Consider the following 72,089-nt stretch of genomic DNA (forward strand, 5'->3'; position numbering starts at 1 on the left):
CCTCCCAGCTGATGACGTCCTCTGGTCCAACACTGTCAGCCCAGAGCCAACCCCAGATCGCCAACCCTGTGCAGGCAAACCACATCCAGTCTCTACTGGACTCAGACATGGCCCAGACAGCCACACCCATGCAGACCAACCTACAGACCCCAATGCAGACAAACACACATACTGCAATGCAGACCAATATACAGACTGCCATAGAAACGAGCCTGCCAACCCTTATGCAGACCAGCTTACAGAACGCCATACAGACCAACATGCAGACGTCCATGAGCACCTCCCAGAATATGGAGAAGATGGAGGACCTGCTGGAGAGTCTACAGAAGCAGTGATCACTACTGGGACCACAGACACATTGCTGGGGGTTCTAGTGACGTCTACCCACTCTTAGACTGGGACAGGTTGTGTCTTCTGTTTACAGTACAACCCCCCACAGATGCAGAGAATGGGATAGAGGTGTCTGACTATGCTATGAGCCCCCTAGGCTAAGGACATGTCATGATGTTTTTAAAGATTTTTATCAAATGTACTCTTGTGCCCTTGGCTCATATTTTGATGTGATTGCACATGCATTCATACAGACGGACAGGCGCTGTGATGAGTTGGTTGAGTGACTGCGCCTTTTGCTCAATCAGAGGAAAGTAACTCCTGTATCCATCAGTCTAATTTATACAGTGCTTCTTCTTTTTCATGCTGTACTGTGTTATTGATGGCCTAAGAGTGGAGGGAGGGAGAAGGAGAGAGGGATACAGAAAGTTGGACCTAGAGAGAAAGACAGAAGAGATTTTAATGAGGGAAAGGGGCGAAAGAAGGGCGGCCAGAGAAAGGTGTCTCACCCTGTTCTTGTTTGTGATGGCAAGGCTTTAGTCCGGTCATACAGCAGTCAGTGTGTATCTGGTCATACAGCAGTCAGTGTGTATCTGGTCATACAGCAGTCAGTGTGTATCTGGTCATACAGCAGTCAGTGTGTATCTGGTCATACAGCAGTCAGTGTGTATCTGGTCATACAGCAGTCAGTCTCCGTGTGGTCTCTTATTGTTACAAGTGGTTACAGAGGCTTTCCGTGTTTTTGAAGCATTTGCATATGTCGTGCGACTTGCGTTTGGGGAGATTTTAGAATTGGACTTGGAAGTCTTTCCAGTTCATTGTGAATAGAATGGTGGTTTTAAACATTAAGCACTTTATAAACTGTTTTGTGTGACCAGCAAATCCTTATATCCATCCATCTATGGTTAGTCACATTGTACTTGTTGATGTCCATTTAAAAATAATACTTTTTTAAGTTGTCAAGGTATACATTTAAACACATTGACCATGCATTCATACATTTTTTATTCACAATATTTTTGGAGTTATATATGAGATTGTTTGTGTTAAGTGTTCATCTGAAGCCTATTTATACTGAGTGGTCAATTCAGTGTCTCTGTCAATACTGTCATTCCCATAGCGAGTACACATTGTTTGTTTTGGTGTGTCTCTGATTGTAACGAGCTACTATTCATAGGCTTTCATATCTCTGCCTACACCCCCACACACAATTTTCTTTTGGTCTGATACATTTATGCGTGTTATTTTTATGAAGAATGTACAGCACATTGCTACCTGTAGCCTACTATTTACCTTGTATTTTACAATCTGTGTAAGTTAACAGATGGTGTTTTACCTTGTCTTGTGGTTGTAGTTTTTGGTTGGTTTCTGGTTCATGTACTGACAGATGTTGAACCACTACTGTCAGCGTTCAGGGCAGATCTTTGTGAAATAGACACAGTACCTGTCCCGTGCATTGTCACCAGGGACTCACCGCTATACAAAAACTCTGCTACAATAGCCACACGACCATACCACTTACTATAAAGCAATGTTTTGGGCATGTACTCTGTGATATGGTAGTATGGACATTGGAATGTGGTCTAAAATCTGTTACTTAGGCTGCGTTTACACAGGCAGCCCAATTCTGATCTATTTTTTCAGTAATTGGTCTTTTGAACAATCAGATCAGCTCTGAAAAAGATCTGATGTGAGTGGAAAAATTTCAGAATTGGATGCCTTGTGTAAACATGAGAATAGCCATCTCTATGGCAAGTTATCTATGGTGCTATGTGCAGCAGTGATGGACACTTCTAATGTGATGTTTATACTTACATTTATACTCATGTCACATCAACAGTACTGATATTAATATTGTGGTAAAGTCTGAGTTGTGTTTCTGGAGTAATTGCTGTGAGCAGGCAGTGTGAGGGGAGTGTGTCCTGTTTTCAAACTTGTCATTTGTTACATTTTTTAAAATATCCTGATGTTTGTTTACTCATTTGTAATTGGTTTACTCATTTTAAATCATGCAGCTTTCATGGATAATATTAACATTGTTTTTGTACAAATTACAAACTTTAAATAATACAAATATTGGAAAGCACTGTACATGTTGTGTAAGGTACTCTCCTCCCAACAGTTTTGCATCTGTCATATCCATCCAAATGAATATGCATTTTAAACCATGTTGCTCTACTTTGCTTTAGATGCAAGCAGCCCAATTCCCCCCCCCCACACACACACACACAAATTTGTCTTTTGACCAATCATTCCAGATCTTTTCCAGAGCTAATCTGATTGGTCAAAAGACCAATTAGTGGGGGAAAAACCATCAAATGGGATGCCTGTCTAAATGCAGCCATTGACACGAACGGATGGGTGTTGCTCAGATTCCTATATGCTCATGTTTACATTCTGGCTTGAAAAAGTAGGATTACTCCATTTAAAAGTGTAATTTAGAAAGTTCCTTACCCATGAGTCAGATTATAGTATTTTTATAACAGATGTTCAGTTTTATATACATGCAGTATATAATTTTTCAAGCGTTGGACTGAAATCCAGTGTACAGTTTTGGGGGGTGTATACTACCAGATGTCTTCATGTAGAACGCGGGCCAATAGTCAAGTTTATACTCTCATTCTGTGCAAACCATATAAATGGAATGTATGCAAGGGATACCGTTCCAAGCATAGACTTAGAATGAGTTGTAATTGTATAATTCCATATGAGATACAGCCTGTCAAAGATGGTGGCACATACTTTTGGAGACCACCCACAGAAAACGTCGACTATTTTGAACCTCCCATTTGGTTTCACGCATTCAAAATATCAATTAGGCCTAAACCCAATAGATGATCACCTCCGTTACTGATGTCCAATCGTTCCATTCCATTTTTATTGGGGATTTAAGAGCACATGATGCCTCACTAAGCCATACAAACAGAAAAGGCCAACTTCTGAGTATCTCCTCTGTGTGATGAATGTAACTTTATACTATATATACTGTTTTTAGAGGAAATATTTGAGGTAGCCTAATCTTGAACGTTCAGTGCATTGTACATGTGTGGAAATACATTGTTTTTATTGTGGTTCTGTCTGGTTTCATGTTCCAAGGTCAAGCGCTCTTATTTGACTTGATCTATTGCTTAGTTTAACCGTTTGAATGACTGCATATTCATTTGAAAATACTAGTTGAAAATGTTAACTTTAAGGTGGCAAAATATGACACACATGCTCTCCACATTACATGATTTGTCATTAACCCATTAATATCCATGTTGAAATATGAGATGGGGGTTATCAGTTATTGTGAATTTCTCAAGTGTGCCTTGACAAACCATCAGTGTAGTACGTTTACCAGATCCCCTTTGTCATGACTGTTCATGTCCCTTGTCTAGTATTCCTCTACCCTAGATGATCTGACTTCTCATACTTCAGTCTAGCCAGTGTCCGTGTTCTGCTTTTAATTACATGACCACCTAACACGTTTTAATTTCATCCATCCCTGGTTGCAAGTCTAAAGTGTGATCACTTTCACTCTAGAGTCTAGTGGTTTCCAACTCCAGTCCTCCAGTACCCCCAACAGTACACATTTTTATTGTAGCCCCGGACAAGCACACCTGAATCAACTTGTCAGCTAATCATCAGGCCCTCATTGAGTTGAGTCCGGTGGTGGTGGTTTTTGTCCGGGGTGACACCAAAAATGTGTGCTGTTGGGTACTCAATGACTGGAGTTGGGAACCACTGCTCAAGAACTTTGTGCAGCTTAACCCGTTGACTGTATACCTGTTTGTATCCCGACTTCATGCCTGTTGAGATTCATAATTGTGAGGTAAAAGGGAAAAGAGGTGGAGATTGTTCTGATCAGTTGTTGTGGAATTCTCTCGTAACTGTGTGTTTGTCAGCATAACTGTTGTTGCTGTGAAGAGCTTGACATGAGATGAAAAGGTGGTAATAATAAAGACTCCTATTGGAACAGTGTGAGTTGTGTAATCAGTCAGTTTGCTTACTCACACATTTCACCCTGTGTCTCACGTTTCCTCTGTTCAGCTGTTCTTTGTAGAGCTTTAGGGCTAGATTCATCGAGATCAAGCATTAATCGGGGATAGCTGATTTCAGGGCGGGACTATGGCATTAGGTGCCCCTGGGGGGGGGGGGGGGTGTTTTGATCTGAGACGAGGCTGAGTTCAGGGCCAGCACCGTCATGACCTCTTGGTCGGTGACTGGTGATCACCTGTATGTCCTAACACTACCCCCCCCCCATAACATAACCTACAAAGAATAAAATCAAAAAGAAATTCATTATATTCCAGGGGCCAAATTCTTATTTAGTATGCCTAAACGGTTTTACCAAAGGAACAGAAATGTGACGTGCTGGGTGAACGACCATGTTAGGTTTCCTATAAATCATTGATAATTCAGTGCCAGAGTCTCTTTAGCTGCGTTCACATTGGCAGTTTGAAGTGCCTCAAATCCTATTTATTTGCACATCCGATTAGAATGGTTTCATTTTCCTGCAGTCTGAACAGCTGAAAAGCACATGGAATAGGATATTTCAAGCCACATTTCAAACCACCTTCATAGGTGGTTTGAACCGGTCTAATCTGATTTATTTGCCCTCAAGTGGTTTTTAGCCTGTTATTTGGCATATCTTGTTGCTTGCTAGCTACCCTGTTGACAGTTTGACAAGAACATATGGTAGAAAACTAGCTTGTTGTTTACAAATTAGTGAATGTGCCATAAAGCTAAACAGCTAGCTACCTAGAGAGCTAGTTACATTTACGTAATTTAGCAGACGCTCTTATACCGAGCAACTTACAAATTGGTGCATTCACCTTATGATATCCAGTGGAACAACCACTTTACAATAGTACATCTATATCTTTTTTTTGGGGGGGGGGGTTAGAAGGATTACTATATCCTATCCCAGGTATTCCTTAAAGAGGTGGGGTTTCAGGTGTCTACGGAAGGTGGTGATTGACTCCGCTGTCCTGGCGTCGTGAGGGAGCTTGTTCCACCATTGGGGTGCCAGAGCAGCGAACAGTTTTGACTGAGCTGAGCGGGAACTGTGCTTCCGCAGAGGTAGGGGGGCCAGTAGGGGGGCCAGCAGGCCAGAGGTGGATGAACGCAGTGCCCTTGTTTGGGTGTAGGGCCTGATCAGAGCCTGAAGGTAGTTGACTGCTGTAGCTAGCCAAAAAGGACTTGTTTTGAAAGTTGGATCATCTTATCCTTTGAGAATTTTAAAGTGTTCTTATACTATGATTTTGAACATTCAAAGCAACTGGGAAACATCCATGGCAAGTATTGTCACCTTAGCTTGCTACATAAGCACAAGCACCAATCAGCCTACACCACTGCACACACACACACACGCATGTCGTTACTATGACAACTAGTGTAGTCTTGTCAGAAAATGCTGCTGTCTGAAAACACACACATCCAAATTAGTCACTTGCTGTTTGGACAGTCAGTAGTCGAAAATGGATTTCAAAAACATTGCAGGCCTTAATGCTAAATGTAGTGTGAACAAGGGTTTTCACTCATCAAGGGTTGATAGTATATCAGTCTATCATTACAGAATTTCAACTGAACTACAAATGTATCAGGATGCATGGGAAGGATTGTGTGTATAATGTGTAGGCCTAATGTTCCACCTGTAGCCTACCTTTAGATCTAACCAGGGTACATTTGTATAACATTTCCATAGACAATAATAGAATACCACTGTAGTACTTTCATAGCTGATATAGCAGCTGAATTCAACTATTCACATGACAAAAAAAGTCTATAAAGCACTAAGCAGCTCAATATCTCCATCGTCCACAGCGCTCCCCAGCCTGTTGTCCAGAATGAAGGACAGCAGGTGGTGGAATTGTCACCCAGTACCGCATCCAGCTCAGAATAAAATGGGCATTGGGTTTCCAGTTCCCACGCCTGCTATTACAGTCCTTGGCCTTTCTGTACAATGTTTTCAAATATTTTATTTTGCGCTGGCATTGGACATGAAATCAGGAGAACCATTTCTCTCATTTGGGACGACATCTCTCATAAATAGCCTATCAAATTTCGATTGGACTATGGCATCTGACCGCAGTGCCAGTAGTAGGTGCTTGGTTTTTAATGTCGACCATGATCTTAATTCTGGAGGAATTGTAGAGGTATAGTTGTCCATAGCCTAATTACTACCATCCCTGTATGATTTATTTTTATTTTTAGAGGGCGGGACAACCGTAACCTTGGCCAAATTTAGATGCTTGTGTTGTCAGGATTTGTTGATAGGCTACTTCAACTCCATCAACATGCGTCTTTGACAAGGGAAAAGTATAAATGTGATCCTTGGGACAGCCCAACTCTGACGTCACCCCATAAACATTTACATTTAAAAAGGGTTAAGGTAAGGTTTAGGGTAGGGCCGGCCCAAGGGTTGCACTAACCCACGTGTCAATCTCATTCAACTGAGGTCCAAGTGTCTGCGGGTTTTCACTCCTCGCTTGTACTTGATTGATGAATTAAGGTCACTAATTAGTAAGGAACTCCCCTCCCCTGGTTGTCTAAGTCTTAATTGAAAGGAGAAATAAAAAACAGAAGACTACTAGGCCTCCATGGAATGAGTTTGACATCCCTGCATTACCGGAGGTGGTCAGGAAGATCAAGTCACAGTTGGTTCACAATGCGTCTTTTAATTGTCTACACCTGTCGACAAATGTGGGCACAATCAAAATGTGGACAAGATCAGGGCTGCATTCAGTACGTTTTTACATCCTGGAACGTTCTAAACGGCGTTGTACTGAAAGACCAGTTGAAAAACGGGGAGGGGTTGGGTTGTGGGTTTGGGAACCGCTGTCTTCTTCGATGAGATTTAATGTCTGTTGGCATCCAATAAATGTTGCATTACCGCCATCTACTAGACTGGAGTATACATCCCTTATACTTTGCTTGAAAAAGATTCTCTGGTCTGATGAAACCAAGATTGAACTCTTTAGCATGAATGCCAAGCGTCACGTCTGGAGGAAACCTGGCACCATCCCTACGGTGAAGCATGGTGATGGCAGCATCATGCTGTGGGGATGTTTTTCAGCGGCAGGGTCTGGGAGACTAGTCAGGATCGAGGGAAAGATGAACAGAGCAAAAGAAAATGTATTATCAGTAACTAGCCTAACAAAAAGCATGTCAAACAACAGTTCTTTCTCTCTCTGCAGAGTGACTGGTTTGGCTTAAACCCTTCTCTAGAATTCTGCTACATTGACCCAGGAGCCTCGGCTGTGATCAACCTGAAATTAACCTGTTGAAGTCAATGAAAATTACATGAAAGAGACTGAAATTCCCCTCAAAAGTTCAAATATACAGTATATTTCTGATGCATCTACTTTTTAACACAATTTGTGTCAAACGTTTTATATACCTGTGCAGATAGTTGATTCAAATGTATAACTATTGGGCCTACTTATGTCCCTACATCTTGTATTTTATATTAAAAAAAAGAAATATCCTCAAGTTCAACTATGAAGTTTTGTAAACATTGATTAAAAAAGTGAATACATTTTTGTTATCAATGTTTTAGGTCGTTTATTGTAAAAGAGAATGCGTTCTCAATGACTTACCTGGTTAAATAAAGGATAAGTACATGAAAAATAGTGGGGTAAGTTGAGCCACTCTTGTTTGTAGGAAAACATACACAAAATGTATCCTTTGACCAAATGGTCCCGTGTGGCTCAGTTGGTAGAGCATGGTGCATGCAACGTAAGGGTTGTGGTTTTGATTCCCATGGGGGACCAGCACAAAAATCTATGCACTCACTTTAAGTCGCTCTGGTTAAGAGCGTCTGCTGAACGGTAATTGTAAAAAAATAAGTCTGAAGAAAGACACCACATGGAAAAAGTGGTAAGCAAGTTAGGTCCAGGCCAAATAATTGTATCGTGTTGGAGGTTTCATGATGCTTTAAACCAAACCAAAGTAGCATGAAAGTACATTCTTGTAGCTGTGTGGGCTAATATAGTCAAAATGTTTGCCTTGGTGTAAGTTGAGCCAACAACCATGTTAAACACTATTATTGCACCAAGAGTGAGTCCATTCAAACTTATGTGACTTGCTAAGGTTTTTTACTCCTGAAGTTATTTAGGACTGCCATAACAAAAGGGTTGAATATTTATTGACTCAAGACATTTCAGCATTTCATTTTTAATGAATTTGTAAAAATGATGAAAAACATAATTCCAATTTGACATTATGGGGTATTATACAACAGGTGGGTCTAATCCTGAATGCCGATTGGTTAAAACCGCATTCCAGACGGTATCTACTCCACAAGTGATCACTAGCTAAATCTATGCTGCTAAAGTGCCTATTTACTCTGTTCCATCTGACAATCCACCGTCTCATCAGCCCAGCCAGGCACTTTATAAACTTGATCTCCACTATAAAAAGCATCTAGATATTCTAGACATTATCTCACATTTCTTTTTAGACTAACATTTTGTTTTCAACAGCGGAGATTTGTATAAACCTTGCCGCCTGTCATTTGCAACATTGCTTCAATATTCAAATTCGATCTCCAGCTGTCCCATAGTAATGAATGTGTAGGGGTCGAGAGTCGGGACAAGACAGACAGGCAGGCAGTGTTTCTCAGCCAGTCTAAATCATGAATCAGCTGGCATCATTTTTGTGGATATATATAAAGAAATGTCAATTGACATTTAAAACGAAACAAAGAGCAACTAGTTTGCAGTCTTTCCATCTTCAGTTTGAAGTTATTGTAGCTGTGCTGTTGGCTAGCTCCTCTGAACAACAGTGTCCTAACGAGTGAGCACATTTTCTATGCCAGGCGAAATCACACCTCATTAGCTCATTGTTATGGATGTATCCAAATAAATGTCACTAGAAAACAGCTTAAACAAATGCAAATGCAGCTACTTTGATGTTATTCTGACTGTAAGTTAGCCGTGGTTGGCTAACTAGCAAGCAAGGGATAAGAACGTTTCCAGCCAGTATGGCAATGGAATATTTAGAACGAACGACTGGGTCGCGTCCATAGATACAGAACAAAATGACTGAACGACTGGGTCGCGTCTCTGGCAACCGAACCAATAGAACGAACGACCAGCCGGCTTGGATAGCAACCGTAGATTTGTGTCGGGACAATATCTTGTGGAAGGATGAAATAGTATGAATAAATTAATCAAAATAACATTTTTTATGAAAATATGTCCATCATTATTTGAATATGTTGGTAATCCGTTGTATAAAAGTGATAATGCCCGAGAAGCCAGTGTTTGGAGGATATATTGACACGGTTTGTCTCGTACCTAACTACCCCCATGCCAATTTTTCCTCCAAACACCAGCTTCTCAGGCATTATTACTTACATAGAATGCACTTCAGAATGTGACCTACCGCTTGCATATCAATATCAGCCTTGGATGAATTTACGTTTGCGATCTCCCGCTATCTGCAAGCGTAGCCAATGAAATGACACCTTATTGGCATCTGACTTGAACCAACCAATTAAAATGCCTAAACAAAATGCCTACACATTTCTGCAGTGGCAAGTGGAAACATAACTAACCTTGTTACACATCTCATAAATGTTTCCCAAAATCATTGTTAATGTTGCACTTGAAAATGCTCGTAATCTAACGCCTCAGACCACGTAGAACGTAGATCGTTAGATGCTTTTTTGCCCTCCCGCATCACTTTGTACACAGAAGATCTCCACCAAACATAGAATCACATGGTTTATCCATCTCTCTGTGACCACTTCAGAATAATGTTGCCTACGAATACAAAGTTGCCAATGTCTTTGCAACTGATACAAACAAGTGATGTATAAAAAGATGTGTCAAATGAGAACCAAGATGACTGCATTCAAATATAAACAGTAGGCTATAGGCCCATTTCAATCATATTGAATTTCATGTTCAATCAATTGAGTTGTATTTTGCTACTTGTTGGCTACTGCCTATACTGCGTCTCAATATACAGTGCATTCGGAAAAGTATTCAGACTCCTTCCCTTTTACCCCATTTTGTTACTTTAAAGCTTTACTCTAAAATGGATTAAATTAAAACAGAAATAACTTATTTGCAAAAATATTTAGACCCTTTGCTATGAGACTTGAAATTGAGCTCAGGTGCATCCTGTTTCCATTGATCATCCTTGAGATGTTTCTACAACTTGATTGGAAGTCCACCTGTGATAAATTCAATTGATTGGACATGATTTGGAAAGGCACACACCTGTTTATATAAGGTCCCACAGTTGACAGTGCATGTCAGAGCAAAAACCAAGCCATGAGGTCGAAGGAATTGTCAGTAGAGCTCCGAGACAGGACTGTGTCGAGGCATAGATCTGGGGAAGGGTATCAAAAAAATTCTGGAGCATTGAAGGTCCCCAAGTACACAGTGGCCTCCATCATTCTTAAATGGAAGAAGTTTGGAACCACCAAGACTTTTCCTTGAGCTGGCCACCCAGACTCTTGATTACTCACCAGTCTAAAGCAGCCCCAATTAGTCCTGGCCATGGGACCTGTCGAGACCTGGCACATCCAGCAGAGGGAGCCACTGCCACGTGATGTAGAATCTGTCACCACGCCTCGACGAGTCTCCCCCTGGTGGCTTGTCTGCGGTATGCCACACCTAATACATGTAATGTTCAAACAACTTTTAATAAAAACACACCGCTCCATAATACTGAGGACAACGTCCCGGACAGAGGGTCCCCAATTGAGGACAGTGTGGCAGTCTTAAAAGAAAGTTAAATGCAAAAATGTAAGTATGCGTAAATAGGCAATAAAGCAGTGAAGTCGAAGATTTCATAGTTCCCAGTTGTTTTGAACACGGCATTAGTGTCAGCAGAAGGAGGGAGAGAAGAACAGAGGGTACGTTGCTCATGGTTCCTGCTCTCTCCTTCCTTTCCTCCAGTGAGACTGACCAGAGTTTTCTACCCGATTAGGAAACTCTAGTCACACCGCATCTGCCTCATGCACAAATTCATGTTGTTCCAACGTCCAGAGAAAGTGACAAGCTGCTAATAATAATAAAAATGCAGGGCCATTGATACTTGGCTACTCTTTCATTGCAGCAGCAGCGCGGGATAAGTCTGCAGGGCTTCTGAATCAAGTTAACCTACAGCCATCAGTGCAACACAAAAAAAGAAAGCCTTTATCACAGCATTCATCGTTGGGTTTTCTACACAAATGTTTGGTGATTGACTAGGAATGCCTTGAAGGTCGACCAGTCGATTGCCCAGTTGGTGACCACTGCAATAAAGAGACAAAATATTATATTGTTCAAAAGTGGTGTCTGTCATATCATTCCTACAACAAACAGTGTTAAAAATGGGTGTAATCTGCGAATCTCTTCCTCTTCTCTGCAACTGCACTTAGTGCGAGTTTGAGTGAGCGACAGAGAGAATGAGCATGAGAGACATGGGAGGCACATAACTCACCAAGAGAGGAGTCTGTTGAATCAGGACAATGGTTTTGCACCTGAAAAAAAAAGGGGGAAGTTAAAATAGGATTTCAATTTGCTTTACTTACACCAATATACTTACTTACACCACTCTTAGAAAAAAGGGTTCCAAAAGGGATTGTCGACTTGTCCCCAAAGGAGGACCCTTTCTTGTTCCTATCAAAACCATTTTGGGTTCAAGGTAGAACAATTTTGGGTTCCATGTAGAACCCTCTGTGGAAAGGGTTCTACATGGAACCAAAGGGTTCTACATGGAACCAAAGGGTTCTACCCGGAACCAAATAGGGTTCTTCTAAAGTTTTTCTTATTGGGGCAGCCGATTAACCCTTTTAGGTTCCACCTTTTTTTCCTAATAGTGTAAGATCAGACAATCATGGGCAGCTGAATAGCATGTCTCTTGGAGAATCCAGTCTCAGTGAGACCTGATGCAGAGACAATGTTTTTATGATCATCAGCATAGCTAGTGCAAACCTAGCTCTTACCAAGCTGGTTAGTAGGAATCAATACACATTAAAAGATCAGAGTATCAAACAACATTTTGCACACAACTTACTGTCAATATGGATTTAAGGAGTGGTGGTTCTGGACTCTCCTTTCACTGGGATGTGGCAGAATAGGTCACTTGGTAGCTGAGTGGGTGGGCAAGCACTGCTGTAAAGGCCATGCAGAAGGTCATTGACATTTTTCAGGAACTGTAAAGACAGACGAATCATGATTAACCATTACCTAAGGTCTTCACTAAGTTAAACTTAGCCTGGCAAGTACAGTGCATTCGGAAAGTATTCAGACCCCTTGACCTTTCCCACATTTTGTTCCGTTACAGTTTTATTCTAAAATGGATTAAATATTTTTTTTTCCCCTCACCAATCTACAAAAAATACCCAATAATCCAAAACAAAAACGGGTTTTAAGAAATATCACAAGTATTCAGACCCTTTACTCAGTACTTTGTTGAAGCAACTTTGGCAGTGATTACAGCCTCGAGTCTTCTTGGGTACGACGCTACAAGCTTGGCACACCTGTATTTGGGGAGTTTCTCCAATTCTTCTCTGCAGATCCTCTCAAGCTCTGTCAGGTTGGATAGGGAGCGTCGCTGCACAGCTATTTTCAGGTCTCTCCAGAGATGTTCGATCGGGTTAAAGTCCAGGCTCTGGCTGGGCCACTCAAGGACATTCAGAGACTTGTCCCAAAGCCACTCCTGCGTTGTCTTGGCTGTGTGCTATGGGAAGTTGTCCTGTTGGAAGGTGAACCTTCGCCCCAGTCTGAGGTCCTGAGTCCTCTGGAGCAGGTTTTCATCAAGGATCTCTTTGTACTTTGCTCTGTTCATCTTTACCTTGATCCTGACTAGTCTCCCAGTCCCTGCCGCTGAAAAATATCCCCATAGCATGATGCTGCCACCACGTCTCACTGTAGGGATGGTGCCAGGTTTCCTCCAGATGTGACGCTTGGCATTCAGGCCAAAGAGTTCAATCTTGGTTTCATCAGACCAGAGAATTTTGTTTCTCATGGTCTGAGAGTCTTTAGGTGCCTTTTGGCAAACTCCAAGCGGGCTGTCATGTGCCTTTTACTGAGAAGTGGCTTTCGTCTGGCCACTCTACCATAAAGGCCTGATTGGTGGAGTGCTGCAGAGATGTTTGTCCTTCTGGGAGGCTTTCCCATCTACACAGAGGAACTCTAGAGCTCTGTCAGAGTGATCATCGGGTTCTTGGTCACCTCCCTGACCAAGGCCCTTCTCCCCCGATTGCTCAGCTTGGCCGGGTGGCCAGCTCAGTTTGACTATGTTGCCCCTCATCAATCTGGCAGCCAGGCAGATAGAGAAAGCTAGACAGCAAAACATAGGCTATTTAGTCAGCAGGCTGAATAACTTCTGTACTCCTTTTCTTTGTTCCCTTCTTCATCCAAGCGACTAGATTCCTGCAAAACAAGATCCTCAAGAATTTAAAATGGCAGTTGAGAGGTGTAACGTTAGAATGAGTGTTGAGCGGGAGCAGGTTAAGCAAAATGTATAGTATTGTTATATACAAAATACAACGACCTCTGATGAATCAAGAAAATCTTCACATCCATATTGGGGGTACACGTGTAAAGAATGAGGCTAGCTTACTGTGTTTTGTGTATTCATGCATCATCTCTCTCTCACACACACAGATACATAGCTAGATTGCATGACAATGCTGACATGACAATGCTTTCTGAAGTTATTGTGATAATCTCTCTCGCACAATCATTAACTGAACAGAAATAAAAATGTTAGCTAGTTACAACCAACGCTTACAATAGGTAAACATTTAAATGTACCATGGTATGTCCATGGAGGATTAGCCAGAGAGCTGTTTGCTTGCTAGCTAGCTAAATTAGCTAGCTAGCAAATCTCTCCTTGACCAGTCTTCTCCCTAACAAACTGCTGGTTTACACGACAGTGTACATTTTGAGAAACTGTTGTTTTCCAGCTGTGCTGTTGTGTAGCTTACTGGAAGCCATGTCCCAACTGCCATGTAAAATGTTGGCGGATGCTCTCGATCTATTGCTGCTCCTGAAACACAGACTCCACCTATTGATGTACTGCCTCCACCTACTGTGCGGGCTAGTGAAACAAAAAATATTTATTTGCTTTAGCTGGAACTAATATGCCTACCTCCTACTTCCTTATTTATCTACTGAAATTAAAATACAATTACTGCACGCGTTATGTTAATTGCTTAACATTTTTAAGGAAAAATACAAGTCATTTATCCTGGGCCAAATTCAGGTGCAATAATTTGGGACTAATTATTGATGGAAATAAATGCGATAAAAATAGGGTTTTGTAAATCCTGGTGGATTGTAGTAGGATATTGAAATAAAAGACATAGGCTTGTTATTTGTTGAATTCTGAAAACAAATGTAGTTAGTCATAATATAACATCAAAACAGCATTCAGTGGAACAGAAGAAAATGTGCAGCACAATAAACTGTACAATTACAGTAGCTAACAGAAAATAATATGATTAGAAGCCAGGATATCATTAATTAAACAACCATTATCTCATTGTACAGCAGTTTTACTGCATTTTAACGGCAGTGACATTTTGTAAGGGAATCCTGTATTATTGTGCATATTTATCTTACGTGCTGGTAGCCTAGAACAAATGTTATGGAAGTGAATGTGCACTTTTCAGTTGGGTGGATGGCAAACTACAGAAAACACTGGCATAGCCTGTAGTAAAAGTAAAAGCATTTATAGCATCAGAGATTCTCTAAATTAGGGACCATATCTGATACCTACAGGACCGCAGAGATGTCACAAATTTGTGCTTTAAATGACCTTGTAAAATTGATGACTTGAGAGTTGAAATATCAAATTTCTTAGATTTTTGGCATTGGTATTTCATCACCTGCCAAATAAACACCTCAAATGGCCCTACTCCTGAAAATGTTTAATCTGGCTGGATAAGCTGATGTGTACTCGACCCGAGTACCATTAGCCGGAGCTCAGAGGAATATGATTCTGCTGGATTTGGGAATAGCTCGCATGAAGCCACCCGCCCCCGGGTCTCAAACAGAATAGGCTCGAGCCCAGTGTGTTGACTGGGTACAGTATGCCACGAGACCTTAACTTGCTTTGATACACTCTACCAGCTGTTTTTTGCCAAGTGTGCTGAGCTCATGCATACCCTGCTGAAAACTAACACGTATGTTTATAATTGTAATGGATCTAGTGTCTTATGTGCAATGGGTGCATGGCCCACAAACACTATGCACGTTTATATAAATTGGTTTCTATTACTGGAGTAGCATTTAGATAACTGGGCTGGAGTTATCAGATTTCAACCAAAAACAAGATCTCAACCAAAATAAGATGTCTTCTTCATGACGTCAAAAAGACGAGATTTTAATGGTGTAAGCTGACAAAAGAGCAACGCTTCCTTTATTTTGATCCTGTCAGTATCGACACGTTCCAACTACACACCTTGCGACCGCTCTCTCTGCGTTGTAGTTTGGGAAGCGCACATTACATATTAGGCAGTTGGAGGAAAGATGCATCATTAAAAAAAACTTGGTAAGCCTAAATTCCATCTCTAAAGGGAAGCCAGGCCCTGACATAACCCTGTAGGCCAGGTGTGTCAAACTCATTCCATGAAGGGCTTAGTGTCTGCTGGTTTTTGGTTTCTCCTTTCAATTAAGACCTAGACAACCAGGTAGGGGAGTTTCTTACTAATTAGTGACCTTAAGTCCTCAATCAAGTACAACGGAGGAGCGGATAGCAAAAGCTCAGGTTGCCCAGGCCGGCGGAGATACAATCTTCGGCAAAATCATTCGCAAGGAGATTCCTGCAAAAATATTATTTGAAGATGATCATTTCATTTCATATTTTTAAATGTAAGGATGTCTAACTATACAAATACTTTTTGAGATCAACTGACACTAACCAAAGAGTTTATCAAATTGAACAACTCCTGTTTAATTTACGTTTTACCGCCGTGGAATGAGTTTGTAGACAATCAATGAAGTCAGCTTTGACAAACACACACACCCCCCAGCACAAGGTTTCAAGATGAATAATATTGCTGTCAATGAGTGGTGAAAGAAAACAGGCATCACATTTCCATTATATATTAAACAAAATTATGTTACAGTACATTCCAGCATTATTGGTTTGTAGTTTGTTCAATGCAGTAAAAGTGTTTGATACATGACTTTAGACTCAGAGTTCACTGTGGAGACACTGTGGATTGTAAATCAATATTCACTGTCAGTGGAGATTTTATCATGTAAATCTTGGTAGGGCAAACACATTTTTTGGTGGGGGGATGCATGCCAGCAAAGTCCCTACACAACACAACACTAAACAATACATTCATTGCACGATAACGGTGACAAACGGTACCAACAAACTGTTAGCAACTACATAAAGCTGTCCCAATACCTTACCACTGCTACAACTTGCTATCAGCGGAGCCTTGTCTGGCAGTGAAACAGTTCATTGAGCCTCATTTACTGCCTTTTAAAAAACATAACTAATATGTCTGAATTGCTTAAACAGATGTGGTATCTACTGACAATTGAGATGTACAAACTATGGCATAAGGGGACAATAAGCGGATAAGAAGCAATCCGTCATTTTGATTAAGACGTTAATGACTTGCCTAGTTAAATAAAAGGTTAAATTACAACAACAAAAAAGTTGCGAGCTAGGACGTAGTCAATATAACTGTAACGTGGGTCGTATAAAGGGGACCAAGGAGCGGCGTGTAGAGTGCTCATACTTTACTTTTAATGATAACACTTAAACAAAACAACAAAACGACAGCCAACAGTTCCGTCAGGTGATACTCACAAAACGGAAAACAACTACCCACACCAACACAGGAAAAACAGGCTGCATACGTATGGCTTCCAATCAGAGACAACGATAGACAGCTGCCTCTGATTGGAAACCATACCTGGCCAAAACATAGAAAACAAAAACATAGAATGCCCACCCATCTATCACACCCTGACCTAACTAAACAGAAAAACACAGCTCTCCTAGGTCAGAGCGTGACAATAACTATTTGTTTAGCACTTTTGAAATGTACAGCGACAGAATTCTGAACATGAGCCGTTCTTACAGTGTTCTCCCTGTACACCAAATCAGAACCATAGGATAAAAAAATCTGGGCATATAAGCAGACAATGAAAGTTCTTACAATATTCAATGATTACATTTCTCTAAAACAGGTTATAGGGTATATGTGCACCACCAAGTCAAAACAGGAGGCGAATTTAAGAGGGGAAATTGACCAAATGATTAGGGTGAGGCACCCGGGCTACTAATGGCTTACTACACATACACTTAGTATTACTTTCTTAGCTACAGTATACGTATCTCCCTGGCATATTACATCATTTATGCAGCTGCATACAATACATTTTTGGACTCACCTTGTTGTGCTGTGCTCACTTGAACATGGTAGTGCGGCCGTCCTTCGTGGGCAACTTTTGTCATCAAAGTCTGACTTTCTCTGGATTTATGGTGCTTTCAAGACAACTGGGAACTCGGGAAAAAACAAGGTCGAATTATGATGAAGTCAGTGATCTTCAGGTCATAGCTCTAGAAAGAGGTCCGAGTTCCCGACCTACAATTCCGAGTTCGATGACCTTTTAAAATGTATTTTCCCAGTCTTGAACTCACTGAAGTCAGATTTCCCAGTTCCGAGTTAACAGTTGTTTTGAGCTCGGCAGAAGTCATGCTGGATTGACAGCATGTCCAATGTTGAATGTTTATCCTTTTAAGCTTGGAAAAGAGACAATTAAATCCAGACTTGGGACCACACAGCCTCTCCACTGAATAGCAGGCTAGTGATTGCTTTGCACTGCTTGCAGTTAGCCACTGATAAATTCTAAACCACTAATTGTTGAATTTGCGATTTCCAACTTGTGTAATGTTTAGGTCCAATGAGCACCGATACAATTTATCTATAATTTCTCTTGATATGATAAGGATTAAAAATGATTTGCCAGTAGATTGCCAACTTGATTCATGATGACTGCTATCTAAGATTTTGAAAGTATGATGTTGACCTGTCCAATTAAAGCTACTGTAGATATAACGTGATTTGACACCATTTTGTCTGTGGCCAATGATCTTGAGCCTTCTTGGATGGGCACTTCAATGTAACTATGGCAGCACCCAAGGGGCTTAAATTTTCGAGCTCTCCTTGTAGATTTTGCGGTGACGTAGGGTCCCCATGAGTGACAGAACACTGAGCCAATCACAGCGCAACTAGAGAACATTACCAACCCCTACGCTCTGTATTTTCCGCTGGCTGCCCCACCACCACAGAAAGCACTGAGCTAGACTGAAACACCTGCATTTTGGAGCTGCCTTACTCAAGAAAGCAAAAGAGAGACCATGTTTGTATCCGGTTTTATTAACTCAATGATTATTCAAAAAAACTTTTTTTTTTACATTGTTTGCAAACTGATGTGACACGTATCAATGACAAAATAACATGCAAAACAGGCAATCCCCCCTAAAAATGTGGGGCTCAAAACAGGTGGGGCTCTGCCACACCTGCCCTGAATGACAGGTCACCACTGTTCACTATTACTAACGTAATCAGACTAAGAGGCATTCAAGGCCCCAAGATAATATATAAAATAAATAGAAATTATAATGGTGTAATATCTCCCATAACCATCTTTACACGAGTCCTCCTCTACTTTAAACACATTACTCATCCCACTCCTTCCAGGGAAACAATCATTTTAAATATAAGAATGTTTTCTCAAAGAGCATCTTGCAAAGTGAATTCACAATCCATGTGTTCACATAGAGTACCAATGTATGAGTCATAATACCCATAAAATCTAGCAGTCAAACAAAAAAATGGTTCCAATCGTTTTTCCAACATTCATATTTCCCATATGGGATTTTAGACACAATTAAAATAAGGGCTGTGTTTCGTGTAGGCTTACCCTGTCCTGACTTTTTGATAACCATGTAAATCTCTCTAGTACAAAGTGACATCAAAATATTTGCAGTATTTAACCCCCCCCCCCAAAGAAAAATGAAATGATAATTAGATGTTAATGTGGCTACCATAAAGAACTACAAATGCCATGAAGATCTGGACGAGACTGCCCAATTGAGGCAAAGGTAAGTATCTCTGAATTCATTTATCTAATGTTAGCTAAATTTAGTAATTAATAAATTGACTACTTTTCTTTAAATGGACAATTCTGTGAACTGTCATGTGCAAGTTTTAAATTGACACAATAGCTGTTAGCAAAGGTGTCAGCTAGAGACGACTTGCACGAACTTGCAGGGATCTGTAATCTTGCATGTCTACTTTGATGCTAATTAGCATTTCTCTGAGAGTAAATGGAGACAAATATATTTATAAAAGTCACCTTGTCTGAGAGGGAGTTACATGGTTATCAAAACATCACGCCAGGGTAAGCCTACACGAAACACAGCCCTTATTTTAATTGTTTCTAAAATTCCCTATGGGAAAAATGAATGTTGGAAAAACGATTGGAACCATTTCTCTGATTGACCTCCAGGTTATATAGGTATTATGACACCACCACTGTGGGGCTCTATTAAATATGTAAGTAGGATCCATGAGTAAAAAAAAACATTTGGTTCAGAACCCCAAAAATCTCAAAATCAAAGTTTTCCTAGTGGTTCCTCCAAAGTGGTTCATCCATCTGTCCATTGCCTCTTCAGCTCACAATTTGTACTTCACCTTTGCTTTCTCGTTCAGTATACAGATGTGCTGCACAGAGCAAAAACACATGGTAACAAGTGTGTGTGAAAGAATACACCAATGACAGACTTGATTTAACAGATCTTATATTTAGGTCCTTGTCTAAGACTCAACAAGCTGAATCTTGGGTAGAGAATATGACCAAATATCAGGATCATGTCTAACCCAGACAACTTACACTGAGGTCTCTGAAGTACTCGTTGTAGTCCAGGGCATATCCCACCAGAAACCAATCAGGCACCTCAAACCCCATGTCTGGGAAATACAGAGAGACGGAAACACAAAACAGACAGAAATCACTCTACAAATACATGCAAAAAAGCTATGTGCAACACGTATTAACATATTGATACGAGTCTCTAGTTCCTGGCATGCTGAACATCAAGAAATCCGTGTCATGACTTTATGGGATGTGTTTTAGTGTATATTTCTCCTTTACAGCTATATGCATTAGTATTACATAACAACATACAGTGAGGGAAAAAAGTATTTGATCCCCTGCTGATTTTGTACGTTTGCCCACTGACAAAGAAATGATCAGTCTATAATTTTAATGGTAGGTTTATTTGAACAGTGAGAGACAGAATAACAACAAAAAAATCCAGAAAAACACATCAAAAATTGTATAAATTGATTTGCATTTTAATAAGGGAAATAAGTATTTGACCCCCTCTCAATCAGAAAGATTTCTGCCTCCCATGTGTCTTTTATACAGGTAACGAGCTGAGATTAGGAGCACACTCTTAAAGGGAGTGCTCCTAATCTCAGCTTGTTACCTGTATAAAAGACAGCTGTCCACAGAAGCAATCAATCAATTAGATTCCAAACTCTCCACCATGGACAAGACCAAAGAGCCCTCCAAGGATGTCAGGGACAGGATTGTAGACCTACACAAGGCTGGAATGGGCTACAAGACCATCGCCAAGCAGCTTGGTGAGAAGGTGACAACAGTTGGTGCGATTATTCGCAAATGGAAGAAACACAAAAGAACTGTCAATATCCCTCGGCCTGGGGCTCCATGCAAAGTTTCACCTCGTGGAGTTGCAATGATCATGAGAACGGTGAGGAATCAGCCCAGAACTACACGGGAGGATCTTGTCAATGATCTCAAGGCAGCTAGGACCATAGTCACCAAGAAAACAATTGGTAACACACTATGCCGTGAAGGACTGAAATCCTGCAGCGCCCGCAAGGTCCCCCTGCTCAAGAAAGCACATATACATGCCCGTCTGAAGTTTGCCAATGAACATCTGAATGACTCAGAGGACAACTGGGTGAAAGTGTTGTGGTCAGATGAGCCCAAAATGGAGCTCTTTGGCATCAACTCAACTCGCCCTGTTTGGAGAAGGAGGAATGCTGCCTATGACCCCAAGAACACCATCCCCACCGTCAAACAAGGAGGTGGAAACATTATGCTTTGGGGGTGTTTTTCTGCTAAGGGGACAGGACAACTTCACCGCATCAAAGGGACGATGGACGGGGCCATGTACCGTCAAATCCTCCTTTCCTCAGCCAGGGTATTGAAAATGGGTCGTGTAAGGGTATTCCAGCATGACAATGACCCAAAACACATGGCCAAGGAAACAAAGGAGTGGCTCAAGAAGAAGCACATTAAGGTCCTGGAGTGGCCTAGCCAGTCTCCAGACCTTAATCCCATAGAAAATCTGTGGAGGGAGCTGAAGGTTTGAGTTGCCAAACGTCAGCCTCGAAACCTTAATGACTTGGAGAAGATCTGCAAAGAGGAGTGGGACAAAATCCCTCCTGAGATGTGTGCAAACCTGGTGGCCAACGACAAGAAACGTCTGACCTCTGTGATTGCCAACAAGGGTTTTGCCACCAAGTACTAGTTTTGCAGAGGGGTCAAATACTTATTTCCCTCATTAAAATGCAAATCATTTTATAATATTTTTGACATGCGTTTTTTCTGGATTTTTTTGTTGTTATTCTGTCTCTCACTGTTCAAATAAACCTACCATTAAAATTATAGACTGATCATTTCTTTGTCAGTGGGCAAACATACAAAATCAGCAGGGGATCAAATACTTTTTTCCCCTCACTGTACATATATAAAGTATGTTGCTCTTTTCTCTCTCTGGAGGCTAGATGGTTGACTCCTGTTGTCTGTGACTGGGGTTGACCCTTTAGCTGCCAGGGACATAGAGCAAGTCTAAGGCAAACAGCTTTCCCTGCAGCACCATCTTTAAAAGCTTAGCTAAGTCCGACTTAAAAGCATTGCATAATCACTAACCGTGTGTGTAGCATCCTAGTACTAGAGTACCATGTTCAATTACATTTAAAGTAGATTTTCAGATAAGCATATTAATCTCATGTGGAAAATATAACTACATTATATATGGTCATCCTGCCTAAGGCTGAGGCTCTTTCTAGTACATCAGTGGGCGTGCACACACACACACACACACACACACACACACACACACACACACACACACACACACACAACCGCACCGTGGACATCGATTAAGGCAGCCCCCTGCATCTCTCTGATTCAGAGGGGTTGGGTTAAATGTGGACGACACATTTTGGTTGAATGCATTCACTTGTACAACTGACTAGGTATCCCCTTTCCCCAACACACACACAGCAAAACTCACAGTCTGGTCTGTATCCTGAGCTCCTTGGTGTTCTCTTGACTAGAAGGCTGAAATGAAAAAGCATACAACCAGAGAAATGAATAGGATCTCTAGGCAAACCATGCTCTTAATGGCATGGAATGTTCTCAATGACATGGTCTGCACAGCAAAAAATACAATCCACTCAATGGCCTCTCAATAATATAGTGTACTACAATGCATTCAAGAACATTGCCATCTACAACCTAAACTAGAGAGTCAAATAGTCCCTTTGATAGCAGAGGGTTATCCCGTCCTGCCACAGATCAGTTAACAGTACATAGATGAACTCTTAAGCTGTTCCAGTCACATAACATCTCTAAATCAGCGCTTAAGGGGAAGAGAGAGCATTAGGGTAGACAGAGAGTGCTGTCATTCACAATGCTGTCTGGATTGGCAAAGTGACTGACATTCTGAGCTGCAACACTTCTGTCTAAATCAGGGAAACACAGTAGTTGTAGAGAATGTTCAGTAGGCATGATATTGGAGGAAAGAGAGTACTGTGTGCTGTATACAATGGTTCTCACCTGACCACTTTGACCATCTTTGGATTGCATTCACTCAGCAGTGATAGCAGTGTCTCCATAGTCCTCCCAGTCTCCACAATGTCCTAAACAAATCAGCAGGACAGATACCGTTGGATAAGGGGTTTCAATTCAAGGCGTGCAAAGCAGTCTTACAACAATTCAAGGCAAGCAATAAAATATTTATGTGGACAGCCATAGCGATGGTACACCCAAGAGTGAATGTGATTTGTGCCCTGGTCATATTGCTATGGTTGATGTGAGAGCTAGCATGCTCCACATTTATTTACAGCAGTTTTAACATTTTGTGAGATTTAATATTTCAGATGAAGTGCTAGAAAGACAGAGGGAAATTGTCTTACCTCAACTATCAAAACATTCTGCAAAGGAAATGAGGAAACAATTGAATACACAAATATACTGTTGACGAATATGTACATAATCAGAACATTTGAATAATTTATTTTTAAAAATACGGAGCCTGTAAAAGGGTTACAATTTCACTCCTAAGATGTAGAATATTTGATCAGTGGTTAGGGCAAGCAATCAAATCTCACCTTCCCCGTTAGAGTAGAGAGCTCATCCCCTCCAATAACTTTGACACGGTTTGTAGACTGGTCATTCTGGGGACAATACACACCAGTAAAACTACACCTCACCCAGGATGAGGGTGATGGTCTAAATCTATCATAAGGTGATCTAGTGGTGATCTAAATATACCTCATAACAGTGTTGGCAAATGGCAGTTTTATCTGCTCATGCATCAGTAGCAGATCCGAGTCTAGTGGTAGATCCGATTGTGCTTTAGCCAACCCGTGTCGTGTTTGTTGGCATGAGAACAGCTAACAAAGGAGTTGGCTAAACGCACAAACTGATCTAAGACCAGCCTAGACAACACAATTCTCCAGCAACAATACCCAGAATAAGCATGTAACCCAGCATTTACTGTACATAAAGATTGCCATCTACTGTATCTAACTGATTTGGAAGCTATTGAAGGAGGAAGATGAATGTGGAATGGTTCACTCACACAATAGCTCTTTAGTCTAATGAAATCCACAGTCAACGGGACAGACTTATCGCAGTTCTGATTTAGGGCCTTGATGTAGTCCAGCAGGTCGGCAAAGAATTTATAACCTCCTTTGAGAACACACAGTGCTACTATATGGTGTCCCCCCATGTCCCGGACTATATCACGAGCCAGGCGCTCAGTCCTAGAGAGAGACAGAAGGGACAGAGAGAAAAGGCATGGAGAGAGAGAAGATACAATGGCACGTGACCTGTAATTTCTGTGCAGGCTCATCAATCTTCAGTTGGTTTGTGATCTAGTCAGTGAAAACAATAATGGTTTGTGGTTAGTCTGACCAGGTGGACACCTGATGAAAAGTTGCTGCCTGGGTCAAACCAAATGTTCTGTTTGGAGTCCTACTACAGTATTCAGAACACAGTTTAACATGGCATTCTACAACCAGGTAGTCCGATTGCCCAGGTCTCATTCATAATGTCTGCAATGCAAATTGATGGTGGCTGTTACATCACTGCTGGTCTGAATGCCTTACAGTGATTTGTCTAACAAATATGTTGGTGAGCTGTTTCACACAATATGCCTTTGCAACCATGGGTCAATTTAAAAAACAATGGAGGCACAGAGTGGTGAGAATGTTGAGTCCTGATTTACTCCACAAGGGAATAGGAAAGTGTGTGTCAGAGAGAGAGAGAGAGAGAGAGAGAGACACTATTTCTGGTAACAACTCACTGTAACCTTGATAAGACGAGTTAAACCCCTAATTTTCTGCTCTCCATTTATTGTATGAGGCACAAGGTTTTTAGCTATATATTAGTTTTTATTTTTATTATTCTTTTTTTCTTTGAAATTCAGTTTGTTAGTTTCCCAACTTGAGTTACTCGGTTTTTTTATTCAGTTTTAGATAAAAACATTTATTTCGTTTTTATATGATTTAGTTTAAGTTTTAGTGTTAGTGTTGGGGACAGAAAGCAGCCTCCTATGTGTGGGAGGCTAGGAGCCATTTATGTGTTGTAGGTGGTAATTCTGTTAGCTAGTGATAACAGAGAGGAAAAAGGCGAAGCGAGAGGGTCGACGCCAACCCTAAATCTGTCTGCGTGAAAATCAGCATTAACTAGTGGAAGTGAGGAATTAATGTATGGAGGTCAATGAGAGTGTCGAGTTTGGTCAACAAAAAATTGTATTAGTAATTTGCTACGCTAGGCTTATTTGATCGAATAGAAGTTTCTTAATGGTTAGGTTTTTACGAATGCACTGATAAGAGGACACGTGGCATTTCCACAACTTTGAAAATTAGACTATCTGAGTTGTGCCTGTTGTTCACACGAGTATCTGCCCTCTCATTGGCTAGAATGATCCCACCTGATCTTTCCACCTCCCGCCTGCATTCCATCTTTGTGGACCTGTTTTTCCATTGTTAGAGCAGTCACTCGACTAGCTTGTCAATATAATAGCTCATCATTGGTGATAGCTAGTAGTCTCGAAAATCCCAGACCTAGAGAAACAGCACTTGGTCTAGGGAAGATGTCGGATTCTCTTGGACATTTCGGGAAAAAAATGTTCCCAGGGAGGGGCCTCAGACAAATCTCTCAACAAATATGAGTTTCCATAGCCTGTAGCCAGACATAACCTGGCTTGGAGGTAGATGATGCAAAATGCACTCATTAAAATAACCTCCGCATTCTCCATCTCGCTAGCTAGTTACTACTTTGTGTCCGGTGGGGTTGTTTATGCAACAAGCGGATAAGGTGGTGATGTGACGGGCTTCCCTGTTCCTACTCCTCCGCTCTATCCCAACTGACGCAGGTACTTGTACAGACTTGTTTGATGGAACATTGTGGAAGGCAACCCGTCTGTCTAGCGAGACCAGATGGCTAGCGATGCACAAGCTAGGCCTATTTGAAACATCGCCATCTCCTGGCAGCATTTACCTGCCAGATTCAGAAGCTTGAATACCCTATTAGAGGAAAAAATTCTTGAAATCCCCATTTGGTTTTTGCCCAAAGACTAGAAGAGAAAAAACTAAAACTGAACACAATTTATGATGGTTTTTATTTTAGCTCATTTTGGAGTCAAAGTTTTAGTATAGTTTTAGTTTATCAAACAGATTGCTTAATCATTGTATTTCATTTTACTAAATAGTTTTTTTATGATTAGCTTTTGTTTCATTTTTTGTTTACTATAATAACCTTGACGCAGCATTGTGCCCTGGGGTTTGATGATGACGCTACAGTACAGTAGTCTACCCAGGTTCCAAGAGTGCCAGTCCAGTGGTGATGGTTTGCCTTACCTGTCCATGATCAGTCCATGAGGGATGATGACCCGGTCTAAATCCTCCTCATAGTGTTTGGGGACACAGAAGAGGTCCAACTCATACCCCTTCTCATCATCTGGTATCTGAAGGAGCAAAGCGCTAAAACATTTAGTAAATCGTGACCTTGGGTTCTATAAGGTTCTATCTGTGCAAATCATAGTTCTGAGATATTGAGCATCAAAGTTCTCACATCCCAGATGTCAGAACTGTTTTGTAGTGAATTCTTCTTTCATAAGGGCCTCGCCTTAAAGGTACCTAAATTGCAGAGTATCAAAATCCTGAGACATTTGTAAATCTGTTTTTTTTAGGGGGGTGCAATCACAGATAGAACCTTATAGTTCTGAAATGCAATCAGGGTTTAGTAATAAGGTTCTGACACTTCTGGATTAGACATTCAGTAAAGAAAACTGTAGCTTTTTGAATAGATAAATGACATAACTATTTGACCAAGATAGTCAGAACACATCAAATACATTAAGAAATATATTATGATCATCAGACGAATTACTATCAACACTGAACGATGTGACAACATATACTTTAAGATTTCTGACATTGTTGTGGTTTGTTTGGGTGCCATTATTGCTGGCTAGACAAGTCTACAACACAGGTCAAATTCATGTTGCATGGCCCAGTCATTTTAAACCTTTCCATCCGTCCTAAAGAGAAGTCTCCACCCACCTGAGGCACCCGGCCAAGAAAAACAAACTCCGCCATTCCTAGAGAGACATGGCAAAGACATTTTCTGATTGGTCCGTCTGTATTTGTTCAGACTTGTAATTGGATTGCAGATATAACTTTATACAGCCAATTTGAAATGAATTTATGCAGAATTTACTCGTTTTCCATTTTTGTTTCACTTAAAATAAAATATATATTTTTTAAATCACATCAAATACATACGAAGAACCATTTAAAGATAAATTATGTGACGAACACATTTTTTAAATTTTTTACAAAAACGTTAAAAATATCGTTATAGTTCCAAGGTCTTGAAATGTTAGCACAGAATGGCACAAGTCTTCATTGAGTTGACCATGTCTTCGCAAACTGAAGCACATACGCACACACACGTCATCCTTGCAACATTTAAGCTTGCTTTCAACCACCTGTTTCTGGGTGAGCGAGATAGAGGGTGCGATCCGCTTTCAGGACTTCATACTAGGCCTGACAGGATCACTAGCGGTTCTGGGGGGGGGGGGGGGGGGGGGAGTGCCCGTGTAAACAATTTTGGACCCCCTTGTGGCCCCCCTAAATGTGGAGTATGAAATCATTTTTACATAACTATTTTTTGCTATCATTATTTTTTTACATCCGTTATTTGACAGTGGCAACGATGATTATGAACATGGTATTTTGCCTGCTAATGCCTGCAATGCAGTGAAGAAAACGATATGACAACAATAACGTGTAATGTAACTGGTCCCTCTAACAGTACAACTGGCCCCAGCTTGCCCCCCCCCGTTGAAATGATCTAGAACCGCCACTGGACAGGCTGCGTGAATTGTGAAATTATGTCAATTGACAAGGTAGCTAACAAATGCCAGATATGTATTCACACCGGTCCTGTCCCGTGATCCTGATGTTATTATGAAACCACACTGACACATAAATCAGAAACGTCCATTCTGCAGAATATCATTCTGTCCAGACAAGACGAGGAATCTGTCTGACTGACATTGCAAATAGAACATAGGGTACACTTTACCTGGTGATAGGTGGCCATGTTACCGCTCGTGCTGGTTCACGCCTCACTAGGGTGATATTTGAGGAGCCATGCCTGGATACATAGTGAAGAAAGAATGTTATTTAGTGTAATGGGTGGTGCGTCTGTCGTATGTGCCCTGTCAGCCGACTACCTACTTTACCGTGGGCGAGGACATGCGATGCTCTCCCTCCCCCGGGATTTTAAACCATCACGTCACAATCCATTTTACCATAGCCAGCCTTTTACCGTCCAATAATCTGATTTACCGGACGCAACCTGCGTTTAATGCACTGGCTGCTGCACATTGTAGAATACCGCCGTATTCATTGCTGGTACAATAGTCGAATTAGCTGAAATCTGAAAATAATTGTAGCCTAGCGAATTTTTGTCATAAACCACCGTCCGCTATATCGTATGTTATAATATAAATTCACACATCCAAATCTATGCCTATAGCTGCACCATGAAGGATTATCATACATTTGGGAGGCTTGCTGTCAGTGACATGCTTCGCAATGATGATCTGTATAAAGCGCCTTCCATTACTATTTAGTTCATTGTCTGAAAGCTTGTCCTCAATTAACCCAGTATAGATTCTATCAATAGTTCATCTACAATTAATCCAAATGGGAAAATAAACTTCAAAACACTCTTTTCACTTGGTCTATAGCCTGTGTTTTGTTAGATACGGATTCATAATAGGTAGTACATCACCAGCCTTGAATGTGTCTGTGTTAGGATCAAAACCATAATGTATATTGGTAAACTTTGACAAATAATAATTTGTTATTTATGATGCAAGGTTCTTTGCTGCAATGTAAAACATGCCCTATGTCTTCCACACAAATGCCTGGCATGACTGCAGAGGAGGCAGCTTAACATCACAATTCTCCTCCCTGTGTTTCTATGACATTACATATTATACAGTACAAAACACATCCAAGGAACAAAAAAAATACATTTGCCAATTGGAAACATAAAATTATTTAATAGGACCCCACTTTAATGAGTGATACAGAAATGTAATGTTCCTTTTCACCATACGAAAGATAAGAGCTCCCAGGCAATTGTGTGTCTCTGTACGTACGTACATACATACATACATACATACATACATACATGCATACGAGACACACACACACGAGACACACACCACCAGGGTCACATTCAGGAGGGGGGAATTTACTGAACGTTACTGATAGAAGTAACAGAATAGAGCTGATGTGATTGCTCACATCAGAGGCATGTCGGTTCTACAATATGCATTTCTATCTGAGCGTTCCTTAACGTTGTGCCCTACTGAACGCAGCCCGGACAGTGCAGAACAAACATTCTCATTGTAGAGAACATCCAATACACATAACCATCCTCTCACCCTCAGCACTACAGTTATTATGCCAGTTATGACAAAGTCTCAAATGACACCATATAGAGCACTACTTTTAGCTAGACCATATACACAGACATGTAACTCAGGCCAAAAGTAGTGCACTATCCAGGGGAATAGGGTGGTTTATAAGACACACACCAAAATAGTGTGCACTTATTTTTTCTTCTTCTCATCTTTCTTGGATGAGGAGTCGCCCTTCTCCTTCTCGTCCTTCTTCTCCTTGTCCTCTTTCTTCTCCTTCTTGCCCTCTTCTTTCTCCTGTCCCTCCTTCCGCTCTGCGTCACGGTTGGAGATCTTGTTGTTGATTAGGTTGTGAAGAGCCACCACTGAGCGGATAAGGGAAGCCAGGTAAACCACCAGCATCTGGTCATTGGTCTTTAGGTAGAAGGCCTTAGTGAACTCCTGCATGGAGAAGTGGCAGGATCAGGGCATTGTGAATTATGATTAACTAAACAGGGGATTTGATCAGCACAACAAGGAATCTGTATACAGCACAACAAGGAATCACACCCCATCATACCAGTAGGTTGACGTCGGGAAGCAGGTTGAAGACGTCCTGTAAATGGTAAACGATTTGATGGTTGATGGGAAGCTTGCCTGCAGCCACTCTCTCCAGGTAAGACCTGATGTCCAGCAGCTTGGAGTTGAGTCCCTTCAGGCCATGTACCTGGTTGGTGATCCGCTGAGACAGAGTACCCACTGTTGTGTCCTTGATGTCTCTGTGGACACGAGAACATATCAAAGGAGAATAGAAAAGGATGTAGAATTCAGTGTGGCGTTAAACTGGAAGTCAGACGACTCCCTGAAATGCTTTATTGTACGTGTGAGTAAAAGAGAAAGAAAGATGGGTATGTGGAACGTGTGTGTGTGTGGTCCAGTTAAAAGATCATGCCTACCTGAGCAAGTGCTCCACGCCCACCTCCTCTGCTTCCTCTGCTCCGATCTCACTGGTCACATGTTCAAACGTCTTGGAGGTCGGAGTGCCGTCCTGGAGAAGTAAAGTAACAAGAACTTGTGTGATCACTTGTATGCCTAGTCCAAAATCAGCCCAGAGACCTCGGGGTTGGCTGGTCCAGGGTTAGACTGATTTTGTCAGTTAGGCTCATACAAGTCTATGCTCCACTTACATCATGTATTTCCTCCACAGAAAAGTAGGCTTCTGTTGGCAGGCCCAGGTCCTTAGGCTTCACATCAATTATCACTAATACCTGAGAGGGAGAAAGTCCCATACAAAACACAGTCATTGTTAAATTCTCTGCTGCATTATCAATACAATTTCATAATTTCAACAGGAGATGGAACATATGTCTTACTGGTATTTATTAATGTGGAATATTGACAGGGTTGAAAGCACTTACTGAATTGGTGCAGTATTGCTTGATGAGTTCATTGATGGCAATGTCATTCTTATGTAGTTTAGGACCTGTGTGATACCAGCCCACTATCCTCTCTCTGGCTGGATAGAAGAGAAGGGAAAGGTTTGAGAATCTTATAGGATGACTGTAGAAGTCAATGAGACTGAATTTCTATAGTTAAAATGTACCAATGTATAGTGAGTTCTCACCATTGACTTTCTTGAACATGCTGTACATATTCTCCAAGTAGTCATGATCCAGGAACCACACTGAATCATCCTTGTCATCCTCATCAAATGGCACTGGAGAAAATCCAATCAATATTGGCTCCAACTACAGGCTTATGTAGCTAAACATGTTGTCATCATAATTACACTGCCGTCACAAATGTTATAAACTAGCCACATGACATAACAGGTTATTTTAGTAACGTTACAAGATTAAAGGAGAAGAACTCACCTGCAAAGCTGTTGGACACATCAAGGACTTTCTTATGCCAAGAGCCGAGGAGAACACCCACTACTCGCTTCTGGTTGCCTACTTTCCCTATTCTGTAAAAACAACATAACATTTACACAATCAATACCATAGGATGTCTTGGAGGAAATCAAACATTTCCTCTAAGACTAAAGTCAAAATAACTATTTTTACCCCGACACTAGATAAGTTAGCTACCCTGATACATAATGACGTTGTGCTCTACGAAACTGACTGATTGTTTTTCAATTGTTCCATTATTTAGAAATCAGTTGTTACTTGCTAATACTAATAGGTAGTGAGTGGCCTGTACATACAATTTACTAGCCAAAATGAACTAGTTAGCTATGCTACTGTCATGGCTAACAAATACACAGCTTCATATGAGTTTCTGACTCAGCAGGGTTAGCTGGCCAGCTAACCTAGCTAGGCCTGGCTGCAACATCATCTAGTACAAAAAGTAGCAAGTTAGTAAAGATGTAACGAATTGCTAGGATTTGGAAACAGTTTTATATTATTAATGACATACCTATTAAAATGATCCACCACGCTGAGCAACACCAGTGGATGGACAACCACATTTTCTACCGCTAACTCCGGCATTTTTATGTGAAGTGTTTGAGGATGCAACCAAATTCTGTGATGCTAGCTGTCTAGCTAGGTAGCTACTTCCTGTCGAATCGTAGCTACTTCCGTTTCTACGTAGCAACATAACAACTGAATAAAACGCGACGGTAGTGTAGAAGGAATAACTTTGGAAGCTGTTTGCTAGACTACAACAACATTGATTTGACAGCTAAAGTTAGTCAGCACCTCCAAATATGGTAAAAATAATTATTTCATTAACATGAAATGTTTTGTCTCATGTAGTTAGCTAGTTCAATAATAGTTATGTAAAGGGAGTGTTACGTGCAGGCAGGCCGAACACCAAATAGTGATGACTGATGTCATTACCAATCCATTCATAGCCGCAGGAAGATGTTTTGAGTAGGGTGCCGAGGAAGTAAATACAATCATAGAAAGTATGTCACCAGAGAGTGTGACTTAGCCACAGAGGATCATTAGCTTATTTTAAAGCTGTGGCTTGTTTTAAATCACAAGCATGTAGGTCTATATGCCTAGTTGTGAAGACCTCAATTTGGGCAGAGGGCATGTCAATAGGCCAAACTGATTATTGAGATGTGGCTGTCAGTGAAAATGCCTCTTGGGCTCCCGAGTGGCGCAGCGGTCTAAGGCACTGCATCTCAGTGCCAGAGGCGTCACTACAGTCCCGGGTTCGAATCCAGGCTGTATCTGGCTGTGATTGCAAGTTCCATCGGGAGGTGCACAATTGGCCCAGCGTTGTCTGGGTTTGGCCGGGGTAGGCTGACATTGTAAATAAGAATTTGTTCTTAAATTTAACCTTTATTTAACTAGGCAAGTCAGTTTAATAAGAACACTTTTTTTGTTGTTGAAATGTTGAGACAAGAAGGGGAGGGGTGTGTGGCGAATATATTGGCATATCTCTCTCCAGAATGCTCTCAGCTCTCCAGAATGTACGGCGTTCACCCATAAAATGATTGAAGGTTTATACAAATGGTTTATCCATCCAATAGAGAATTCCATCAGAAAAACAATAGTCCAAACCCCATGCCTCTACCATATATGGTTAAAATGTTAGACGATTTACTCTGAGAATTTAGCATGTCAGGTTCGTGAGTAAAAACATGGGCTTTTTCTAAATGAAATCCGTTGAATACAAAACTAAATGGGGACTAAATATATTTCTTTACAAAGCTAAGAGACTGAATTTCAGTATCCATCCTCCCCGAAGACAATCTGTTCCTGTTTTCTTTGTGTATTTTGAGTCTTTCCCTTTATAATCGTCATAGAAATGTCTATCCATGTAGATTGATGACCAATATAGGCAATGAAAGCCAAGATCTGGAGGTGGAAATTAAAAAGGTATCAAGTTGATTTTGTTTGGTCCACTGAGCGGAAACACCTCCTAAACGGTACCACCTCACAATGCCAAATATAGAAGAGATACAACCAAGAGCAGTGCAGTCTAAACTAGCAAATTAACGTTCTTATTTCATCAACACTGTCAAGTACATTAAGGCTATAATATTGTAGAGAACTATTATGTAATTTATAATGACATGGGGCAAAGAAAACTAAGTTGACATTAATTTTGTAGCACCCTCTTGAATTTGCCCTGTTTTTCTCTACACTGTTTTTCTCTACATTGTACAGCAGTGAGTGAACGCCCCACAGAATGCGCTGAGCTGTCTCCCACCAATTCTCGCAAATTCATTGTTTTGTCTTGTTTGCCCTTTATTTTTGTCAATTCCCCGTTACATATGTCACCAATAGTACATTTACCGTTAATCCCCATTTGGTTACATACATTTGTTAATGCATGGATTAATTAGGCCTATAGTCATTTACCATTCTCAGAGTGGAAACAGTGTTCGCAGAGTACACAACCTGTTACACTTGTGAGAAACTTGTTTTGGTTTATTTCATACCATCAATTTTTTTCATTGTATTTTCTTTTGAGCGCTCCAAATGAGCATGTGTGGTTTCTCTGTCCTACTTCTACACCTGAGCATGCGTAGAAGGCTAACTGGCCTGCTGCACACAACTGTAGGAAAGTGCCCATTTGGGGATTTCTGGTTGTCTTATCACCAGTAATAAGGTGAACTTCAGTCATTTTTTCCTCTACCTTTTTTAATCCATTGTGAATGATAATAGATTTTTCAAATACTGGGAGGAACTTTCATACAGTCGTGGCCAAAAGTTTTGAGAATGACACAAATATTAATTTTCACAAAGTCCGCTGCCTCAGTTTGTATGATGGCAATTTGCATATACTCCAGAATGTTATGAAGAGTGATCAGATGAATTGCAATTAATTACAAAGTCCATCTTTGCCACCCAAATGACCTGAATCCCCCAAAAACATTTCCACTGCATTTCAGCCCTGCCACAAAAGGACCAGCTGACATGTCAGTGATTCTCTCGTTAACACAGGTGTGAGTGTTGACGAGGACAAGGCTGGAGATCACTCTGTCATGCTGATTGAGTTCGAATAACAGACTGGAAGCTTCAAAAGGAGGGTGGTGCTTGGAATCATTGTTCTTCCTCTGTCAAACATGGTCACCTGCAAGGAAAAACGTGCCGTCATCATTGCTTTGCACAAAAAGGGCTTCACAGGCAAGGATATTGCTGCCAGTAAGATTGCACCTAAAGCAACCATTTATCGGATCATCAAGAACTTCAAGGAGAGCGGTTCAATTGTTGTGAAGAAGGCTTCAGGGCGCCCAAGAAAGTCCAGCATGCGCCAGGACCGTCTCCTAAAGTTGATTCAGCTGTGGGATCGGGGCACCACCAGTACAGAGCTTGCTCAGAAATGGCAGCAGGCAGGTGTGAGTGCATCTGCACGCACAGTGAGGTGAAGACTTTGAGGATGGCCTGGTGTCAAGAAGGTCAACAAAGAAGCCACTTCTCTCCAGGAAAAACATCAGTGGCAGACTGATATTCTGCAAAAGGTACAGGGATTGGACTGCTGAGGACTGGGATAAAGTCATTTTCTCTGATGAATCCCTTGTCTGATTGTTTGGGGAATCCAGAAAAAAGCGAGAGCTACCATCAGTCCTGTGTCATGCCAACAGTAAAGCATCCTGAGACCATTCATGTGTGGGGTTGCTTCTCAGCCAAGGGAGTGGGCTCACTCACAAATGTGCCTAAGAACACAGCTATGAATAAAGAATGGTACCACCACGTCTGGGCACCGCCATGGATCGCGTGCTGCAGACGATGGCTAGATGGGAGAGAGAAGGAGGTCTTCCAACGCCTCCACCAGCCCCATTACAGCAGGCCCCACTGTCCACCCCACCTTCACCCGGTCCCAGCGGGATTTGGCTCGCGCTCCCGAGGGAGTATGATGGGACGGCTGCCGGATGCCAGGGGTTCCTACTCCAGCTGGAACTCTACCTGGCGACAGTCCACCCGGCTCCTTCGGGACGTGAGAGCGTGTCCGCCCTCGTCTCCTGCCTCTCAGGCAAAGCCATGGAGGGGGCCAACGCCGTATGGAGGGAGGGAAACGCAGCTTTGGACCATTACGCAGAGTTCACCCGCCGCTTTCGGGCAGTTTTCGACCACCCGCCTGAGGGTCGAGCAGTGGGTGAACGTCTGTTCCACCTGAGGCAGGGGACGAGGAGCGCGCAGGATTTCACTTTGGACTTCCGGATCCTGGCCGCCAGCGCGGGATGGAACGACAGGGCCCTGATCGATCACTACCGGTGCAGTCTGTGCGAGGACATCCGTTGCGAGTTGGCCTGCCGAGACATCACCCTCACGTTGGACCAGCTGGTGGACCTGTCCATCCGGCTGGACAACCTGCTGGCTACCCGCGGACGTCCGGATCGGGGCCTGTCAGTTCCATCCCCCAGCAACTCCGCTCCGACGCCCATGGAGCTGGGAGGTGGTGTGATTAGGGCGACCGGAGGAGGGATCATTCCCTGCACCATCTGTGGCCGCAGAGGGCACACTGCTGGTCGGTGCTGGGGGGGTTCCTCAGGGAGTCAAGGCAGCAGGCAGGGCACTATCGTGTCACCCCAGGTGAGTCGGCACCAGGCTCACCCAGAGCCCCTTGTTGCTCACATGTATATGTTTATTACATTTCCTGAGTTTTCCCCGCATTCCCAGGATAAGGCGCTCGTAGATTCAGGCGCAGCTGGGAATTTTATTGACCATTCATTTGCCCATAGTTTAGGGATACCCCTTGTTCCTGTGGATATGCCCTTCCCTGTGCACGCCCTAGATAGTCGACCATTAGGGTCAGGGCTGATTAGGGAGGCCACCACTCCACTAGACATGGTTACGCAGGAGGATCACAAGGAGAGAATCAGTCTCTTCAAGATTGATTCTCCTGCGTTTCCCGTGGCGCTGGGCCTACCCTGGTTGGCCTATCATGATCCCACTATTTCGTGGCAACAGAGGGCTCTCAAGGGGTGGTCACGAAAGTGCTCAGGGAGGTGTGTAAGGGTTTCCATCGGTGCGACTACGGTGGAAAGTCCAGACCAGGTCTCCACCGTGCGCATCTCCTCAGAATATGCCGATTTGGCTCTCGCTCTTCTGTAAGAAGAGGGCGACTCAATTACCACCCCATCGACGGGGGGATTGTGCGATAAATCTCCTGGTAGACGCAGCACTTCCCAGGAGTCACGTGTATCCTCTGTCACAGGAGGAGACGGCAGCTATGGAAACATATGTCTCCGAATCCCTGGGGCAGGGATACATTCGGCCCTCCACTTCACCTGCTTCCGAGTTTCTTTTTTGTGAAGAAGAAGGATGGAGGTCTGCGCCCGTGTATTGACTATCGGGGTATCAATCAGATCACTGTGAGGTACAGCTACCCGCTGCCTCTCATCGCCAGTGCGATTGAGTCAATGCACGGGGCGCGCTTCTTCACAAAATTGGATCTCAGGCGCGCTTACAACCTGGTGCGTATCCGGGAGGGGGTATTCCATAGTAACATCTGACAAAAATATCTAAAGACACTGAAGCAGCAAACTTTGTGGAAATTAATATTTGTGTCATTCTCAAAACTTTTGGCCACGACTGTACACTATCCCCCTTCATAATCACCAGGCATTGGTGTGAAAGAGCAAAATGTCATGTTCTGAGGATCCCATAGGCCTATATCGAATGGAGATGTCTTAAAATACATCAAGACATTTCCCTTTGTGCAAAAACAGCTATGTCTGTCGCGTGCTCACTGGTGCTGGAAACAGAGCTTGGAACAGGCTTGTTGATACAATGTTGCAAGTTCTCTAGCGACAGCGTCGGGCCGGACCTTCATATATACAGTCATTGGACTGGACCCAGATTTGATAGGCTACAATGGTCGACTTCACTAGGGATAGCTCAAGACCGATAAAAAAGGCAGACAGGCCTAGGGAGATGAATAGTAGAGATGAATGCTATTTGAAAGAACCTGCATTTTATTTGTCACGTTACAGTGAAATGTCACTGTAACAGTGAAATGTCACCTTACAGTGAAATGCTTACAAGCCCTTAACCAACAATGCAGTTAAGAAAAAAAGGGTTAAAGTATTTACTAAAATAAACTTCATTTTTAATTTTTTTTAAGAATAACATAATTAAACAATAAAATTACAGTAGCGAGGCTATATACAGGGGGTACCGGTACAGAGTCAATGTGCGGGGGTACAGGTTAGTCGAGGTAATATGTACAGTTCCAGTCAAAAGGTTGGACACACCTACTCATTCAAGGATTTTTCTTTATTTTTAATATTTTCTACATTTGTAGAATAATAGTGAAGACAAACTATGAAATAACACATGGAATCATGGAGTAACCAAAAAAGTGTTAAATCAAAATATATTTTGAGATTCTTCAAAATAGCCACCCTTTGCCTTGATGACCGCTATGCACACTTGGCATTCTCTCAACCAGCTTCACCTGGAATGCTTTTCCAACCGTCTTGAAGGAGTTACCACATATGCTGAGCACTTGTTGGCTGCTTTTCCTTCAGTCTGCGGTCCAACTCATTCCAAACTATCTCAATTGGGTTGAGGCCAGGTCATCTGATGCAGCACTCCATCACTCTCCTTCTTGGTCAAATAGCCCTTACACAGCTTGGAGGTGTGTTGGGTCATATTCTCCAAACAATCCTGCGGAATTGAGTCTACCCCTGTCCAGCGCCTCACTATTCTCTGTGTTGGTGGCTCTCTCTCTCTCTCTCTCTCTCTCGTTGCTGCTTGTAGGCGGGGAGTAGGAAGAGAGAGACGTGATCTGATTTGCCGAAGTCGGGGATGGCTTTGTACGCGTCACAGATGTTTGTGTATACATGGTCAAGCACAGCGGATCCTCTTGTAGGGAAGGATACATGTTGGTGATAGGAAGATAACGGGCTTGGTTAAAGTCACCCACGACAAGATGCAGGGTTTTATTTTAGTCAGTTAAGAACAAATTGTTATTTTACAAAATGACGGCCTACCCCGGCCAAACCCGCCCCTAACACGGACGACACTGGGCCAATTGTGCACCGCCCTATGGGACTCCCGATCATGGCCGTTTGTGATACAGCCCAGGATCGAACCAGGGTCTGTAGTGACACCTCTAGCACTGAGATGCAGTGCCTTAGGCCACTTGGGAACCCGGGGGAGAGGATTCTGCTGGCTGATGATTTTGTACAGTTCGATGAGTGCCGCCTTGGTGTGTGATTGTGGCGTTATGCAAACAACTGTGATAATAACATATGAATTCCCTCGGCATATAGTGGGGTATTTCAGCATCAGAAACTTCAGGTCTGGTGAACAGGAGCTTGAGAGGTTTTCAACTTCGGTATACCAGGAATTGTTTGAGGAAACATATCCCCCCTCCCCCGACTCTTACCAGAAGCCGAAGATCGATCCATTTGGAATATGGAGAAGCCGTCTAGTTGAATATCAGAGTTGATTGTATTGTCTGTAAGCCAAGTCTCAGTAAAAACAAAGACACAGCATTCCCTGATGTCCCTCTGCAATTGAAGCCTTGCTCGGAGTTCAAAGTTTATTTTCCAGCGATTGGACATTAGCCGTCAGGATACTAGGAAGAGGAACATGATAAAAAATATAAAAATTATATCATGGATGGTCAATCTTTGCATCCATAGCTCTGTCTTTAAATTTGGTTACATTTCTACAGCCCCATCCCCCCGCTTTTTTACCGAAACAGTGGTTGGGATTCGCTTTGTTATCGTTTCAACTGCTGATTGCCGCTTTAACGATAGCTTGATAGATAAATGTTAGTAACTACACTACATGACCAAAAGTGTGGACACCTGCTCGTCGAACATCTCATTCCAAAATCATGGGCATCAATATGGAGTTGGTCCCCCCTTTGCTGCTATAACAGTCTCCACTCTTCTGGGAAGGCTTTCCACTAGATGTTGGAACATTGCTGCGTTCCTTGCTTCCATTCAGCCACAAGAGCATTAGTGAGGTTGGGCGATTAGGCCTGGCTCGCAGTCTGCGTTCCAATTCATCCCAAAGGTGTTCGATGGGGTTGAGGTCAGGGCTCTGTACAGGCCACTCAAGTTCTTCCACACTGATCTCAACAAACCATTTCTGTATGGACCTCGCTTTGTGCACCTAGGTATTGTCATGCTGAAACAAGAGAGGGCCTTCACCAAACTGTTGCCACAAAGTTGGAAGCACAAAATCGTAGATAATGTCATTGTATGCTGTAGCATTTAAGATTTCCCTTCACTGGGACTAAGGGGCCTAGCCCGAACCTTGAAAACAGCCTCAGACCATTATTCCTCCTCCACCAAGCTTTACAGTTGGCCCTATGCATTCAGACAGGTAGCATTCTCCTGGCTTGCGCCAAACCCAGACTTGTCAGTTGGTCTGCCAGATGGTGAGGCATGATTTATCACTCCAGAGAAAACATTTCCACTGTTCCAGAGTCCAATGGCCTCAAGCTTTACATCACTCCAGCCGACGCTTGGAATTGTGCATATTGATCTTAGGCTTGTGTGCGGCTACTTGGTCACGGAAACCCATTTCATGAAACTCCCGAACAGTTCTTGTGCTGAGGCGGTTTCGAACTCGGTAGTGAGTGTTGCAACCGAGGACAGATGATTTTTACGCGCTACACACTTCAGCACTCGGCAGTCCCGTTCTGTGAGCTTGTGTGGCCTACCACTTTGCGGCTGAGCCGTTGTTGCTCTTAGACATTTCCACATGACAATAACAGTACTTACAGTTGACTGGGGCAGCTTTAGCATGGCAGAAATTTGATGAACTGACTTGTTGGAAAGGTGGCATCCTATGACGGTGCCATGTTGAATGTCACAGCTTATCAGTAATGCCGTTCTACTGCCGATGTTTGTCTATGGAGATTGCATGTCGGTGTGCTCTTGTTTTCCACATTTCAGCAACTAGTGTGGCTGAAATAGCTAAATCCACTCATTTGAATCCACTAAGTCCACATACCTTTGTAAATATAGTGTAGCTAGCTAATGTTAGTTATGCTATTGGCTGTCAGTAGGAATAGCTAGTTAATGTGAGCTCATCAGCTGCTTTGCTGTCTTGGTCAGACTTTTTTAAAAACATTTATTTAACTAGGCGAGTCAGTTAAGAACAAATTCTTATTTACAATGACTGCCTACCCCGGACGACGCTGAGCCAATTGTGCGCCGCCCTATGGGACTCCCAATCACGGCCGGATGTGATACTGCCTGGATACGAACCAGGAACTGTAGTGACGCGTCTTGCACTGAGATGCAGTGCCTCAGACCACTGTGCCACTCGGGAGCCCAAGTGAGGCAAAGCTGCTGTACTGACACACTTTATTTTCTTCCATAAACAGGCAGAAGTCGAAGAGACACTAAAGAGAATTCAAACTCACAAAGGTGTAATTGGAACAATAGTTGTTAATGCCGAGGGTAAGCAAGACAACACTGAAGTAACAGCATCCCTCCCTCTCTACAATCCCATGTTTACATCCTCTTATAGGAGCTGTACCTATAGCCACAACATGAGGATTACTTTTATTTGTCAGGGACCATGTACAACATGCCATTGTACCAGATTTAGCTAGATTGATAATTTTCATCTGTAGCCCCTGGGCGTCAAAGACATACTATTTGAATTTATGTAGCAAGCTAATTAATTAGTAATAGTCTCATCACTTCTCTGTTATAAAGTTGATGCTGTGTGTTGGTCTTTGTTAGGTATCCCAATCAGAACTACCTTAGACAACTCCACCACGGTGCAGTATGCTGGTCTGCTGCACCAGCTCACTATGAAAGCCAGGAGCACAGTCCGAGACCTCGACCCTCAGAACGACCTGACCTTCCTCCGCATCCGCTCCAAGAAGCATGAGATCATGGTGGCACCTGGTGAGTTAGGTTCTCAAGGGAGGCCCAGCCACATGAAGATCATCTATGTATCTGACATGTTGATATTGTGCTTATCATTTCATTCATTGTTAATATTTAAAATGTAATGAAACACATTTAGGGATTTTACAGTTTCTCCTCCCCTCTCTTTTCCAGACAAGGAGTATCTATTGATAGTCATCCAGAACCCTAGTGAATAGCCCCAGGAGGTTCCTGTGAGGGTCAGGCAGTAGCTCCTCACACACTGATCTTTGTCTCTTAAGAATATATGTTTTGTTAGACTGGACCACATATTTTGCTTTGTGCATTTTCTTCTTTTTCCACTCTGCAATATGTTTCCTTATTCTATTCCTTCTCCTACTTAGCCATTGTCATTAATACAATAAATAAAGAAACAAGGACGTCGTAACAATTGGAGCATTGTGTATGTCCTATGTCCCGTGCCCACCCCTGTATGTTGATATGAATATAGTCTATGTAAGGAGGGTAGATTGAATCTGAATGACTTTATTCAGTCTGAGTTAATGTAGAGGAACTGAGGAAGGTCAATGTGTCAGAGACAGAGCTGTGGTATATGGTCAGAGTAACCACTGAGCAGCCGTATCAGACATGTTTCATTTTCATTCAACTGTTTGTTCTAAAGAGCTTCCTGGGGCCTGATTGAGTTCGCTAGCAAACTGTCCAAAATTGTTTGAAATAAGTATTTTGGGGGGAATTATAGAATTAGAATTTACAAGGTATCATTGACTTAACAACCCATGTATAAATGTAGCTTTCTTAATCAGAAAATCAAAGTCATATGTGGCTGTTTTATCGAAGTTGACTGTCTAATTTAATAATTCTGCTTTCCAGAATACCCCACTCTGGTATAAATCTATGGTGTGGACTCAAATCAAATACCAGATCAGGCCAGCAAAGGGCATATGTGTGCTGTCACAGCACATTTTCAGTTTTGTGATTTTACATTTCAGCAGACGTTCTTATCCAGAGCAACTTACAGTATTGAGTGCAAAAATGTATACTTGTTTTTTTACACTTTCAAAACAGATGTTCAGAATTGAGCCTGTATGTGGGAGTGATAATGTAAAGAGAATGAGGGAAATGTTACTAGTGACCAGAGCGAGTACATATTCACCACAGCTACTACTTCTGGAGGTGGGGGATGTGGTCTACATGTGCCTCTCCTCGGGTTCCAGGTATTGGCTCACTTTTATTAGGCTAGAACAAACTTTGTTTTACTTTACAATGTGTCCCTAATACATAGCCTAGTTATTTACATGGTAGTGAAATAGGATATGATGGTCATCAGTTACGTAAGTACAGTGTATTACACTGTTGTTGAAAAGCACTTAAAGGGATAGTTCACTCATGACAAAATTACATTAGTTTCCTTACCCTGTAAGCAGTCTATGGACAAGGTATGACAGCAATCGATGCCTTGGTTTAGGTAAAGGGGATACCTAGTCAGTTGCACAACTGAATGCATTCAACTGAAATTTGTCTTAACCCAACCTCTCAGAGAGGTGCGGGGGGCTGCCTTAATTGACGTCATTGGCGCCCGGGGAGCAGTTGTTTGGGGTAATTGCCTTACTCAAGGGCAGAACGGCATGGGGATTCAAACCAGCGACCTTTCGGTTAGTGGTCCAACACTTACCCGCTAGGCTACCTGCCGCCCAGATGCTGTAATATTTTACAGTACTATTTTCCTTACTGTAAAACATATTACAGCATCCCAACTCTGGCACCAGTATAATGCTGTACATTTACAGGGAAAAGTTTTCGTACAAGACAGCAATCCATGCTATGGTTTAGTTTCCCTGGCACTGTTTCCACATGCTATTGTTTTAGCATGTGGCAAAAATCCCATTTAAGTCATAGGACCAATATTAGCATTTTTCATGCATCAAACTAAGCATGGATTGCTGTCATACACTAAAACATTTCCCTGTGAATGTACAGCATTATACTGGAACCAGAGTTGGGATGCTGTAATATGTTTTATGGTAAGGAAAAGAGCATCTCTGCTGTTAAGCAAAATTACAGTATTAAACTGGCAACTCTGGTGCCAGTGTAATGCTGTACATTTACAGTAATTCTCCCTGAAATCTAAATGTAAGAAAAACGAATTTGTACAAAATACATTTATTCAAATTATTAAAAACATTTAAAAAAAATTACAATAGAAGTAACAGTTAACACATAACCAAATAAGAGCATCATTACAACATTAATTTAAAAACTATATTGTGTGCCTGGTTGTGGGGAGAGACAAAGAGCGAGACGAGCCGAGTGATCCAATCACACAGGGCTGTGTCAGCTAAGGAGGAAGGACACTGTGTCCTGGTGTTGTTGCCTTTCATGCTCTCCCCATTAAGTAGACTATCACGGTAGCATATAGATGGATACCAATATTAGTTATTTCTTGTGTAGGCGGCTATCCTACTTGAAACTATAATCCTGGAAGGGAAAAGGTTGGCCATGCTACCTAGGTCGGGAGGCCCCTCGATACAAAACCGGTGCATCATTCGCATCGGCTTTAGTGGTTTGCGAGTCGTTTAGCGGCTCATCCCACGGTTGCGCTGGTAGTTTACCACAGCCACAAAGTCAATTATGGCTAAACCCTGTCTAATTCTACAATTTATCTTCTTAAAATCAAATTTTAAACCTAACTTTAGCCTCACTGAAACTTATGCCTAACCTTTTAAGACCAAAAAGCACAATTTGTTTGCATGAATTTTTACAATGGTAACTAGTGACAACTATCTTTTGATCCGCTAGAAACAAGCAATCTTCTCTGTAGTCATGGTAAAAACATCAGTTTTTTTCTCTAAGGCACTCAGAGGCTGCAGTACAGGCAGCAAAGCCTAGTATCACAACAGTTATCTGGGTGATATTTTTTTTCTAGGTCGCACAGCAAGATTTACAAGCGATTTAAAGCAGACGGAAATGGCTAGAGCAGACCGAAAGAGCTAGCTAGGTTAGCTAAGAAAACATGCAGTAATTCAATGTTGGCTAACAAAAATACTTATAAACAAGTCAAGGTATCAACCCAGCAGCTGCTGAAAATATTCTTCCACTTCAAGATTTACTAAAATAGTCTGAGCTTCATGTGTCTTGGAAGGAGGCTTCCAATTACAGTTAATACCAGTATTTTTCAGCATTTTACCCATAATGCATTGCAATCTACAGCATTAACACATTTACGGTATTTTACTGTGCATTCTAGAGTGTTTTACTGTTGAAATTACAGAAAAGTCTTAGTGTACCTTACAGCTGTGACGACCCACCTACTGTCTGCCGAATTCTCTCTGCTCTCGTTTTCCTTAATAGGATGTCGGTGGGCGGAGCCGGGAGGGTTGTCAGAGAAATGGGACACACCTGGGCTAGGGTGTGTCCTGGGGATAAATACACCTTTCCCCCATTCATTTAGACTCTCCGTGCAGACACTTATTTTTGTTTGTTTTGGCACTGCAACACCCCTCATTATCACCATCTATGCATATAATCACTCACTTACACTACTGAATACTGACTACACACACACCACTTAATTGTATATAGTTTATTTCAGTTAATATATTTTTGTTATTCCTTATCTCCATGTTGTCTCCCTCTGTTACGTGCTACGAGCCAGTTCATGACACAGCACAGGTGTCAAACTCATGCCACGGAGGGCCAAGTGGCTGCAGGTTCACTCCTACCCTGTACTTGATTGATAAATGGTCACTAATTAGTAAGGATCTCCCCACACCGGATTGTCTAGGGCTAATTGAAAGCCAAAACCAAAAACCTGAAGACACTAGGCCCTGCATGGAGTGAGTTGACACCCCTGGATTATAGGTTAAGGAAACTGTAATTTTGTCATTTAGCTGAACTATCCCTTTAAGACAGATTGTTCTTTAGAGTATCTTGTATAGTGATATTGATAAACCTAACAATTTAACATAGAAATCAAAATAGATGACACTGAATGTGAACCAAAGTACCTCCACTTCATGAAATGGTTCTTCTACTTCATTTGACAACCATTATATAAAATACAATCTTATATTCATTAAGGCACAAACATACAGTATAAAGTACTAGTTTCATTAAAGCTTTACTAATGTCCCAAATACACACATTTTGATTAGTGCAACAGCCAAGCCAAAATACTTAATAATCAAGTATAATTGATTACTACCCTGGAATAGTTCAGCCGTATTGCACTCTGACATTGAATAGTCTTTCACTTCACAATCATTCCCTCCACCATTGAAGTGCATGTATGCCTAATTTGTCATATTCGTGTATGTAGGTGGCAGGGAAGTCAGGCGCAGGAGAAACCAAATTGGTTAATCTGGAGTATTTAATGAAAAAACAAAGCCAAAGTACAAAATAACATGAGTAAAATATACCCGTCGCACACCGATACAAAAACACACGTAACATAACATCACAAACAATCACCGACAAGGACATGAGGGGAAACAGAGGGTTAAATAGACAACATGATAAATGGGATTGGAAACAGGTGTGTAGGAAGACAAGACAAAACCAATGGAAAATGAAAAAAACTGATCAATGATGGCTAGAAGACTGGTGACGTCGACCGCCGAGCACCACCCGAGCAAGGAGGGGCATCGACTTCGGTAGAAGTCGTGACAGTACACCCCCCGACGCGCGGCTCCAGCTGCGCGTCGACACCGGCCTCGGGGACGACCCAGAGGACGAGGTGCAGGGCGATCCGGATAGAGATGATGGAACTCTCGAAGCAGGGAAGGATCTAACACATCCTCCACGGAAACCCAGCATCTCTCCTCCGGACCGTACCCCTCCCAGTCCACGAGGTACTGAAGACCACTCGCCCGACGTTTCGAATCCAGGATGGATCGAACAGAGAACGCCGGGGCCCCCTCAATGTCCAGAGGGGGCGGAGGAACCTCCTGCACCTCAGCCTCTTGGAGCGGGCCAGCCACCACCGGCCTGAGGAGAGACACATGGAACGAGGGGTTAAAGCTTTAACCTATAACATATCTTGTTCACTCTCCTCAGGACTTTAAATGGCCCCACAAACCGCGGACCCAGCTTCCGGCAGGGCAGGCGGAGGGGCAGGTTTCTGGTCGAGAGCCAGACCCTGTCCACCGGGGCCTCACTGCGGTGACGGTCTGCGCCAACTTTCTGGCGCCACACGGCACTCTGAAGGCGGACATGAACGGCATCCCAGGTTTCCTCCGCGCGCCGGAACCAGTCGTCCACCGCGGGAGCCTCGGTCTGTCTCTGATGCGAAGGGGCCAGAACCGGCTGATACCCCAACACACACTGAAAGGGAGAGAGGTTATTGGAGGAGTGGCTGAGCGAGTTCTGAGCCATCTCTGCCCAGGGCACAAACTCCGCCCATTTGCCCGGCCGGTCCTGGCAATAAGACCTCAGAAACCTACCCACATCCTGGTTAACTCTCTCCACCTGCCTGTTACTCTCAGGGTGAAAACCCGAGGTAAGGCTGACGGAGATCCCCAGACATTCCATGAACGCCCTCCAGACCCTAGAAGTGAACACTATATAAGAGACACTATATCCTCAGGCACCCCGTAGTGCCGAAAGACATGTGTAAACAGAGCCTCCGCCGTTTCTAGGGCCATAGGGAGACCGGGCAAAGGGAGGAGATGACAGGACTTTAAAAAACTATCCACAACGACCAGGATCGTGGTGTTACCTTGTGAAGGTGGAAGATTGGCTATAAAATCCACCAACAAGTGCGACCATGGACGTTGTGGAACGGGTAAGGGTTGTAACTTACCCCTGGGTAGGTGTCTAGGAGCCTTGCACTGAGCGCACACTGAGCAGGAGGAAACATAAACCCTCACGTCTTTTGCTAAAGTGGGCCACCAGTACCTCCCACTAAGACAGCGCATCATCAGATCAATCCCAGGATGACCAGAGGGTGACGTGTGAGCCCAGTAGATCAATCGGTCGCGGACAGCAGACGGAACGTACCAACGCCCAGCTGGACACTCCGGGGGAACGGGCTCTGCACGTTACGCCCGTTCAATGTCCGCGTCCAGTTCCCACACTACCGGCACAACCAAACAAGAGGCTGGAATTATGGGAGTGGGATCCATGGACCGCTCCTCTGTGTCATACAGCCGGGACAATGCGTCTGCCTTAACGTTCTGGGAACCTGGTCTGTAAGAGGGTAAACACAAAACGGGTGAAAAACATGGCCCACCTTGCCTGGCGAGGATTTAGTCTCCTCGCTTCCCGGATGTTCTCCAGATTGCGGTGGTCAGTCAAGATGAGAAAAGTGTGTTTAGCCCCCTCAAGCCAATGTCTCCACACCTTCAAAGCCTTGACGACAGCCAACAGCTCCCGGTACCCCACATCATAGATTCGCTCCGCCGGGCTGAGCTTCTTAGAAAAGAAGGCACAGGGGCGGAGCTTAGATGGCGTACCCGAGCGCTGAGAGAGCACAGCTCCTATCCCAGCCTCAGACGCGTCCACCTCCACTATGAATTGCAAAGACGGATCCGGATGAGCCAACACAGGAACCGAGGTAAACAGAGCCTTCAGTTTCCTTAAAGCCCTGTCCACCCCAGCCGACCACTGCAAACGCACCGGTCCCCCCTTCAATAGTGAGGTAATGGGAGCAGCTACCTGACCAAAACCCCGGATAAACCTCCGGTAGTAATTGGCAAACCCTAAAAATCACTGCACCTCCTTCACCGTGGTTGGAGTCGGCCAATTACGCACGGCTGCAATGGGGTCACTCTCCATCTCCAATCCTGACGTAGATATGCGATACCCTAAGAAGGAGACGGACTGTTGAAAGAACAGGCATTTCTCAGCCTTGACATACAGGTCATGCTCCAACAGGCAACCAAGTACTCTGCGCACCAGGGACACATGCTCGGCGCGTGTAGCGGAGTATATCAGAATGTCATCGATATACACCACTACACCCTGCCCATGCAGGTCCCTGAAAATCTTGTCTACAAAAGATTGGAAGACTAATGGAGCATTATTCAGCCCGTACGGCATGACGAGGTACTCATAATGCCCTGAGGTGGTACTAAATGCTTTCTTCCACTCGTCCCCCTCTCGGATACGCAACAGATTGTACGCACTCCTGAGATCCAGTTTAGTGAAGAAGCACAGGCGCAGACCTCCATCCTTCTTCACAAAAAAGAAACTCGAGGAGACGGGTGAAATGGAGGACCTAATGTACCCCTGACGCAGGGATTCGGAGATATATGTCTCCATAGCCACCATCTCCGCTTGAGACAGGGGATACAAGTGACTCTTGGGAAGTGCAGCGTCTACCATGAGATTTATCGCACAATCCCCCTGTCGATGGGGTGGTAATTGAGTCGCCTTCCTTTTACAGAAGGCGAGAGGCAAATCGGCATATTCGGGGGGAATGCGCACGCTGGAGACCTGGTCTGGACTTTCAACCGTACTAGCACGGAAACCCCTACACACCTACTTGAGCACTCTCGCGACCACCCCGTGAGAGCCCTCTGTGGCCAAGAAAAAGTGGGGTTATGACTAGTTAATCAAGGTAGACCCAGCACCACGGGATACGCAGGAGTGTCAATCAGGAAAAGACTAATTTTTTCCTTGTGACCCCCCTGCGTCACCATACTCAAAGGAGCTGTGGCCTCCTTGATCAACCCTGACCCTAATGGTCGACTATCTAAGGTGTGAACGGAGAAAGGCACATCCACGGGTACAATGGGGATCCCTAAACTACGAGCAAGAGCTTGATCAATGAAATTCCCAGTCGCACCTGAATCTACTAGCGCCTTATGCTGGGAACGCGGGGGGGAAAATCAGGAAAAGTAAGACAAATATATGTGCAACAAAGGGCTCTGGATGAGAATGGTGCCTATTCACCTGGGGTGGCGCCAGAGCGCCCTGCCTGTTACCTCGATTCCCAGAGGAACCTACCCGGCACCGGCCAGCAGTGTGACCTCTGCGGCCACCCATGGTGCACGAGCGGGAACCCCCTCCAGTTTCCCTGTGCACCCTCGCTCCCAGTTCCATGGGACTATGAGAGGGGGTGCAGGAGGATGGAACCATCAGACCCCAAATCTGGACGTCCGCGAGCAGCCAGCAGGTTGTCCAGCCGGATGGACAGATCCACCAGTTGGTCGAAGGTGAGGGTGGTGTCTCTGCAGGCCAGCTCCCGACGGATGTCCTCACGCAGACTGCAGCGGTAATGGTCGATCAGGGCCCTGTGATTCCATCCCGTACTGGCTGCCAGGGTCCTGAACTCCAGGGCGAAATCCTGGATGCTCCTCGTCTCCTGCCTCAGATGGTAGAGGCGCTTACCCACCACTCTGCCCTCGGGTGGGTGGTCGAAATCGGCGGGTGAACTCCTCATAATGGTCCAACGCCAAATCTCCTTCTCCACAAACAGCGCTGGCCCATTCCAGGGCTCTCCCGGTGAGGCACAAGACGAGGGCAAAACTGTTCTCACGGTCAGTTGGAACTGGGTGGACCGTGGCCAGATAAAGTTCTAATTGGAGCAGGAAACCCCGGCAGTTGGCAGCACTCCCGTCGTAACCCTGAGGCAAGGCTAGACTGATGCCACTGGGTTTCAGTTGGCACGGGGCGCTTCGGATAGACCCCGGTTGGGCTGGTGGAGGTGCTGGATGAATTCCCTGTCTCTCCCAGCGGTCCAGATTCTGGACAACGCGATCCATGGCGACACATAGATGGTGTAGCTTCTCCGCATTCTCCTGGATGCGCTCCTCCACCTCTCTGTCCGGGGTATCTTCTCCTGCTGACTTCAATATGCTGGTCGGTGATTCTGTCATATTCGTGTATGTAGGTGGCAGGGAAGTCAGGCGCAGGAGAAACCAAATTGGTTAATCTGGAGTATTTAATGAAAAACAACGCCAAAGTACAAAATAACATGGGTAAAATATACCCGTCGCACACGATACAAACACATGCGTAACATAACATCACAAACAATCAAGGACATGAGGGGAAACAGAGGGTTAAATAGACAACATGATAAATTGGATTGGAAACAGGTGTGTAGGAAGACAAGACAAAACCAATGGAAAATGAAAAACTGATCAATGATGGCTAGAAGACCGGTGACACCGACCGCCGAGCACCACCCGAACAAGGAGGGGCACGACTTCGGCAGAAGTTGTGACATAATTTGTTTATACTTACAGTATGATGAAATAAATTGGTTGACAGAGATCATGGGTAAGGCCTCAGATCCAGGGGGGACAGAGAGAAAAAAACTGTAGAAAAAGATTGAGAAGTAAAGGCATTTAGCATCTGCAACTTTTTGAGATCTGGTAGAATTGGATAGGTGTCCCACAATGACATCAATTCCACATGGCCTTTCAGACCAGATGGAGCAAGATTCTAAGTTTATTTGCCATGTGCACAGGAGTAAAGCAGTACGGTGTACTACCATATTGCGGTACCTATCCAATCCTCTCTGATCTACACAAACACCTAGGCCAGTGTTTCCCAAATTCAGTCCTTGAGTACCGCCAACAGCACATATTTTAGTTGCGGTCCCAGACAAACTCACCTGCTTCAACTCATTGAGCGCTTGATGATTAGTTGACGAAGTTTATCAGGTGTGCTTGTCCGGGGCTACAACAAAATGTGTGCTGTTGGGGGTACTGGAGGACTGGAGTTGGGAAACACTGGCCTAGAGGGTATGGGCAATTTTAACCAGCCCATTGACTCAGCTCTCACTAGGACCCCAGACAGCATGCAAATAAAAATGGGAATATATACAGTACCAGTCAAAAGTTTGGACACCTACTCATTCAAGTGTTTTTCTTAATTTTTTACTATTTTCTACTTTGTAGAATAGTGACGACGTCAAAACTATGAAATAACACATGGAATCATGTAGCAACCCCAAAAAGTGTTAAACAAATCAAAATATATGTTATATTTGAGATTCTTGAAATTAGCCACCCCCTGTGTACTGTGTGGAAAGCACAGTACACAATATCTAGTGCCCCACCGAAGAGAACCAGGATCCAGTTTTAATAAGGAATTGACAACACTGCACTAACGGACAGTGTGTGTAGCAGAATAACAGAGACATAGTTTCCTTCTTTTCCTGTTTGTGCTGAGGAGTCGTAGTGGCTTCCTAGTTCTGTCCGTGATGTCAGGGATGTGGTCCGTCACTGGACTGAGAATAGATATGCAGAAAGCTCACAACAAATCTTTCTCATTTTTATTAGACTTATATAGAAGGATATTTCATATGTGACATGATTACAATCAAGGTAATATGATAAGATAGATTTATGGTTTGTGTTGGCAGCAAAAGGTAACCTTGGCCAGATGTTGGCATAGAGTAAGTTGTAAAGCATCTGAACTTATCCTTCGCTGTACATATTGCCAGTGATGTAAAGTACTTAATTAGTACTTTAAAGTATTTTTTACTTTTTATTCTTTTGCCTATTTTTACTTCACTACATTCCCCTGACTCCCAAAAGTGCATGTTATATTTTGACAGGAAAATGGTCCAATTCACACACTTATCAAGAGAACATCCCTGGTCATCCCTACTGCCTCTGATCTGGCAGACTCACTAAACACAAATTGTTAATTTCTAAATGATGTCTGAGTGTTGGAGTGTGCCCCTGGCTCTCCATCAATTAAAAAAAATATGTAATTGTGCCGTCTGGTTTGCTTAATAAGGAATTTGAAATAGTTTAAACTTTTACTTTTGATACTTAAGTACATTTTAGCAATTCCATGTACTTTTGATACTTAAGTATATTTAAAACCAAATACATTTAGACTTTTACGCAAGTAGTATTTTACTGGGTGACTCAATTTTACTTTAGTATTTTATATTACGGTATCTTTACTTTTACTCAAGTATGAGTACTTTTTCCACCACTGCATATTGCCGGTGTAGGGAGTATGATATATGTGGGAGATGTTTAATGAGGACACAAGGTGGTCAAGTCTACATCCTTGTAGAGGAATCTAATTTCCAAGTCATCAGGGCATTTTCCAAATGTAAATAATAAAATGGTTCCATAATACTTATGCATTTACATAGCAGTTACATAGGCAAGTACAGTTTAATCGCATTGTAGGTTCATGCTTTTTTTTTACACAGTGCTTGTTAGTTACCACTCAATAGGTGTCAGTATCATCACAGATGAACCAAACCCTGGATAGAGGGGCTGAGTGAATGTGGTCTGGACTCTGGAGGATGGTCCTTGTGTCAGAGACACTGTAAAAAGACAGAGTTCATGCCCTGTGGACCAGGTATACTCCTACTCAGGAGCAACGGATGGTAGGTATACCAGTCTCTACTATTGTGGTAGAAAATGCATCTGGATGCAGAGCAGTACGACCTCCAGGACAGATCATTACCTCCAAACCAACACTCATTACCACTTCCTCTCCTGCTGATCCCTTTATACGAGACGGCTACATCAATGCCATCCCCGCTCCACTCTTACCTCCCAGTAGCAGGCTCCAGACCCTCTACAAAACACCAGTGGCTAAATCTGTTGATGGTAAGGATAAGGCTGGACCTTATCACTTCTGCTCACCTTTGTTTCCCTCAGACAGAAGCAGTAGTTGATTTGCTGTGCTGGGATCCAATGTCAGCTAGCACAAATAAAGCGTATCAAAAAGGCCAATTGCCTTTTAAGGTAATTTATTGACAAGCCACTGCCAGTCATCCAATCTCTGCTCCCGTATGTTGGCCAATCACCTCCCTTGCGACCTTTTCTTGTGCGTTAGCCAGGTGAGTTTCCAAAAGAGAGTGGGAAATAATGGGTATAGACTTCGGCAGCAGAGATGGCCTAGTCAAGTTCATGAGTGATGTGTGAGTCCATTCAACAGTGAGTATTGTTTGTATAATGTTTGCTAAGCTTTTATACTTCTGTTTGGTTTTGACCTGCATGCATGCCTCAATACCTTTAGAAATGGACCATACGTCCTGTTGTCTCACGCTAGCAGTTACAGAAATATTTTTCTTGCTATGAGAGTGATTTGGTTGTTTATCTACCTTAGTTGAATACACAGACTGTAAATCGCTCTGGATAAGAGCGTCTGTTAAAAGCCCAAAATGTAAACTTAAAAAAAGAACACTCGCTAAGCACACTGGGTGGGTATTATTATAATGAGCTCTGCCCCAAACAAGACAGATTGTGTCCCCTTGCGCAGACGTTGCTGACGCATTCCAGATCTTACAACACCTGGATAGAACTTTACGTTTCAGCTAATCACATCATACGTTTATGTTATAGCAATCTGGTGCTAGACGGCACAGTCGATGACATTGCACGAAACCATTGGTTGATGCATGCAACATCTGAGCAGGGGAACATGACCCAAATTGGTCAGTCCAGCCTGGTCCAAGTCTGAACCATTCATAGACGTCTATGTTTCACAAGTTTGGACAGCACATCACAGTAGAGTACAGTACAATATGGTATGGTAGAGTTTAGTTCAGTAGAGTAGACACGAGTAGTACATTACATTTTAGTCATTTCACTCCATCCCGAGTTAGTGCATAAATTTTAAGATGGGTAGGTGAGACAACCATACATCACATGTCGTAGTAAGTACATTTTCCCTCAATAAAGAAGTTATCAGCAAAGTCAGTGCTAGTAGGAAAAGACAAATGCAGGTAATCGCGGGGCAGGGGGTGGGGCGTGCGATGTGGTGTTTATTTAAGATCATCTTAAAGAGATAGGTTGTCAGAAGTTTTCAGAAGATGGGCAGGGACTCCGCTGTCCTGATGTTAGGGGGAAGCTTGTGGTTTTATTAAAGCTGCAATATGTCACTTTTTGGGCGACCCAACCAAATGTACATAGAAATGGATGTTATAGATCTGTCATTCTCATCAAAAGCAAGTCTAAGCGGTATATCTGTTCTATGTGTGCTGTTTCTATGCTTCCTGGTCTTAAGTTGTGTTTTAGTGTCTTACTTTTGCCTTTGTACACCAGCTTCAAACAGCTGAAAATACATTTTGGTTATGGTAAATATATTTCACAGTGGTTTAGATGGTACAATGATTATCTACACTATACTTGTTTGTTTTGTCACAAACTGAAATAAGGCAAACTATTAGAATTTTATCAACCAGGAAATGGCAGAGCGATTTCTGCATAGTGCATCTTACATTTATTGCCACCAGGGCCCGCTGGTGTAACTGCTAAACTGCTTGCAGACATTACACTGTACTGCATGATTGTAGCAGGTTTACTGACATGTTAGTTCTAGTAGCTATGTTGACCATGACGTTAGCTAATATGGTGACAACGATGTAGGCTGTGTGTAGTGGTTAGCGGTTCTTTTTTTGCCTGGTCACAGATGGCTGATGTGTTGTGCACTGAAGTCCACAACTGAAGGGAAAAGGTGAGATGCGGAGAGGGAGTAGATGTGAAAAGGAATTATACAACGAGTAAAGTGATCATGCTCTTTGTATGTGGCTGCTATGAAAGTGAACTGTGTTTGCTTGTAATAAGGGGTGTATTCATTCTGCCGATTCTGTTGGAAAAACATTTCTAAAACAGTGGCAAACGGAATGAAAAGGGGATAAACATACCTGAATTTGTCCAATATAAACTCTCCTTTGCAACTGTTGGACTAATGATTACGCTATAGATCATCTAGATGCAGGCAAGAGTGTGCAAGGCGGTATTGACTGTGTCACTGTCTGTCAACTTGATTACTCAAATTCTCTCGACCCACTTTCATTCATAGGCTGTAGCAACCTCATGATGGGTATAGGGAAAACATTAACCTTCAGAGAGACCACAGCCTGTCGGAGCTCCTGCATCTCCTCTCTCTCTCCTGGTTTCTCTGATGGAATTTCTGCTGATTCTCCTCCAACTGCTTCTGCAGAGAAATGTATCATACGCATAAGACGATTAAAGTGCTAATTATCAGGCAGGCTTGCTGTGCATCTGACAAGGTCATTTCAAAGTGCATAATTGGGTAATTTTTGATTGAGACATTGACCAATGAGAACACAACCTATATTCACCCACTCAAAAAGACAGCCAAAAGTTAGTTATCACTACGCTTTCAATCATCTAAAAGCACAACCAAATTCCAATGGAAAAAAACCATTTTTTATTTCGTTGTCACCCTAATGGGAAATGCGTAAATGGGAATACAAGTTTAGATCATTTTTTATTTATTTATACAGATGAATGCGTTGTCACTGTGCTTCTTCTAATAGCAAAACCAAATGACCTAGACTGAAGTTAAGATTCCATTAAAAGTAAACGGTGCAGGTGATCAATGCCGAGATTCCGCGCAGATTATTACAACAATTGTGAAGATAAACACAGACCTGCGACGATCTATGCGCATCCTATCTTGAATACGCACACTTTTTGCATTGCTATTATTACATAAGAAGAAATGTACAGTTACAGTAACCTCAAAATGTGACCATGGATCTGTTACTAATTTTTAGGTTGAACGCTACATTAGTTTGTAAGATAGCAACTAACGATTCTAGCTTTAAGGCTACACCCATTTTTGGACTTATAAATTAAATGTTATAAACCCATGGATACTCGAAGAACATAAATAATATATACCTCATGAGCTTAGTTCAACTGTCGTATGTCATCAAAACCCAACAGCACTGTAAATGTAAACAAACTAGCCTCAAAACATAGTTAACTTTAAATTTTGCTATCACGGATAGTCAGTCCTTGCATCCATAGCTATGTCTATGAATTGGAGAGTGGTTACATTTCTGAAGGCCCATCCCTCAGTTTAACCAAAACAGAGGTGGGGGAAGTTTGTTATTTTTTCAATTAAGGACTCTAGCTTGAACTTTTACTGTATTACACAAGTCATATTGAATTGTGTTTGGCTTACCATGTAACCAAATACCATCATTGGATAGTTCCATCTGAGCCATTGGCTTAATCCCATTCTTTACAGTTTTCCCCAATTGTTTACACACTTAAACTGGCCCATGAGGCCCAATGACCCAAACCTCATTTAGTACAACCAGACACCAAATCTGCAATACTACTGGCACATGTTTTGCTTCACACTCAGATTGCAATTCTATAACAAACTTTTGGCAAAACACAACACACAATTCTCTATCTTTGGTACAACCTTAACATCTAAAATCTCTTGTGTGCAAATGAAAAGCAACACTGTTCAACAAGATAAACTGAATTACCAATTGATCACTTTCTCTTCACATGTGCAAACACTAATTGCATAAATGTTCACTTTGCAATCAGACCTTTGGTATGGATAAAAAGTCCACAAGTGAGTACTCCTGTGTTTGGAGAACAATGGAAGCAAACTTGGCAGAGAGAGGTAGAGGTAGAGGTAGAAGTTGAGGTGGGGGTATAAATTGAGGTGGTAGACCAAGATCAAGGAGAGTAATCTCTGATGAAATTTGGGGCGACTGTGGTGGACCACATGGTTTGACCTTGAGGCTGGGCAGAGAGTTCTGCCCAATCTGAGCCACTTTACCGTAGCATTCATCATCATCCGGACATTCCAAAATGAGAATAGGTATGTACTGCAGACATTGGACCCACCTACTACTTTTACTACTTGACAGTAGTACAACATAAAGCTTAACCTAATTTCCAATACATACTGTAAGGCGAAAAAGTAAATGTTTCATGTCTTACTGTATGTATGAAATTTGGAGCTATACGACTTTGTAATATGTTTATCTTGTATACGGTAGTGTTTACTGTACTGCATGCTACTTTGTTTTTGTAGAACGTACGTGGTATAATGTGTCTATTTACAGACGAACAGGAGGCTGCTATTGTGCAAATTGTAGTTGAAAATAATACCATAAGACTGCGGGAAATCCAACAGATTAACTTCTTCGTGCTAGGGGGCAGTATTTGGAAGTTTGGATGAATGAGGTGCCCAAACCAAACTGTCTGTTACTCAGGCCCAGAAGCTAGGATATGCATATAATTGGTAGTATTGGATAGGAAACACTCTAAAGTTTCCAAAACTGTTAAAGTAATGTCTGTGAGTATAACAGAACTGATATGGCAGGCGGAAACCCGAGGACAATCCATCCAGATTTATTTTTCTTCAGCTCACCACTGATTACAATGGCTGGGAATGAGAATATAAAAGGAAGACCTCCCCGATTGCAGCTCCTAGGGCTTCCACTAGATGTCAACAGTCGTTAGAAAGAAATGATCAGTCTATAATTTTAATGGTAGGTTTATTTGAACAGTGAGCGACAGAATAACAACAAAGAAATCCAGAAAAACGCATGTCAAAAATGTTATAAATTTATTTGCATTTCCTAGGCCACGTACATTTACAGCTGCAGCTGATAACTCGACGTTTAGGATGTATCACTTCTTTAGTGAATAATCATTCAAAGTTCATACCAAGTTGTCATAATCAGCTCACGCTGTATTCAGGCTGGTCTAGTCGAAATTCACCATTCCAGTGTGGTGATCGTCACCATGTTGAAATTTGCCCTCGCAGTCCTCACATTTCTGGAACTAAACGTTAATGAGCGTTACGGGGGGCTTTTGTACTGGGGAGGAGAAGGGGCGTGTTTCACCCTTCTATCCAATGTCTGTGCTCCCGTGGGTGGGATTACTGATTGAGCATAAGTTTACTTATGAAACAAGTCTCTCATTTAGAAGCTAAAATCACATTTTATCTTCTCACAAATAGTTTGTTTAATCACAAGTTTTGCAACATTTTGATGTAAATCTGATAACTACAATGTGTAGACTTTCAAAGATACAATTCTGTCGTCCTATCATCAGTAACAATGACTGATCTGACATCATATTCTTTAAGTACTAACGGACCCTTCCATTACAGGAATATTGTCTCATTGTTCAACTTTCTGATGTTAGCATCCCGTAGAGTCTTTCTCTGTGGTAACAAAAGGGCTTTCCAAAAGTCCATTCTGTAGAGTGGAGAGAGAGTTTCAGTACTTATGATAGGTCATAAACCAGTGGTGGGGTGGGGGGGTTATAACCCTCTGTCACGTAGAGTAGGCCAGAAGGCTAAAAAACCTAACCTCTATCAAATAAAAAGTACTTCTGTGCAAGGGTGTTTATTTACAGAGTGAATCTGGAAGAAAAACAACAGTACTGCCATCCAAAGTATCCATTATGGGGACAGCTTAAAACAATGCTGCCCCATCAACAGCTCAATCCCAAAATGGCTCCCCCTTGAACTGAAAGAGAGGCTCCTTTTGTAGGGGAAGCCCCTCCCATCAGAACATAATCAGCACTAATTACTTAAGCAATTACCTATTCAAAGCCTACATTTTCCATTCAGCTAAACATACTAAAGTATATACATTGCAACACGTTTTTCATGACACAATATCCCAATATAACATTTACAAAATTACATCACTACTGACATAGTGTCTTTCAATATACCCATTTACATTAATGAGCCATTCGGGACAGGCACTACAAAGTCAGCCCAATTGCCTTAGCTCTGGTCCTTATCCCAGCATACCCGGAAGCTACAGCGATGGAGAGAGGAACAGAACCAAACAAACAACGCGCTCATCCATAACATTGATAAGTATTATAAACATTGCTTAAGTTAAACATGAACACTTGTCTGTATATTGCTTATGCCATAACCTGTTACTGACGGGAGGTAAGTGTGAAATGTATGTACTAAGATAGGGACGTTAACTTGTGTGCCGACCCACATTGTTAACATAGCTGATAACGGAGCAGGGAGGCGCGAGGAATGTGTGTGTGTGTTAGTGTACCAAATGCTATCCGCGGCGGACTTCTCCGTCACACCCTCACCCAACAGGGCAAAGTCATGACAGCCCATAGGCCCACTTTAAGCCGTACACTCCACAGAGCTGGGCTTTAAGGAAGAATGGCCAGAAAAAAGCCATTGCTTCTCGAAAAAAATAGGCAAACATGTTTAGTGCTCGCCAAAAGGCATGTGGGAGACTCCCCAAACATATGGAAGAAAGTACTCTGGTCAGATTAGAATTATAATAAAATTGAGCTTTTTGGCCATCAAGAAAAACTCTATGTCTATGTTAAGGGGAAACACCTCTCATCACCCCGAGAACGCCATCCCCACAGTGAAGCATGGTGGTGTCAGCATCATGCTGTTTTTCAACGGCAGGGACTGGGAAGCTGCTCAGAATTGAAGGAATGGCGATAAATACAGGGAAATTCTTGAGGAAAACCTGTTTCAGGCTTCCAGAGATTTGAGACTGGAAAGGTAGTTCACCTTCCAGCAGAACAATGACCCTAAGCATACTGCTAAAGCAACACTTGAGTGGTTTAAGGGCAAACATTTTAAATGTCTTGGAATGGCCTAGTCAAAGTCCGGACCTCAATCCAATTGAGAATCTGTGGTATGACTTAAAGATTGCTGTACACCAGCGGAACCCATCCAACTTGAATGAGCTGGAGCAGTTATGCCTTGAAGAATGGGCAAAAATGGATGCGTCATGCCAGAAGATATTTCCCACACTGTCTGGCCAAGGAGATGTCGATGAAAATAATTTTTGCATTCGTGTTCCTTGTTTGAGTACAAATCAAAGTTTATTTGTCACGTGCGCCGAATACAACAGGTATTCAGACCTTACAGTGAAATTCTTACTTACAGGCTCTAACCAATAGTGAGAAAAAAAGGTGTGTGTGTGTGTGTGTGTGTGTTTGTGTGTGTGTTTGTGTGTGTGTTTGTGTGTGTGTGTGTGTGTGTGTGTGTGTGTGTGTGTGTGTGTAGGTAAGTAAAGAAATAAAACAACAGTAAAAAGACATTTGAAAATAAGAGTAGCAAGGCTATATACAGACACCGGTTAGTCAGGCCTATTGAGGTAGTATGTACATGTGGGTATGGTTAAAGTGACTATGCATATATGATGAACAGAGAGTAGCAGTAGCGTAAAAGAGGGGTTGGCGGGTGGAGGGTTGCGGGACACAATGCAGATAGCCCGGTTAGCCAATGTGCGGGAGCACTGGTTGGTCGGGACAATTGAGGTAGTATGTACATGAATGTATAGTTAAAGTGACTATGCATATAAGATAAACAGAGAGTAGCAGGGGGGTCAGGGGGAGGGCACACAATGCAAATAGTCCGGGTAACCATTTGGTTACCTGTTCAGGAGTCTTGTGGCTTGGGGGTAAAAACTGTTGAGAACCCATTTTGTCCTAGACTTGGCACTCCGGTACTGCTTGCCATGCGGTAGTAGAGAGAACAGTCTATGACTGGGGTGGATGGGGTCTTTGACAATTTTCAGGGCCTTCCTCTGACACCGCCTGGTGTAGAGGTCCTGGATGGCAGGCAGCTTTGCCCCAGTGATGTACTGGGCCGTACGCACTACCCTCTGAAGTGCCTTGCGGTCGGAGGCCGAGGAATTGCCGTACCAGGCAGTGATGCAACCGGTCAGGATGCTCTCGATGTTGCAGCTGTAGAACCTTTTGAGGATCTCAGGACCCATGCCAAATCTTTTTAGTTTCCTGAGGGGGAATAGGCTTTGTCGTGCCCACTGTACAGACAAACAATGTACTATACAGTGTAATAACAAAATCTTAGTCTTTACACTGAAATAGGTTCTGATACTAGTGTTTTGAATATGTCACATTAGTGTGATCTCGGTTGTCACTAAGTTAGATTCATTTGAGGTGTGTGTGTCTCATTTGTTTGCAATTTCATTTTGAGCAGGGAGTGATTTTGATTGATTGTGTTTCATTTTGCAAGATGTCTGTGGGGTTTGGAGAAATTGTCACACTGTTCTGTTTTGAGTATCTGAGATGTAGTTTTAGCAAACGTGTGTTAACAATTGGGAAAATTTAACTTATTTTTAGCTGAGTTGGAGGCGTGAATCCAACAAAATTGTTAACAGGTTATTTATTGGATCTCGAAAGTGATAAATTGTGCGTGGTTGTCAACGCAACCAAATATCAACATCCCTTACAGAAAAACCACATGAAGTTCATGTGAACACGTGAGATCTCGTGTGATCATATATGATGTGATGTTAATGTGATAACATAAAACTACACGTGACAACATGTGAGAACATGATCTCATGTGAAATAAATGTGACAACATAGAAATGCAACATTTCAAAATGTGATAAAAAAACTACATGTAACATGTGAGCACATGTGAAAACACGATCTCATGTGAAATAAATATCACAACAAGGGAATGGAAAATGTAAACATGATGCCATGACACTATACACGTGACAACATTTGAACACGTGAAAACGCAGGTGTCAAATGTAATTTACAATATTTTACTTTGAAAGACATAACTGAAATTAATTCAATATAAACAGTCATGGTCCCCTGCAGGTTTGGTCTATTTCCCGGTTTGTTCCAGGGAGGTCCCCAATAATGTTTTTAACGAGTTCTTAGAATGTTGTGTCATGGTCCCCTGGTGGTTTTTTGCAAGCCGAAGAACACCATCCCAACCGTGAAGCACTGACAGCATCATGTTGTGGGGGTGCTTTGCTGGAGGGGGGACTGACGCACTTCACAAAATAGATGGCATCATGAGGATGGAAAATTATGTGGATATATTGATGCAACATCTCAAGACATCAGTCAGGAAGTTAAAGCTTGGTTGCAAATGGGTCTTCCAAATGGACAATGACCCCAAGCATACTTCCAAAGTTGTGGAAAAATGGCTTAAAACCTCTTAGGGCTAGGGGGCAGTATTTTCACGGCCGGATGAAAAACGTACCCAATATGAACAGGATACTACTCTTGCCCAGAAACGACAATATGCATTATTAGTAGATTTGGATAGAAAACACTCTGAAGTTTCCAAAACTGTTTGAATGGTGTCTGTGAGTATAACAGAACTCATATGGCAGGCAAAAACCTGAGAAAAAGTCAACCAGGAAGTAGAGGATCTGAGAATTGTAGTTCTTCTTTCTAGTCCCTTTCGAAACTACAGTATCTGTGCTGTTACGTTGTACTTTCTAAGGCTTCCATTGGCTGTCTAAAGCCTTCAGAAAGTGGTTTGAGCCTTCTCCTGTCACTGGGCAGAGTATAGGAGCTCAGTTACTGAGTGGTCTGCCTAGCAACAAAGGGATTAGATATGCGCGGTCCCGCGAGCATGCTGTTTTTCTTTTTCTCCTTGAATGAATACGCTATTGTCTGGTTGGAATGTTATCGCAATTTTACATTAAAAATACCATAAAAATTGATTTTAAACAGCGTTTGACATGCTTCTAAGTACGGTAATGGAACATTTTGACTTTTTGTGTCTTGAATTGCGCTCGCGCGTTACCCTTTGGATAGTGACCTGAACGCACAAACAAAACGGAGGTATTTGGACATAACTATGGATTATTTTGAACAAAAACAACATTTCTTGTGGAAGTAGCAGTCCTGGGAGTGCATTCTGATGAAGATCAGCAAAGGTAAGAGCATATTTCTAATACTAATTCTGAGTTTAGGTTGCCCCGAACTTGGCGGGTGTCTGTATAGCTCTCTGTGATGGCTGAGCTATGTACTCAGAATATTGAAAAATGTGCTTTCTCCGTAAAGCTATTTTAAAATCTGACACAGCGGTTGCATAAAGGAGTTCTGTATCTATAATTCTTAAAATAATTATGTATTTTGTCAACGTTTATGATGAGTATTTTTGTAAATTCACCGGAAGTTTTTGGTGGGAAAACATTTTCTGAACATCACGCTCCAATGTAAAATGCTGTTTTTGGATATAAATATGAACTTGATTGAACAAAACATACATGTATTGTGTAACATAATGTCCTAGGAGTGTCATCTGATGAAGATCATCAAAGGTTAGTGCTTCATTTAGCTGTGTTTTGGGTTTTTGTGACATATATGCTTGCTTGGAAAATGGCTGTGTGATTATTTTTGTCTATGTACTCTCCTAACATAATCTAATGTTTTGCTTTCGCTGTAAAGCCTTTTTGAAATCGGACAATGTGGTTGGATTAAGGAGAAGTGTATCTTTAAAATGGGGTAAAATAGTTGTATGTTTGAGAAATTGAAATTATTGAATTTTTGAGGTTTTTGTATTTCACGCCACGCTGTTCCATTGGATTTTGGCTATGCGTTCAGCTAGCGGAACATCTGTCCTCAACATTATGTAGCTAGATGTGTCAAATTTGAATGTTCCCATCTTTACCCATTTCTCAGTCCTTTCAGCTGCAACTGAAACTGCTGATCGGTACGGCATGACGAGAGGGGATCTTCTCCTCTAGTTGTCCAGTGGCATCAATTAACATGTGTTTTTTTCCTGGGCTGAGTGCATTATGAAGTTTCAGGTGAGTCTCACAGTAAGAGGCCAGACACATCAGACAGGACTTGACAGCTATGGGTTTTCTCCCAGTGCAGATGTCACACCCCACACCTAAAGGTCCAGCACAACAGTGAAGGGGAGGAGCAGTTTGGAGTCCTGTCTTCATCAGTTTTTTCACTAATTCAGTAAGTAGAGTGTTTTTCCTCAGAAAAGGTACTGGGCAGTGGAGGCTCATCAGAAGAGGAAGGAGAGGACCGCCTGGCCAAACTGAGCAATCGGGAGAGAAGGGCCTTGGTGAGGGAGGTGACCAAGAACCTGATGGTCACTCTCACAGAGCTTCAGAATTCCTCTGTGGAGATGAGAGAACCTTCCAGAAGGACAACCATCTCTGCAGCACTCCACCAATCAGGCCTTTATGGTAGAGCGTCCAGACAGAAGCCACTCCTCAGGAAAAGGAAGTTTGCCAAAAGGCATCTAAAGGACTCTCATACCATGAGAAATAAGATTCTCTGGTCTGATGAAACCAAGATTGAAATCTTTGGCCTGAATGCCAAGCATCACGTCTGGAGGAAATCTGGCACTATCCCTACGGTGAAGCATGGTGGTGGCAGCATCATGCTGTGGAGATTTTTTTTCAGATCCAGTGACTGGGAGAGTAGTTAGGATCGAGGAAAAGATGAATGGAGCAAAGTACAGAGAGCTCCTTGATGAAAACCTGATCCAGAGCGCTCAGGACCTCAGACTGGGGCGAAGGTTCACCTTCCAACAGGACAATGACCCTAAACACACAGCCAAGACAATGCAGGAGTGGCTTCGGGACAAGTCTTTGAAATGTCCTTGAGTGGCCCAGCCAGAGCCGGACTTGAACCTGATCTATCATTTATGGAGAGACCTGAAAATAGCTGTGCAGCGACGCTCCCCATCCAACCTGACAGAGCTTGAGAGGAGCTGCAGAGAAGAATGGGAGAAACTCCCCAAATACATGTGTGCCAAGCTTGTGGCGTCATACCCAAGATGACTCGTGGCTGTAATCGCTGCCAAAGGTGCTTCAACAAAGTACAGAGTAAAGGGTCTGAATACTTATGTAAATGTGATATTTCAGTTTTTATATTTAATACATTTGCTAAAAATTCTAAAAACCAGTTTTTGCTTCATCATTATGGGGTATTGTGTGTAGCTATTTAATCCATTTTAGAATAAGGCTGTAACGTAACAAAATGTGGAAAAAGTGAAGGGGTCTGAATACTTTCTGAATGCACTGTATGTTGACTATGACTTTAGCTAATATGGTGACAATGATGTAGGCTGAGTGTAGCAGTTAGCAGTTATGGTATAAAGGTTTGGCTTGGAAAGGTTTTTTCGACGGTTCAGACAGCTATTGTATTGTGCACAGAAATCCACAAGCAAATGGAAAAGGTGAGATTAGAGGGAGCGTAGATGCCAGAAGGACATATACAACGAGCAAGGGGTGTACAGGGGTGTATTCATTATGTCAATTCTGTTGAAAAACGTTTCTTAAACGGAAGCAAACAGAACGAAATGGGAATAAACATACCTGAATTTGTCCACTAGAAACTCTCATTTGCAAATGTTGGGCTAATGATTACACCCTAGATCAGCTAGATGCAGGCAAGAGTGTGTAAGGCGGTATTGAATGTGTCACTGTCTGTCACATTCATTACTCAACATTTTATCTTGTCCTGTGCACCTACATTGCAAACTTTAATTCGTAGGCTAGGTTGTAGCAACCGGTTCTGTGTGAACTCAGATATCAGACAGTGTGGCCAGCAGAGGGCATATGTTGTCTGTCACAACCAGAGAGAAACCCTGATGATGCTTTATTGATACTGAAACATTGGTATAAAATCATTAAATCTGAGGAGCATTAAGATCATCAGAATGTTGGAGTATCTTTTCATTACAAACAGATAGAAAATCATCTTCTCAGAGTCATTGCCTGTGGCTGCTAATCTACGTGATTCATTCTAAACAGAGAGAGAGAGCGGAGGAGGGAGAGTGGGAGCGATACCAAGAGAGTGAGAAGGAGAGGAGAGCAGGGGGAGAACAATATACGTAGGCAGAAAAAGAGAGGATAGAGAGAGATAGAGAAAGAGAGTATGAGTCTCCCCTGTGGCTGTACCGGTCTCTACTAATGACCCAGGTCTGCTGGCTATCAGACAGATGGGGAATTAACACTGATAACCCCACTAACACCTGATTTTCTCTGACAGCTCAACACACACATATATTCACACACTCATGCACACAGATGTGTGTGTAAGTGATTGTATCTAAACTGAGCATGCAACGGAGTCGGTTAAAGGATGCGGTTAATGTGTACCTATTTCTATAAAGGACAGCACGTTATGTACATTATGGTCTAGATAGAAAACAGCCCACAAGCTGCACAGATACTACACATTGGAACAGCTTGGAAGCATCCCTTTTCCATTTCCTTCCCTCACTCTTCTGTTTCCTTTCCTCCCTTTTCCATTTTCTTTCCTCTCCCCCACAACTCTCTGTCCCTCCCTCTCTCTTTCTACAAGTAGGCCTATGAGCAACTTATTCCAAACTTATGATATGTGTATGTTTGCTCTAGTGAATAAGACACAATTCTCTCTCATAACAGAATGCTATTTATCTGTTTTACACTAACAGTGGATGGACAGTTTAGAAGCTGTTTTTGTATTCTACATATATCACCAGGTCCCCGCTGTGATGGAGAAGCCCCCAAATGCTCACAAAGTAGTCATTCATGTTGGTACAATCGACTACAATCTTTGTAAATTAAAGGTTGACTTCAGATTGTCTATAAGGAAACTAAAGGAGACAGACAAATGGATTCTCATTTCCGGTCATCTACCTACGAAAGGTCTCGGAATGGAACGCTTTAGTCGTCTACTGGCTACACTACTGGCTTACATCCTACTGTTCCTCGATGGATTTGGAGAACATTGACAATTTTGACCACTTTTGGGAGAGGGCCCAGTTTTACAAGAGGAATGGCTTGCATCCAAATATAAAGGGGCAAAATTTATCTCAGCCAACATCGAGAAGGCTCTTGTAAAATATTGCCCAACCCATGATGAGGTAACTTTGTCCCATTCCCACTATTTCACGGCGTTATCATCGTACTGCTACCGATAACCATATTCCCAGGGTATTGCCAGTAATAATCTTGAAACCATAAAATTGAATTCCATTGTTCGCTCTGTTCCTGTTAGCCCATTCGGGAAACACACTGTGGTAAGCTCGTCCAGTGTTATTATAGCATCAAAATGGATACCCCCACTGTTTTCAAATCGGGTAGAGGATTTTGGCTGTTCCATATCTACCTACGAAGTTTGATGTCAAAGATGGACCTTCTTGATATCTGGGTGCATGACACGAGCCCGGACATTTTGGTTGCTAGCTATATATGTGAAATCAACTCTTGTGTTATGTTCTCTAAATATCACTATCCCCCCAAAATGTTAGCTTTTGGTTAATGTGGCCATAAGCCAAAATACACATGTATATGTTGCAAGGATTTACCACCCCATTTTAAGAATATTTGTCTTGACTTAAACCAGACTCAACTGATTGCAAAACCCACATGGATTAATGTAAAAAATCCAGCAAACTCCTCACTGATTGACCTAATTCTGACAAGTACTTGTCTAGTGATGTATTTTCTAATGATCTCAGAGATCACTATCCTATTACATGTACTAGAGATCCCAAACAGATTAACAATGATCCTCGTTTAATTACAATTTTAAAAAATTCCCACAAGCTTTTCTTCATGATATGTATTACTCTGACTTCTCCTCTATCAGCTGCATGCCTGACCCTGAATAAGTTCTAGAATTGTTCTCATCTAGTTGTATCTCTCTGGCAGATAAACGCGCTCCCCTTAAATGCCTTAGAGTAAAAAATAAAACAAATCCTTGGCTCTCTACAGAACTTTCAGATTTTCTTATGATGACAAATCAAGCCTGGTCCAAGGCTAGATGAACTGACTCTGCAGCTGATTGGCAGTTTTCAGGCAATTGAGAAATAGATGCACTTCCTCAATCAAGAAAGCTAAATCTAGCTACTTTCTAAGTTCTATCTCAGACTCTGCTGATGATCTGTCAAACGTTTGGAAAACAGTTAATGCCCTGAATCATGGAAATGTCTCTCCCCTGCCTAAGCTAGTTGTCAGAGTCTCAAATAAAACAAAATATTGGTCACATACACATGGTTAGCAGATGTTAATGCGAGTGTAGCAAAAGGCTTGTGCTTCTAGTTCCGACAGTGCAGTAATATCTAACAAGTAATCTACCAATTTCACAACAACTACCTTATACACATAAGTGTAAAGGGATGAATAAGAATATGTACATATAAATATATGGATGAGCGATAGCCGTGCGGCATAGGCAAGATGCAGTAGATGGTATAGAGTACAGTATATACATGAGATGAGTAATGTAGGGTATGTAATCATTATATAAAGTGGCATTGTTTAAAGTGACTAGTGATACAGTTATTACATCCAGTTATTAATTATTAAAGTGGCTAGAGATTTGAGTCAGTATGTTGGCAGCAGCCACTCAATGTTAGTGATGGCTGTTTAACAGTCCAATGGCCTTGAGATAGAAGCTGTTTTTCAGTCTCTCAGTTCTAGCTTTGATGCACCTGTACTGACCTCGCCTTCTGCATGATAGTGGGCTGAACAGGCAGTGGCTCAGGTGGTTGTTGTCCTTGATGATCATTTTGGACTTCCTGTGACATCGGGTGCTGTAGGTGTTTTGGAGGGCAGTTAGTTTGCCCCCGGTGATGCGTTGTGCAGACCACCCTCTGGAGAGCCTTGCGGCTGAGGGCAGTGCAGTTGTACCGTACCATGTGGTGATACAGCTTGACAGGATGCTCTCAATTGTGCACTTGTTAAAAGTTTTAGTGTTTTCGGTGACAAGCCAAATTTCTTCAGCCTCCTGAGGTTGAAGAGGCGCTGTTGTGCCTTCTTCATCACACTGTCTGTGTGGGTGGACCATTTCAGTTTGTCCGTGATGTGTATGCAGAGGAACTTAAAACTTTCCACCTTCTCCACTGCGGTCCCGTCGATGTGGATAGGGGGGTGCTCCCTCTGCTGTTTCCTGTCCATGATCATCTCGTTTGTTTTGTGGACTTTGAGTGTGAGGTTATTTTCCTGACACCACACTCTGAGGGCCCTCACCTCCTCCCTGTAGGCCATCTCGTCGTTGTTGGTAATCAAGCATACCACTGTAGTGTCGTCTGCAAACTTGATGATTGAGTTGGAGGCATGCATGGCCACGCAGTCATGGGTGAACAGGGAGTACAGGAGATGGCTGAGAATGCATCCATGTGGGGCCCAGGGTCTCGAGCTTAACGACGAGTTTGGAGGGCACTATGGTGTTAAATGCTGAGCTGTAGTCAATGAACAGCATTCTCACATAGGTATTCCTTTTGTCCAGATGGGTTAGGGCAGTGTGATTGTGATTGAGTCGTCTGTGGACCTATTGGAGTGGTAGGCAAATTGGAGTGGGTCTAGGGTATCAGGTAGGGTGGAGGTGATATGATTCTTGACTAGTCTCTCAAAGCACTTCATGATGACAGAAGTGAGTGCTATGGGGCGATAGTCGTTTAGCTCAGTTACCTTAGCTTTCTTGGGGACAGGAACAATGGTGGCCCGCTTGAAGCATGTGGGAACAGCAGACTGGGATAGGGATTGATTGAATATGTCCGTAAACACACCAGCCAGCTGGTCTGCGCATGCTCTGAGGACGCAGCTAGGGATGCCGTCTGGGCCAGCAGTCTTGCGAGGGATAACACGTTTAAATGTTTTACTCAAGTTGGCCACGGTGAAGGAGAGCCCTTTGGTAGCGGGCCGTGTCAGTGGCACTGTATTGTCCTCAAAGCGAGCAAAGAAGTTGTTTAATTTGTCTGGGAGTGTCACGCCCTGGCCATAGAGAGGGTTTTATTCTCTATTTTGGTTAGGCCAGGGTGTGACTAGGGTGGGCATTCTATGTCCTTTTTCTATGTTTTTGTATTTGGCCTGGTATGGCTCTCAATCACGGACAGCTGTACATCGTTGTCGCTGATTGGGAGTCATACTTAGGCAGCCTGTTTTCCTTTGGGGTTTTGTGGGTAGTTATTTCTGTCTTGTGTGTTCACCTGGCAGAACTGTTGGCTTTTGTTTTCTTGTTTTATTTAAAGTGTCATTAAAGTTAATATGAGCACTTACCATGCTGCATCTTGGTCCCCTCTGTCAGACGATCGTTACAGGGAGCAAGATGTCGGTGTCTCCAACGGGGCTGGTTTTCTTTTTGTAGTCCGTGTTTGACTGTAGACCCTGCCACATACGTCTCGTGTTTGAGCCATTGATTTGCGACTCTACTTTGTCTCTATACTGACACTTAGCTTGTATGATTGCCTTGCGGAGGGAATAGCTACACTGTTTGTATTTGGTCATGTTTCCGGTCGCCTTGCCATGATTAAAAGCAATGGTTCGCGCTTTCAGTTTTGCGCGAATGCTGCCATCAATCCACAGTTTCTGGTCAGGGAAGGTTTTATTAGTCACCGTGGGTACAACATCACCGATGCACATGCTAATAAACTCTCTCACCGAGTCAGCATATACATCAATGTTGTTGTCTGAGGCTATCCAGAACATATCCCAGTCCACGTGATCGAAGCAATCTTGAAGCTTGGAATCCGATTGGTCAGACCAGCGTTGAATAGACCTGAGCAGAGGCGTTTCCTGTTTTAGTTGCTGTCTATAGGCTGGGAGCAACAAAATGAGGTCGTGGTCAGATTTGCCGAAAGGAGGGCGGGGGAGGGCTTTGTATGCATCACGGAAGTTCGAGTAGCAATGATGTAGAATGCTGCCAGCTCGAGTTGCACATTCGATATGCTGATAAAATTCAGGGAGCCATGTTTTCAGATTAGCTTTGTTCAAATCCCCAGCTACAATAAATGCAGTCTCAGGATATATGGTTTCCAGTTTACATAGAGTCCAGTGAAGTTCTTTCAGGGCCGTTGAGGTGTCTGCTTGGGGGGGATATACACGGCTGTGATTATAATTGAAGAGAATTCTCTTGGTAGATAATGCAGTCGGCATTTGATTGTAAGGAATTCTAGGTCAGGTGAACAAAAAGACTTGAGTTCCTGTATGTTGTTATGATTACACCACGACTCGTTAATCATAAGGCATACACCCCCGCCTTTCTTCTTACCAGAGAGATGTTTGTTTCTGTTGGCGCGATGCATGAAGAAACCGGGTGACTGTACCGACTCTGACAACATATCCCGAGTGGGCCATGTTTCCGTTAAACATAGAATGTTACAATCACTGATGTCTCTCTGGAAGGCAACCTTTGCTCGAATTTCATCTACCTTGTTGTCAAGAGACTGGATGTTGGCGAGTCAAATACACCGGAGCGGTGAGAGATGTGCCCGTCTACGGAACCTGACCAGTAGACCGCTCCGTCTGCCCCTTCTGTGGCGCCGTTGTTTTGGGTCGCCTACTGGGATCAGATCCATTGTCCTGGGTGGTGGTCTGAACAGAGGATCCGCTTCGGGAAAGACGTATTCCTGGTCATAATGTTGGTGAGTTGACGTTGCTCTCATATCCAATAGTTCTTCCCGACTGTATGTAATAATACTTAAGATGTCTTGGGGTACCAATGTAAGAAATAATACATAAAAAAAACACAATACTGCATAGTTTCCTAAGAATGCAAAGCGAGGCGACCATCTCTGTCGGCGCCATCATCACAAGCATCATTACTGAGAAATGTGTTTTACAGCATTTTAAAGACAAGACTCTCGTTAATCTAACCACACTGTCCGATTTCAAAAAGGCTTTACAACGAAAACAAAACATTAGATTATGTCAGCAGAGTACCCAGCCAGAAATAATCAGACACCCATTTTTCAAGCTAGCATATAATGTCACATAAACCCAAACCACAGCTAAATGCAGCACTAACCTGTGATGATCTTCATCAGATGACAATCTTAGGACATTATGTTATACAATACATGCATGTCTGTTCAATCAAGTTCATATATCAAAAAACAGCTTTTTACATTAGCAGGTGACTAGCATGTGACTAGCATTCCCACCGAACACTTCCGGTGAATTTACTAAATTACTCACGATAAACGTTCACAAAAAACATAACAATTATTTTAAGAATTATAGATACAGAACTCCTCTATGCACTCGATATGTCCGATTTTAAAATAGCTTTTCGGTGAAAGCACATTTTGCAATATTCTAAGTAGATAGCCCGGCATCACAGGGCTAGCTATTTAGACACCCAGCAAGTTTAGCATTCACCAAAGTCAGATTTACTATAAGAAAATTTTTATTACCTTTGCTGTCTTCGTCAGAATGCACTCCCAGGACTTCTACTTCAATAACAAATGTTGGTTTGGTCCCAAATAATCCATTGTTATATCCAAATAGCGGCGTTTTGTTCGTGCGTTCAAGACACTATCCGAAAGGGTAAATAAGGGTTACGAGCACGACGCATTTCGTGACAAAAAAATT

The 72,089-nt window shown here is 42.6% G+C and overlaps 4 protein-coding genes and 1 long non-coding RNA gene across 8 annotated transcripts in view; 3 read left to right on the forward strand and 2 right to left on the reverse strand.

Annotated features, from left to right (window-relative positions):
* LOC115152090 (nuclear factor of activated T-cells 5-like) overlaps positions 1–4,293 on the forward strand; it is a 21,995-nt gene extending 17,702 nt beyond the window's left edge. For all 3 annotated transcript variants that reach the window (XM_029696601.1, XM_029696602.1, XM_029696603.1), the window contains one exon: positions 1–4,293. This exon is cut by the window's left edge and continues 3 nt beyond it. In XM_029696601.1, coding sequence (XP_029552461.1) covers positions 1–335 — 335 coding nt within the window. In that variant the 3' untranslated portion in view covers positions 336–4,293.
* Positions 4,294–10,927: 6,634 nt separating this feature from the next.
* LOC115151314 (uncharacterized) lies at positions 10,928–11,602 on the forward strand. The gene is made up of 2 exons (XR_003867268.1): positions 10,928–11,075; positions 11,389–11,602. It is a non-coding gene; the product is annotated as an uncharacterized LOC115151314 (long non-coding RNA).
* An 8,122-nt stretch (positions 11,603–19,724) lies between these two features.
* LOC115152106 (hypoxanthine-guanine phosphoribosyltransferase) lies at positions 19,725–28,424 on the reverse strand. Of its 2 annotated transcripts, none has more exons than XM_029696627.1 (10): positions 28,375–28,424; positions 28,215–28,286; positions 26,483–26,589; positions 24,199–24,382; positions 23,726–23,791; positions 23,531–23,548; positions 23,172–23,254; positions 22,627–22,673; positions 20,190–20,266; positions 19,725–20,020 (listed from the first exon to the last, which is right to left on the reverse strand). In XM_029696627.1, exons 2-10 carry the CDS (start codon positions 28,230–28,232, stop codon positions 19,973–19,975), a joined length of 648 nt encoding a protein of 215 aa, XP_029552487.1. In that variant the 5' UTR covers positions 28,233–28,286; positions 28,375–28,424; the 3' UTR covers positions 19,725–19,972. The 2 variants fall into 2 exon arrangements, with proteins under 2 accessions (XP_029552487.1, XP_029552488.1); XM_029696628.1 differs by having other exon boundaries at positions 28,370–28,388.
* A 750-nt stretch (positions 28,425–29,174) lies between these two features.
* On the reverse strand, positions 29,175–32,112 carry LOC115152105 (26S proteasome non-ATPase regulatory subunit 7-like). Its single transcript, XM_029696625.1, has 8 exons — positions 31,966–32,112; positions 31,419–31,510; positions 31,169–31,261; positions 30,963–31,060; positions 30,732–30,812; positions 30,501–30,592; positions 30,125–30,323; positions 29,175–30,006 (listed from the first exon to the last, which is right to left on the reverse strand). The coding sequence occupies exons 1-8, from the start codon at positions 32,037–32,039 to the stop codon at positions 29,758–29,760; spliced, it is 978 nt and encodes a 325-aa protein (XP_029552485.1). The 5' UTR covers positions 32,040–32,112; the 3' UTR covers positions 29,175–29,757.
* Positions 32,113–32,131: 19 nt separating this feature from the next.
* On the forward strand, positions 32,132–41,752 carry LOC115152109 (dynein light chain roadblock-type 2). The gene is made up of 4 exons (XM_029696631.1): positions 32,132–32,260; positions 40,804–40,879; positions 41,168–41,335; positions 41,492–41,752. Exons 1-4 carry the CDS (start codon positions 32,258–32,260, stop codon positions 41,533–41,535), a joined length of 291 nt encoding a protein of 96 aa, XP_029552491.1. The 5' UTR covers positions 32,132–32,257; the 3' UTR covers positions 41,536–41,752.
* Positions 41,753–72,089: the final 30,337 nt, after the last annotated feature.

The sequence above is a fragment of the Salmo trutta genome, chromosome 17 (assembly GCF_901001165.1).
Source record: "Salmo trutta chromosome 17, fSalTru1.1, whole genome shotgun sequence".
Classification (NCBI taxonomy): Eukaryota; Metazoa; Chordata; class Actinopteri; order Salmoniformes; family Salmonidae; genus Salmo; species Salmo trutta.

Excerpts from the sequence above, each read along its gene's own strand:
- LOC115152106 (XM_029696627.1), bottom strand. Across the intron at positions 20,267-22,626 it reads CTCAGGATACAGACCAGACT|ACATGGGGTTTGAGGTGCCT; the intron begins GTGAGTTTTGCT and ends TGTATTTCCCAG. Across the intron at positions 20,021-20,189 it reads AGTACTTCAGAGACCTCAGT|CACATCTGTATACTGAACGA; the intron begins GTAAGTTGTCTG and ends TGCTCTGTGCAG.
- LOC115152105 (XM_029696625.1), bottom strand. The coding sequence starts at position 32,039 with ATGCCGGAGTTAGCGGTAGAAAATGTGGTTGTCCATCCACTGGTGTTG. Across the intron at positions 31,511-31,965 it reads GTGGTGGATCATTTTAATAG|AATAGGGAAAGTAGGCAACC; the intron begins GTATGTCATTAA and ends TTGTTTTTACAG. Across the intron at positions 30,007-30,124 it reads TTCCCGACGTCAACCTACTG|GAGTTCACTAAGGCCTTCTA; the intron begins GTATGATGGGGT and ends TTCTCCATGCAG.
- LOC115152109 (XM_029696631.1), top strand. Across the intron at positions 40,880-41,167 it reads AATAGTTGTTAATGCCGAGG|GTATCCCAATCAGAACTACC; the intron begins GTAAGCAAGACA and ends GGTCTTTGTTAG. Across the intron at positions 41,336-41,491 it reads TGAGATCATGGTGGCACCTG|ACAAGGAGTATCTATTGATA; the intron begins GTGAGTTAGGTT and ends TCTCTTTTCCAG.